The 60,948-nt window shown below is 47.7% G+C and overlaps 1 protein-coding gene across 9 annotated transcripts; it reads left to right on the plus strand.

Annotated features, from left to right (window-relative positions):
- Nucleotides 1–17,739: 17,739 nt before the first annotated feature.
- On the plus strand, nucleotides 17,740–60,676 carry LOC138806604 (kelch repeat and BTB domain-containing protein 12). 9 transcript variants are annotated; one of them, XM_069992031.1, is made up of 6 exons: nucleotides 17,740–17,801; nucleotides 25,810–26,983; nucleotides 29,560–29,830; nucleotides 32,011–32,161; nucleotides 49,866–50,063; nucleotides 59,781–60,676. In XM_069992031.1, exons 2-6 carry the CDS (start codon nucleotides 25,914–25,916, stop codon nucleotides 59,957–59,959), a joined length of 1,869 nt encoding a protein of 622 aa, XP_069848132.1. In that variant the 5' UTR covers nucleotides 17,740–17,801; nucleotides 25,810–25,913; the 3' UTR covers nucleotides 59,960–60,676. The 9 variants fall into 9 exon arrangements, with proteins under 9 accessions (XP_069848132.1, XP_069848131.1, XP_069848133.1 ...); XM_069992030.1 differs by lacking the exon at nucleotides 17,740–17,801 and adding an exon at nucleotides 17,812–17,913; XM_069992032.1 differs by lacking the exon at nucleotides 17,740–17,801 and adding an exon at nucleotides 17,812–17,909.
- Nucleotides 60,677–60,948: the final 272 nt, after the last annotated feature.

Genomic DNA, 60,948 nt, shown 5'->3' on the forward strand with positions numbered 1-60,948 from the left:
AATGTACAAGGGGGATTGTTGGGTGAAACTGGTGGGTATTAGAGGGGGAAATGAGAGGTTGTTGGAACAATGAATATGATTGATGTGTGTGTGTGTGTGTGTGTGTGTGTGTGTGTGTGTGTGTATACACACACAGAGCACACAATCTCATTTGTACAGAACATACCCCCACATTATACATACATGCACCTTGACGGACCAAAGGATGCTGACCAAATCACTGAGACTTAGAACTTTACTTTTTTCTTTGAACTTCTCTGTATTTACTATATTTTATTAACTTGGATATATTTTTCAGTATAGTTTTCTCCCCCCAAAATAAATGACATAAATTAAACTAAGACTCAGACTTGCAGATGGAAGTTACATGACCAGGTAGTCATAGTCAGCTACCAGGAAAGAAGCTTCAGAGCTCTTAGATGTGTGTGCAGGTGGTTTATTGGGGAGTGAGGAACATCGGGTAAGGTAACAGGAATTACCAGAAGGAAAGGTGAGCTATATGCAACAGCAGTCCAGGCCTCTGCGGCCTTCAGACAGGACTCTGGAGCTAGGATGCCCTTCAGTTATCCCAAGTGAGGGCCTTTGTACCCCTCAACCACCAGTCACTGTACACAGACTGTCCCCAGGGAGGAGGCGAAACCCTAGCCAAGGCTGCTCACCTCAGTCCAGAGCAATTCCAGGATCAGACTCAGCCAAGAGGCCTCGTGGCCAAATGTGCCTCTGTGCTGACACCACAGCATCTGCAGTGCTGGAACAGGCACCAAGTGGGGCCTGCAGACAGAGAAAGGAAGGAGAAAAAAATCAGAACTAATATGCCACACACTGCAAGCCATGGGTTTGCTACTCTCTGATCTCCTATTTGATCTCAGAAGTCGTACAAGCCAAGGGCTTGATTTCATCATTGTTTTTCTATCTATAGAAACCAAAGCTCAATGATAGAAGTAAAACTTGTCTAAGAAGCAGAATTAAGATTTAAACCCAGACAGAAAACCTTTCGTCCACAGCCTTTTCTACCCCCAGAATTCACTCCCAAAGATGAAGCCTTGTTTGGATTAACTAAAATGAAAAATGTTAACAGCTAATGGCATCCCAAAAGACCTTTAAAGACACACTGGCAACAAGAACAAAGAAGAGAAAGCTCTGCTTTGGACAGAAGTGGTGCAAGCAGGCTAATAATGAAAGGGGTGTAAGCAGGCTAGCACTGGGAGGCATGTAAGCAGGATAATACTAGAAGAGTTGCTCAGTACAATTATATTTTTCTTCAAATCTTCCTCAAAGTTAAAGTGTGTGTCAAAAGTGCATGACCTGAATCTAACAAAGCAGGAGAAAATATTGAAAAACAAACTCAACAGAATGACTCTATAACCAGCTTGAATCTTCCAAAAATGTCAAGGTCACTCAAAGCAAAAGAAATCTGAATAACTATTTCACATGAAAGGAGACCAAAGAGAAATAAGAAGTAAGTGGAACACATGGTCTTGCTTTAGGGAAAATGATGTAAAGGACACTCTTAGGACTTGGGCCAATTTTAGTATGGACTTCATGGACTGCAATGTTTTGTTTAGTAACATGAGCTTCCTTTTAGTAATCATACATACATATTTAAAGGAATGTGCTTGTTCTAGGATTACATGCTTAACTCATTACCTAGAGATGAGAACTCAAGACACTGGGAGCCAGCTCTTGTCTTGGCTAGTTTCTGTGGCTCTAAGAAAACACCTGAGGGTTGGTAATTTAGTAAAATCAACAACAACCAAAAAAAAAATCAAACAAATTTATTTTGACTCATCTCTGGAGTCTGTATCTGGTAAGGGCCTCGCACTCCTCTGTAAGCTGGGATAGTGTTCCAGTTGGTGTTTTTGCTTATTGCTGGGATAAGGTTGGTTCGATCCCATATTGGAGAGGGGTGACTGAGAGTTTAGATGAGTCTGTCTGTGCCAATAAGATCCCTTTATTTCCAAATTTAAGCAACAAGGAGATCACAGAAATAGTTTCCAATCAAGGTTTATCTGGAACTTATTAGGAATAAAAGTTAAGTTTGGCCAATAAGTACTTGTAAGAGTTATTTATTCCTCTATAAGTCTGACTATAAATACTGTAGAGTATTAAATCTGTTATGACAAAAGACTTAAGAATAGTCATGATGAAAGTTTGAAACAGTAATTGCTTAAACAATTTAGTTATATTTGTTGTATATAGGGTTTTAGGATACTAATTAAGATTGACAATATTATATGCAACCAAGCCATTTTAATCACAATGAGGAATGTGCTTGGGACATTAATTTGGCATTAAAGCTACATGATGAATGTAATGTCCTTCCCCATTTTGTATCCAAGGTGGCTTAGATACTTAGTTAAAAGGTGACCATTTGTAGAACACTGACATAAACACTTAAATGAATGTTGGCTTATTTACTACTTAGTTTTACATCAGTGTATTAATTTTGTTCTTAGTAAATAATCTTTAAATCAGTATTTAAGACAATTTGCACTCTCCAAATTTTTTAAATTATAAACCCTTAGATACATTTGTTAGGTACTAACAAATATTAAAATGTTTAAAGTAGCTTTCCCCCACCCCTTTTTTCAGCCTGTTGAGTCAGGTACCCCTTGGTTAGAATGCTAACACTTTTCATGTGAAATTCCAGTGGTAAATGACATATTTTTGCCCAAAACTTGATAGACCAATGCAGGAGCAGGGTGACAAGATGGCACAGACCATCTTAAAGCTTAAGTTGGATGAAACCACATCGCTAATGTTAGAAAAACAAAGACTAAAAAAACTTTTGCCGGGGCTGGGAAGGTGGTTCAGTGGCAGAGCACTTCTTGCCTTGCATGCCTGAGGCCCTGGGTTTGATTCCTCAGCACCACATAAGCAAAATGAAAAAAGCCAGAAGTGGTACTGTGGCTCAAGTGGTAGAGCACTAGCCTTGAGCTGAAGAGCTGAGGGAAAGTGCCCAGGCCCAGAGTTCAGGTCCCACGACCGGACCCCAGAAAAAAAATTTTTTTTTTGCCAACAGCAAACAGAATCTCTACTCTTAAACATAGGTAACCAAGAACGAATACTTTTAGAACTTTATTGGAACAAGGCTTAACATTAGTATATGAATTAGCCTTTGAACACTGTTGCATGGGTTTTAGTTTGTTTATGATCTTTAAGGAGAAAGGCTGGACTTTTTGGATTGTGATTATGGCATACTATTTTTTTTATCTTGGCAGTGTCTGAGGCCAAGCTTGAACATGCCTGTGGGAATCACCCCTGGGACTTTTCTGTGTACTCAATATAAACATGCCTATGACTATCTCTATGGGTTCCCAGCTGCAAAATGGGAAGGAAACCGAGCTGGCCTATGAGGGTACGCCTTGTCCTCAGGCATCCCCAGGGCAAAATGCCCTTTAATTTCAGGGAGCCATCTCTCCCGCTTATGTCCCATATGTCTGTAGGTAAGACTGCTACCACTGCACTTACTCTACCCTATGGGTCATTGCCGCTCTCTAAGTTCCTGTGGGATTTTCTTTCTCCAATATCACCAATCCTGCCAAAATTGGAAAGCCTCGATCTCAAATTGTACTTTGGCTGGAAGGGTAAAGTTGAGTCTGGATAGACTAGGGGAAATGAGGCATGGCAGACAGGAGCCAGTAATTTGGAAACAAACAGTGCACTTAGAAGTAGGGAAATACTATCTTTGCCTCAACCCTTATACTCTCTCACAAGCTACAATATTAGGAAAAGAGGAAAAGCAGCTTCCCCCAGCTAACGATGTCTTCTGGCCCCAAGTAATTAATGTGCTCTCCAAACTGAGAAAGGATATCTCCAAAAGACATGCATCTGGAAAAGCAAACACCCAGGAGATTGGCCCCTCCCAGGACAAAGCACTTATCGAAAGGATAAACATGTTCCCTAGCATGCTGGATTTTTTTTCCCTAGAAGGGATGCCCAAACATAATGGTCAAAAATCTCAGAGCCCCTGAGCCCAGGTGACAATAGTTAACACCAAGAGTGATCAAGAGAGCAAAGATCAACACTTGTCTGAGCACAGTGAGAGCGCCCACACTCTGTCAGAGTGGCTGTGTCTGTCCACTTGCTCACAGAAGTGTGGACCAGGACCAAAGGGGCTTTTGGAGTCTAATGTCGGACCACTTATAGCAGAGTTCCAGAACTGTAAAGGTCAACCCACTCCAGAGGGAGATCAGAGAAGAACTCCAAAGAGAGGAAAAAAACAAACTGTGGCCTGGACCACAGGATGGCTGATGAATGTCAGAGATAAGCTACAATTTATATCTCCTTCTGAGGAAGGGTGGACTGACTCCCTTGGCTAAAGCAAAGCCTGGAGAGCAGCATGACCACTGCACTGCCTGGGGACAAAGACAGGAATTAGTCCTAATCTCAGGCAACACAGAGGCCTTCCAGACCTGGTGAAAGACAGTCCTGCACCGCTGCTGGGCCAGCCACTCACAGGGAGCGACAGATGCCCACAGGAGGAACAGGCTGGCCCAGAGAGAGTTGCCTCCACGCCCCCCACCCCACCCCCATCCACATGGCCTTGGCAGTTGGTATGAATCCCTGGTTGGCTCCTGGAGCAGCAGCTCCCTTCTGTGAGGGGGGAAGGTCCCAGGTTCCCTGCCTGTAAGCTAAAGGGGACTTGAGAGGAGCTTTCCCATTCCCTGGGAGGAAGTCTTAAGGGGAAAGAAAAAGAGATACTCCACTGGGAAGTTCCGCCTCATTTCCTCTCAACACTTGAGCTGCCAGACAATGTCCAGAAAATCAAGGCCTTTTCTGGAGACCAGTGTCAGGATTTAGGGATTACATTACCTTTTGCTGTCTTTGGCCCCATGTTGGGTGTCAAGATAATGCATGAGCCTTGTTACCATCCGATCCTTTTCTAGCCTGATGCGTTCTTGTTCTCTGATAGTATAAAAATAAAAGAGAACAATGAGCACAGTTGTAAAGAGTTTATTCAGTAATGAGAAAGTAAAGACCACTCAGGAGAGTACAAAGTGGGACCCAGACACCAGTTGCTTTGATTCTTACCATTTTTATAGGCACTCTTCAGGTCAAAAGAATTGCTGTACCATGCATCCCTAACTCCTAATTCTGGCTGTTTTTGACTCCCACACCACCCGTCCCTATTCCAACTGCCTTGGAGAGAGCTTCTAGGACAGCGTCATAAAGCCTTTCTCCATTAAGCTCTATGAAGAGAGTACAACACAAAACCTAGTTCATACATCTGGAGAAATATGAAAATTGGGGTACCGAGATGCAAAGGGAAAATCAGAAGTAGTATGAGAGGAAGCTAGTACAGGAAATATGAACTTGAAAGATGGAGTTTCCAGTGCCAGGTCCCTTACGTAGGGAGGGTGCCATCCTCTCATTTACCACTTACATCCTGGACACTGCATGCCCCGCACCCCACTGTGATGTGAGGAGGAACAAGAGACTAAGCAAAAAAAGCACTGTGCAAACTACAAGTGCTGAATACCCAGTAATTATACACTACTGCCTGCTGCAAAGTTTAACCAGAGCTCTATGGGACACAGACAGCAGCTCAATTCATGAACAAATCTAGTCTGCCACTTCTTTTTTTGTCGGTAGTAGGGCTTGAACTCTTTGCTTGGGCTGTCCCTCAGCTCTCCAGCCCAAGGCGAGCGCTCTACCGCTTGAACCACAGCCCCATTTCCGGTTTTCTTGTGGTTTTATTGGAGATAAGAGTCTCATGGACTTTCCTGCCTGGGCTGGCTTTGAACCACGATCCTCAGATCTCAGCCTCCTGAGTAGCTAGGATTGCAGGCGTGAGCCACCAGTGCCCAGCTTCTGCCACTTCTTTTACAGCTGCTTTGAGAAGATTTGGGAGACAGGGACTCACTAATTTACAAATCTAATTATGTGTTGTCAGGCCAATGGAGGGCAGAGGCGGAGAAAAGCCACTTCCTTATACACCACCTGTCCCAACCTCCGGGGCACTGGCCTGAAACCACTCAAACTTGCAAAACAAGCTGTGCTAAAAGTTCCTGCTGACCCCAGCCATATAAACCTTGCTACAACCAGACGCTGCAGGACCTCTCTGATCCCAACCAGGGAGCTCGCCTGGGAACGTACCCCAATAAACTTTTCTTTTATTCACCTTTACCTCTTCCTGCGTGTTCTTTCCTCGCCTAACACCTTACATGTGTTAACTGACAAACTTATTTGTGAGAATTCCCCCTTTTCTCTATTCTTCAAAAGAGTTTAGGCATTCGACACTCTGAGAGATTTTATGTGGCTTTTTCCTAGATACCTGCTCAGACCTCCCATCCTTCTCTTCCCACAAGCAACCAGAAGTCACTAAAAATTTATTTCTTTTCCTCTCACATTTCTTACAGTAAGAGCGTTCATTTCTCTGCTCCTCCACAGTGAAAATGGCTAGCCTTTCTGTCTCCATTTTGGTTGCTGTTCTGTCTGACTTCTTCAACCTGAGCCCCACAATTTCCTCCTTTCTGCACAGAATCTGCTCTATACAGACTTGGAGTTTCTGTTCTATCACACCCTTGCTTGGCCATTTTCCTACATGCATCCCACTGAATTGTAGTTTGCATTATACCCAGACCCATCTTCGGCTCAGAAATCCAGAGGTCTCAAAGTCAAAAACGCCCAGGAAACATTTTGGACTGCATTCTGATCCTCCAAAAGGGGCACAGAACTCAGCATTTTCTAAACTGTCCTAATTAGGACTCTGCTTCCTAAACCATCCTGATGGACAGACATTCCATTTCGTAGGACTGCACGTAGTTCCCACTCCTTCCAGGCCGAGGAAAGAGATAGCTCATCTTTTGCCTCAGTCCTTTATCTTTTCTGGAACAATCAATCTCCCCTGCAGCCAGTGGCCTACCACCCAGTCCTTGGGGCAGAAGGTAAATAGATAAAAGAATTTCCTCATCTAAAGTTGGCCCACACAAGCCTCCACAATTTTTTTTTTGGAGGGGGGGGCTTGAACTCCGGGGCCTGGGCACTGTCCCTCAGCTCTTCAACTCAAGGCAAGCACTTTATTGCTTAAGCCACAGCGCCACTTCCGGTTTTCTAGTGGTTTATTGGAGATAGGAGTCTCACGGGCAGACTGGCTTTAAACCATGATCCTCAGATCTCAGCCTTCTGAGTAGCTAGGATTACAGGCGTGAGCCACCGGCGCCCAGCCTCCACAATCTTTTCCATGCTCTTTCCCTCTTCCTGAACCAAGAAAGAAACACCCAGGAGCCCTTGGGAGAGCACAAAGCCACTTGCAGCCAAGGTCCTCTACTGGCCATGTGGCGGAACTGCTGCAACCCGCTCAATGCCTGCTTAGGACTATTTCATCAGCAAAATAAGCCCCAGAATAACATGTAAAATTATAACAGGAAGCCATGACACTTTAAGACTAGTCAGCCTCACTGAGTAATACTATCCTGTTTTCTCTTTCACTCCCATTAATTTACCTTCTGTTCTCTACATTGTCATTGAGAAAGCCCATGAGCACACACTTGACTGTGTGTGTGTGTGTGTGTGTGTGTGTGTGTGTGTGTGTGTGTGTGTGTGTGTGTGTGTGTGTCGGCTGTGGGGCTTGAACTCTGGACTTGAGTGCTCTACCACTTGTGTGTGTGTGTGTGTGTGTGTGTGTGTGTGTGTGTGTGTGTGTGTGTGTGTCGGCTGTGGGGCTTGAACTCTGGACTTGAGTGCTCTACCACTTAAGCCACAGTGCCACTTCTGGTTTTCTGGTGGTTTATTGGAGGTAAGAGTCTCACGGACTTTCCTGCTGGCTTTGAACCATGATCCTCAGATCTCAGGCTCCTGAGTAGCTAGGATTACAGGCACCGGGCTCAGGCTTGACTTTGGTCAAATACCGAATCCTTGTCCCAGACCAAACCTCTCCATGCCATCTGAACTTGTTCACTGTTGTCTGAGTATCTGCAAGTCTTTCTGTTGTTCTGGGACTATGACATACACAATCTTCACCCCCAGCTTTTGTTCTCTCTTGTGTTACTCTCTCACATAGTTTCCTGACTGACCCCTTAGTTTCTATCATTTCATTCATACACTGCTTTAGGGCCTCAGGCTGATGGCAACTCATTAAACCTTACACCCATGCCCCAGATTGTTCTTTCCCAATTGCTATGGGATTTCTTCACTTAGAAGAAACGTCTCAGTAAACAGATATGGCCAGGAACAGTCACCTGCAATTGCCATGTGATTCCTTCCTATCTTTTAGGTCACCGCTGACATACACTCTTCTAATTGCCCTACATGTGGTATCACCCCATCTCACCCCTTTCTATTCCCTTAGCCTGAATTTTAAAAATAAGTTTTGTGTTAGCATTCATTTGTCATAGCAGGGGATTTCACTGAGATCTTTCAATGAAAGGAAGATACACCTAATGTACTTTGAACATATTCAGCTCTCCATCTTATTCCTGTTCTTTCTTTTCTTTCTCCCTCCACTTTTCAGTGTTTGATGGCTTTCCTAACGCCATACTTACACACATGAAGACAGAAACATACACATATCTGTAATATCCTTCAATCCTCTTTACTCCTTAGAAAACCTTTCTACCTCTATCCCCTCCCCACCAATCCCTTCCAAGCTGTCCTCACTTAAAATTCAGGTCCAGTACCTCATCATCATCATCATTGTATGTCTATACTCCAGAAATGAACATGAACATGAGAAATTTTCTGGAGTTTGGCTTATGTCACTCAACATGATCTCCATATCCATCCATTTCTCTGTAAATGACAAAATTTCATTTTTATGGGTAAATAATATCCATGATATGTGTACATATCATGTTGGGCCTGTTTTGTCTTCCTTTACAGCCTTATTGTTGCTTGGGAATCTATCAAATCTTGTTTGTATTGTGTTTGTCTCACAGGGAAGTGGTTTTCTATTTGTGTTATATTATTAGTACTTGTAACAGTGGCTTGCATATAGTAGTTGTTCATCAAAACTGTTAAAGTAACTAAGGCCCAAATGTTCTTCTGTTTTAAGGGGGGTGTGTGTGTGTGTGTGTGTGTGTGTGTGTGTGTGTGTGTGTGTGTGTATGTGTGTGTGCGCGCGTGCACGCCAGTCCTAGAGCTTGAACTCAGGACCTGGGCACTATCCTTGAGCTTTTGCTCAAAGCTAGTACTCTAGCACTTACGGTTTTTTGGTAGTTAATTGGAGACATTCCTGCTCCAGATGGATTCAAACTGCAGTTTTCAGCCTCCTGAGTAGCTAGGAGTACTGGTGTGAGCTACCATTGTTTGGCTGCTTTAGTTTTTTTCAGATACATTTTCACCCAGGACTGGGCTTAGGCCAGAATGGTCCTCCCTAAAGCCTCCTGTGTACATAGGATCATAGGTGCATAAAATCAAGTCAGGTTTGTAACATGCTATAACACGGCAGAAGGGCAAGTGAGAACACATGTTACAAAGAGAGACACCTGGGTAGAATTCTTGCACTAACTAACCCACTACCTTGATAATGGCTTAATCCATCTTGAAGGCATTGCTCTCGTGATCTAGCACTTTTTAATGATTGTACTTCACAGTGGCAAATGAATGTCAACGTAAATTTTGGAGGAACATTCAGGCCATAGGAGCCATGTGCTAATAATCCCTGTGGACACAGAGATCAGTGGATCGTACTTCCCTGAAGAATCTCACCATGTGGCAAGGCATGAAACCCTAAACGACTTCAATGCTAAGGACTGAAGCTATCTTCCCGTGGTGGGACGAAGTGGGGGTGCTCTGGAAACACAGACGACAGAACCAGTATCTACCAAGATCTGCTCTGGAAGAGATAAAAAGAGAAATGGCATTTGAACTGGAATTAGGAGGTGATGAGAAGCCCCTAAGTTTATTTATTTATTTATTCATACAACAGCTGGCTGTGCCAAGTACTGTGTTAGCCTTTGGGGAGACAGGAAAGAACTGAGTTCCTGCCCTCAAAGAATCCATAGTCACACAATTACCTCAACGATGTACAACTACATCTAGGGGGCAGTAGCAAGGACAGCTTTAAAGTTTTGTGAAATATGAAATCAATGTTTGTGAGTTAACAAATCTATAGACAAGGTGTATGGCAAAAAATGCTATCTCTAGGTATATCAGAATCTCACTCCCCATTTCTTCTGAGTAAAAATATACTGATTCTCAGTATTGTTTTAGTAATTGAGTAAACTAGTTTCCCTTGAAGTTCTTTGACCAAACAGCTTGATTGGAGGCAGTGACAGGAAACAGAAGTCATGTCTGTGACCTCTGGGTATCCACTAGAGGGAAGGGTTTGCCCTCCCCCTCTCCTTCCTGTAGCTGGCAGCAGTGGGGAACATGGGCAATACTTGGTGGACAGTGAAACAAGAGATAAGCCTGGGTCGCTGAAACCTTGGAGCCACCTCAGCAGCCTTGAAATGCTCCAGTCCAGGCAGCTGTGCAAAAGAAAATACATGTGCTCTACTTCAGAGAACTCTCATTCTAATTATTTACTTGTTAGACTGGTCAAGCCAAGTGGTCATATATCTTAATATGTGCGATAAATCATGTCTCTGTTCAATAATTCAGTGAACAATAACAATAACGTTCATGTTAAGAAATTGCTCAAGCCAGGCACTGGTGGCTCACGCCTGATGCTGGAGCCTGCCGTCAACAAAATGGAATCCTGAATTAGGGGGCGAGGACGGAAAAATAAAGACATTAAGACAAAGAATGGGGTCCGGAGGTCTGCAGCTCAAGACTGCAGCACCGTTTATTTTTAACTCTCCTTATTATATACTACTAGAAGTCAAGAGGTAACATAAGGTTACAATAGTCCAGAAAAACAAGGAAAATTTCAGTAAAAAACAGAGTGCAGTAAAAACAAGACAAGGTCAACTGGTAGAAAGTAAAACAAACTCTGCAGACATAGCAAAGCAATCCTGGGCACCTGGTGTTTTTTTGTTTTTTTGTTTTTTTTTGGTCCGGTTGTGGGGCCTGAACTCTGGGCCTGAGCACTGTCCCTCAGCTCTTCAGCTCAAGGCTAGTGCCCTACCACTTCAGCCACAGCGCCACTTCTGGCTTTTTTATTTTTGCTTATGTGGTGCTGAGGAATCGAACCCAGGGCCTCAGGCATGCAAGGCAAGCGTTCTACCACTGAGCCAACTTCCCAGCCCCACCTGGTGTTTTTTAAGTAAGTCAGCTCCTTGTACATGCCTTCAAGTGAGCTCCGGGGTCAAGATGACCTTAGAGCTTTACTGTTGGCTCCCAACAGCCTGTAATCCTAGCTACTCAGGAGGCTGAGATCTGAGGATCACAGTTCAAAGCCAGCCCTGGCAGAAAGGCCATGAGACTCTTATTTCCAATTATCCACCAAAAAAACAGAAGTGGTGCTGTGGCTCAAGTGGTAAAGCACTAGTCTTGAGCTGAAGAGCTCATGGAGAGTGCCCAGGCCCAAAGTTCAAGGCCCACAATTGACAAAAAAAAAAAGATAGAGAGAGAGAGAAAGAGAAAGAGAAAAAAAAAGAAACTGCTCAGAATCTACCTAAAACAGGGTTTGATTATTCATCTAATCAGGATTGGTGGATTTCATTGCTATACAAAAAGAAATGGACGTGGGACACAGACCGAAGTTTGGCTTCTAGGTTTCATAACTTTTTAAAACCTTGTATCTACTGGATTAAATTGTGTGCATCCTCAAATAACCTCAGGATAGACGGAAGAGGTATCTGAACATAGCTTATCATCACTCAAGAGGAAAAGTGTGGCTTAGCAAACAACTCTATCCTCCGAGCTTCTCTGTGATACAATCCTAAAATAGAAGAAACTCCAAATGAATTATGATCCTTATCTACCTTATGACAGGATGAAATAGATTATCAATAGGAGTTGGGTTTCTTTCATTTTCTAGATCTTTATGAAAAGATTCACATTTAATAACATGTGCCTTGTCAGGAGAAAATGATTTGGTGTAACTTTATACTTTATTAAAGCACTTTCACACCCACCAGCTCTCCTATTTCATCCCCCTCATAACCTAGATGTGAGACAGACTGATTACCATCTGCGTCTTCTCCAGGGACCTGAGTGAGCCATGGGAAGCCAGGAGGCTGCAGGGAGCAGAGCCCCACAAGCTCACCTTCCTTAGCAATCATCCAAAATCAGTAACCCTTCCTTGACCACTTGTTTTGTCCTACTGAGAGCCTGAACTAGGCAAATGAGTGGGCCACAAAGGTGGACAGGACAGAGGTCTTGGCTGATGGCCCTCTTCAGACTTGGTGGTGCTCCAGTTTGGATCTGGTCCCATCTCAGTGTTACTGGCAGGTGGTAGAAACTTGAAGACCTGCAGTCTAGTGGGAAGTCTTCACATTGGTAGGGATGGGCCTCTTCTGCTTCCTGGCTCTGAAAGGAGTGACTCTGCCCCACCTCATGTTTCTGCCTGGTGGACTCCCCAAGCCCAAAGACAATGGGGTTGAAGGCTCCAGAACCGTTAAGCCAGAGTAAGCCTGTTCCTTTTATTTTTTTTTATTGCAAAGATGCTATACAGATGAGACCTGCTCCTTTATAAGCTAATTATCTCAAGGATTTGTTAAAACAGCGGAAAGCTAACGTGTTGGGAAAACTCAAAAGTGGATGCACCTGACTGGAAGGTGAATCTCTAAATGAGAAACACAATGTGCTAGGCACCAACAAAAATGTCTGAGCTTTTCTAACAAGAATCCCAGAAAGGACCACACAAAAAGAAAAGGCATTGCAACTGCTGGAGGCCCAAATGCTAACAATGTTCCTACACACACAGCTCCGCAGAGTACTGAACATGAGGCCACCAACTTGTTTTTGAAGTCAAAACCCAGACACTGATGGTTCATGCTTGTAACCCTAGCTCCTCTGAAGAACCACAGTTCAAGGCCAGTCTGCTCAGAGCAGTTTGCAGACTCTATATATATCCAAAATAATCAGAAAAAGAAACTGGGCTAGAGGTGTGAAGTGGAAGAGCACCAACCTAGCAAGAGCAAGCAAGACCCAGAGTTCAAACCCCAATATTGCCAAGCAAAAAAAAGAGAAAAAAAAAAGTCAACCCCCAATTTCAAGTGTCCTGGACTTAGTTTTTGGTAAATCAATATGGCTGATAAATATTAACACTTCATTAATAATTAAATGATTGTTTTGAGACTCTACTAAAGTCACTTAGTAATACAGCCAGGAGTCCAAGCTCCAACTCTGCATGTGATATCCCACTTCCTCTTGAGACAAATGAAAACAGTGAAATAAAATAGCCAAATAGGAAATCAGAGTATTTCAAAGAAAGCTGAGAAAGACTCATTAGCTTCATACATAAAATACAGGAATAGAAACAATTACAGAAAGATCTAGATGGGTCTAATAGATCAAGTGATGTTTGTGAGAAATGGTGAGAGGAATTTCCACAAATAACTACAAATAAATATTCAAATACAAATGCATTAGAGAGCACACCATTGAAACATTGAAATGTATACCTTCTAAAACATTTTAAGGGGCTTTGCCAAGATATATTTGTTTTCTTTTTTTTCCTCCTTTTCCTTTTTTTTTTTTTTTTTTTTTTTTGGTCAGTTATGGGGCTGGAACTCTGGGCCTGGGTGCTGTCCCTCAGCATTTCAGCTCAAGGCAAGCACTCTAACACTTGAGCCACAGCACCACTTCCGGTTTTCTGAGTGGTTTATTGGAGATAAGCGTCTCACAAACTTTCCTGCCTGGGCTGGCTTTGAACCATGATCCTCAGATCTCAACCTCCTGAGTAGCTAGGATTCTAGGTGTGAGCCATCACGCCCAGCTCATATTTGTTTTCAAAGTGACATAATGCAATATTATTAAACCATGAAAAATATGGACATTTTTGGGATATGTTACAATATAGATAAACCTTGAGGACATTATGCTAAACTCAATACACATAAAATGACAAGTAGTACATGCTTCTGACTATGTAAGGCACCCAAACTAGGCAAATTCAAAAGCAGAAAACAGAATATAAGTGAGTGCTTCTGGAAAGGGAAAAGTGGGAGTTGATTTGTTTTGCTTTTTTAATGAGTACAAAGTTTTCATTCAGCATGATGAAAAACTTCTGGAAACAATGATGGTGGTTGTGTTAGTCCATTTCTCATTACCATAATGAAATATCTGAGATAACTAACTTATAAAGACAAAAGGCTTTACTTTGGCTCATAGTTTTGTGGGGTACAGTCCAAGACTGGTTTGGGTGGCTGGTGGCACCTGGGTTTACCAGTGGTGGGGAGTGGGAGTGTGTGATAGAACAAAATGTTTACAGCATTGCTAGGAAGCAGAAGAGGACACCTTTTATCCCTTCCTTCAGTCAATAACAATTCTTCCCAATGCTTCCAGTGACCAAGGACCTCCTGTTAGGCTACCCTGGGGTTCCACCATCTCCTCACGGCACCACCTAGACCAAGCTTCAATACATGGATCTTTGGAGTTTTTCAACGTTGTCAATATAATTAATAACACCAGATTGAATATTTAAAATGGTTAAATGGTAAATTTTGTTGTTGTTGTTTTTTGGGGGGGTCTGGTCGTGGGGCCTGAACTCTGGGCCTGGGCGCTATCCCTCAGCTCTTCAGCTCAAGGCTAGCGCTCTACCATTTGAGCCACAGTGCCACTTCCGGCTTTTTTCTTTTTGCTTATGTGGTGCTAAGGAATTGAACCCAGGGCCTCAGGCATGAAAGGCAAGCGCTCTACCACTGAGCCACCTTCCCAGTCCCCTAAATGGTAAATTTTGTGTAGCACATATTTTATCACAACAATACAAAGACATAAAGAGAAGAGTTTATATCAGAGTGATGAACTGTGATGTTTGTGAGAAATGGTTACAAGAATTTCCTCAGATAACTGTAAATAAATTCAAATATAAATGCATGCAAGAATACTGACATGTACCTTCTAAAATGTTTTACGAGATGTTGCCAAAATCATAGCTTTGTGATCCTGGCTTGTAAGATGGAGGAAGGAACTCTATGCTAAAGAAAGAGAACTGTGATTACAGACTGATGTCTGTGATACTAGCTTCTCAGGAGACTGAGATCTGATGATCACAGTTCAAAGCCAGCAGGACAGTCCCTGATACTCTTATCTCCAATTAACCATCAAAAAACCCAGAAGTGGCACCGTGGCTCAAGTCTTCAGCTGAAGAGCTCAGGAACAGTGCCCAGACTCTGAGTTCAAACTCCACGACCAGAAGAAAAAAAAAAAAAGAGAGAGAGAGAGAGAGAACTACTTCTAGAAGCTGTTAAAGGCAAGGAGACATCACTGCTACAATTTACAGAAAGAACAACACATTCCTGATAACACCTTTATTTTAAACCACTGAGAACCTATTTTGTATTTCTGGCCTCCAGAGCTATAAAATACTAAAGATAACAAATTGGTGTTAACACTACTAAAAGCAGTATTTTTTGTCAGTCATGGGGCTTGAACTCTGGGCCTGGGCGCTGTCCCTCATCATTTCAGCTCAAGGTGAGCGCTCTACCACTGGAGTCACAGAACCACTTATGGTTTTCTAGTGGTTTATTGGAGATGAGAGTCTGACAGACTTTCCTACCCAGGCTGGCTTTGAACAGCAATCTTCAGATCTCATTATTTTTGTTTTGTTTTAAACCCACTGACTTAATACTGTTTCCTTATCCAAACAGTAGATATTTTGTAACACTTTTTTGGCATTACTGGGATTTGAACTCAGGGCCTATGCTTACCAAGCAGATGTTCTACCCTTTTGCTTTGTAATTATTGCTTCTGTTATTTTATAAATAGGGTCTTGCTTATTGCATTGGCCAGCCTGGACTGCAGCCTTCCTAGACTTTTTGCGCAGCTGGGATAACAAGTGCATGCCTCACACCCAGCTTTTTGTTCTATCTAACTGGTTAAGACCAGCTCTCAAAAACTTTTTGTCCGGGGCTGGGATGTAGCTCAGTGGCAAAGCGCTTGCCTAGCAAGTGCAACGTCCTGGGTTCGATCCCCAGTACCAAAAAAGAAAAGACAAAAAAAAAAAAAAATACAGTTAAAAAAGAGTTGGGGCTGGGAAGATGGCTCAGTTGTAGAGCGATTGCCTTGCATGCCTGAGGCCCTGGGTTCGATTCCTCAGCACCACATAAGCAAAAAGAAAAAAGCCGGAGTGGCGCTGTGGCTCAAGTGGTAGAGTGCTAGCCTTGAGCTGAAGAGCTGAGGGACAGCGCCCAGGCCCAGAGTTCAGGCCCCACGACCGGACCCCAAAAAAAAAAACAAACAAAAACTTTTTGTCCAGGCTACTCTGTAATGACATTCCTCCTGATCCCAGCCTCAAGAGTAGGTAGAATTACAGATGGTGTGAGACACAATTCCTGACATGACTCTTCTTTTAAGGGAGGCTTCCTTTCCCTGTACCATATAGCCAGTCGTTCTTCCATCATCCTCATGAGTGAAGGCCACTTCCCACTTTTAGAGGAGCAGAGAAAAATCGGAAACTGATGGTCCAGGCAGGGCTGCCTGCTGCAGCAACAAATACAAGAGCAAACTTATTAAACATGATAGTCCATGCCTGTCATCCCAAGCCACTCCGGAGGAAGAAATCAGGTAAACGACAGCTCCAGGCCAGCCTGGGCAAAGTGAGACCTCCCTCTCAGCAGACAAGCGGGGTGTAGGTGGAGGCCACCTATCATCCTTGCTACACAGCAGGTGTAAGTAGAAGGATCATGGTTTGAAGTCAGCCTCAGGCAAAAAGGGAGAGCCTACCAAAAAGTAATCAAAGCCAAAGGCCCAGGTGGCAGTGCACCTGCCTAGCCAACAGCGAGGCCCTGAGCCACACAGCCATTAGAAAGCAGCATGCGCCAGGCGCCGCATCCTAGCCACGGTTCAAAGCCAGCCCGGGCAGGAAACTCCGTGAGACTCTCATCTCCAATGAACCACCCGAAAGCCGGAAGTGGCGCCGTGGCTCAGGTGGTAGAGCTGCGGGACAGCGCCCAGGCCCCGAGTTCAAGCCCGATTAAGACTACAACGTGCGGGCCGCATTTATACTGCAAAACCGGGCGTGCGTCTTAGGCTTCCCTTCCCGCGGTCCTGCGCTCCACCTGCCCTCGCGCCCTGAGGTCGCACGGCCCGGGGTTGTTTTGCCATTTTTTTAAAATTTTTGGTCGGTCGTGGGCCTGAACTCTGGGCCTGGGCGCTGTCCCGCAGCTCTTCAGCTCAAGGCGAGCGCTCCACCGCTGAGCCACCGCTGAGCCACCTTCCCAGCCCTCCGGTTTGCAATTTTAAAAGATTAAATGACACGTTTCACCTCAGAAAGTCTGATTTCCAAATCGTGTTTCAACGCGTCCTCACACTCCCCTCACGGCCGCTCTGGTGCGCGTCCTTCGGTGGGAAGACCATGCGCACAGAGCATCCCGCGAGACTTGTCGGCAAGCGAAAGATGCGCGGGAACATCCTGCGCAGGCGCAGAGCATCCCACGAGGCTCTGTCAGCCTATGGAATTAAACGGCAAGGCCTTGCGCAGGCGCAGAGTGTCCCACAAAGCTGTCATCCTGTGGAATTGCGCGGGAAGCCCCTGCACAGGCGCAGAGCGTCCCACGCGGCGCTGCCGTCCTGTGGGCTCGCGCGGGAAGGCCCTGCGCCTGCGCAGAGCGTCCCACGCGGCGCTGCCGTCCTGTGGGCTCGCGCGGGAAGGCCCTGCGCCCGTGCGCCGGCGCCCGGGGCGCGTGGTCCGGGCCGCCAGCCGCCGCACCTGTCACGCGGGCGGCCGCCAGCGCCCTCCTCGCGTCTATTTAGGTCGCTGGCCCGGCCGCACGGCCATATCGGGCAGCGGCGGGCGCGCGGCGGCGGCCGTAAGTGGGGCGGGGGCCGGGCGGGAGCGGGCGTGGCGGGTCGGGGGAGGCCCCCGAGGGCCCGGCCCGGGAGGCAGCGGCCCTGCAGCCCCCGTGACCCCGAGGAAGGCAGGTACAGCGCGTCGGAGCGGCCTCGGGGGACAGGGCGGGGCGTCGGCGACCACCCGGCGGCCGACTGGGAGGCGCGGGAGCCCGCGGGGCCCGGTGCGGTCCGGGGGGGGGGTCGCCGGGGCCGGGTGCGGTCCGAGGGGGGGTCGCCGGGGCCGGGGCCGGGTGCGGTCCGAGGGGGGGTCGCCGGGGCCCGGTGCGGTCCGAGGGGGGGTCGCCGGGGCCCGGTGCGGTCCGAGGGGGGGTCGCCGGGGCGCGGCGGCGGCGGCCGGAGCTGAGGGACCCCCTTGTCAGACCTTTTTCCTCCCAATAACCGATGGGATGTCTCAGCGTTGCATCCCCAGCGACGCGTGCAGCTGCCGCTCTGGGGTCAGTGCCCGCTTCGGGCTGTCCTCAGGGCGCTGCGGCCGGCGGCCTCCTGCCTCGAGCTGTAGGCGAAGGACCCACAGCCACAGTTCTGAATGCTGTACCAGCCTTGGGCAGGGATGATAGCCACTTGAAGCTTGACTTCTGGAAGCTAAAGAGAAAATAGTCAAGATTCCGGCTTATTATGTACAAACCCAAAAGCAGGGAAGTTGTCATGAATTTTGTAACCTGGGGGTAAAAAAAAAGAATTTAGCCCGGCGTCGGTGGCTCACGCCTGTCATCCTGGCTACTTGGTTGGCTGAGATCTGAGGATCACAGTTCAGAGCCAGCCAAGGCAGGAAAGGCCGTGAGACTCTTACCTCCAATAAACCACCAGAAAACCGGAAGTGGCACTGTGGCTCAAGTGGTAGAGCGCTTGCCTTGAGCTGAAGAGCTGAGGGACAGCGCCCAGGCCCAGAGTTCAAGCCCCATGACCAATAAAAAGAAAGAAGGAAAGAAATTTAATGCATTAATTTCATGGAACAAACCACAGTGAGCAGCTCTTATCAAGAATCCTGAAGTCATTAAGACAAGCCCCTTATCCTCAGCACATTCATCTTTGGAAAGGGAGAGAGACATGTCTAAGTAAATGATACTAACAGTGCAACAGCATAATGGACAAAATCCAGCCAGCCTTTGTAACCTCTCTTTATGGTATTTTCACAATAAAAAAAAAAAAAAAAAAAAGATCGAGCCAGCCAGAAAGCAAAAGATGGCTTCACCGGGAGAGTGATACCTAAGCTGAATTTTGAAGAACCAGTTACATTTTTGCAGATGGACAGGACTATATTCTAATCAAGAAAACCACATATATGCATTAGAATTGTTAGCACATCATTACCACTAAAAGATTGAAAAGTATAAAGAGGAAAAGTTAGAAGAGGAAGGAAAAGGTGAGACGTTCTAGGTTGTAAGGCGTCATTATACCTGAATGATAGGCCCACGATAGTTTTACTAAATGTGGGATAATAATTTTGTACATTGCAGTCTCCAACTTGCAACCCCCCCAACCAAAAAGAAGTTGCTTTAAACATTTGTACTAGGACATTATATATTAAGTACATTATATACTATGTATCATAACTAATATAGTGAATATATCATATTGCTGTATTAATACATTGTTATATATTCTGACATATTTACATATGTATTAAAATGCATTAAAATATAACATGATATAAGGTTGACATTATATCAGTATTCCTTAGTTTGCTAACCAAAATCTTTCAGTTATGCCTTTTCTGTTTTAGCCCTAGATTACAAGTTCATGATTTATGTCCCCTGCTTTTAAGGAGTTTTAAGCAAATTGTGTGGCTTTAAGGCCCTGTCCATGTCATTTCTCTGCTCTTCAGTTTTTTCTTTGATAAAAATCAAGGACTTGATGTTAATCAACTCTATCACAATTATAATCTACTCAGCCTACTCACGCTACTGAACATTTTTGTGGGGGAAAATATATGTACAGATTCAAGAATTTAGTAAACTTTTCTTTTGCCAGAGAAATTACGGAAGAAGGAGGGATGGGACCACAGTTTCAAAGCAATTCTCATTCAGACTGGATGGGAAGTTTTTAATCTTTTGTGCTTGCTACTCTTTGATTAGTTGGACTGCCTACAATTTGACTTGTTAAAAAGAAACTCAATGTGTCATTTTTTTCAAACAAATTTATAGATAATACACAAACAGGGTTGGTTAAGTTTTCAAAAGTTCTGAGTGACTAATATTAATTTTTTATTTTCAGCTTGTTTTATGTAATACTTAAGATATGCAAAAAGGCATACAGAAGAGTAAAGTGATGTACCCACCACTCAGATGGGGATAGTAAACTTTTTTGTTTTTGTTGTTGTCATGGGGCCTGCACTCTGGGCCTGGGTATTGTCCCTCAGCAATTCAACTCAAGGCTAGCACTCTACCACTTGAGCCACAGTGCCACTTCCAGCTTTTTCTGCTTATGTAGTGCTGGGCCTCGTGCATGGGCCTCATGCATGCAAGGCGAGCACTCTACCACTGAGGGTAGTAAACATTTTACAGTTGAATCTGTCACCTTTTCCTACTTACCTGTCCTTTCTTCCCCACCTCTTGAACTTGGTGTTTATAATTATCCTTTATTTCTTTATACTGCACTACAATTGAGTCCTTAAAGAAAATATAAGTTTTAACCTAATTTTAAATTTACAGAGAAGTTCCGAGAATAGGATGTGATAACCATTAGTCCCATAGTAACCTTTATCAGACTCACTAATTGTTTACTATATGGTCTGGGTTTACCCATTAGAAAATATAATAATGGCTGGGCGCTGGTGGCTCACGCCTGTAATCCTAGCTACTCAGGAGGCTGAGATCTGAGGATCTCGGTTCAAAGCCAGCCCGGGCAGGAGAGACCGTGAGACTCCTATCTCCAATAAACCACCAGAAAACTGGAAGTGGCGCTGTAGCTCAAGTGGTAGAGCTCTCACCTTGAGCTGAAGAGCTGAGGGACAGCGCCCAGGCCCAGAGTTCAAGCCCCACGGCCGACAAAAAAGAAAAAAGAAAATATAATAATGTTTGGCATTGTTTAAATACATTAATGGTATGCAGCACATATTCTGCTCTTTTTCACATGTTTGTGACACATGTAGAATTCATTTTTTTCTGTTGTACCAACAGTCTTCTGCATGAATATACCATAGTCTATTAATGTCTGAATTTATTTCCAAATTTTTGTTGTTTTAAACAGTATTGCTATACATTTAAGCTAGTTTAACTTCTGTAAAACATGGAGAACTTTTTAGGAAAAGAAGGCATATGTAGCAACTGTAAGACAATGTAAAAGAAAAAAATTAAGCACTATAAAAGCAAAGCACAAGTATTTTAAGGAAATTGAAATTTTTCCCCACATTAAATTTATAGGAGTCCATTTCTCAAACTATAATGGCCATGGATATAACTGCATTTTGCATTCACAAAGTAATTAGGCCTTATTCTTGTGGTTTATATTTATCTTTGCTACTCATTTTTCTTCATTATTGTGGGTACTATTGTTATGAATGCTCCAGTTAAGTCTTCTATAAATTGGAGCAGAGAATAACTTCCCATTGATATCACTGAGAACATTTATACAATTTTATTTTGCTAATGAAAGGAGAATGCACTCTCTGCCTTCATTATGAGGAAAAGTTGATGCCAGCTCTCTTCATTTATGAGCCATATGTGTATCTACAAGTGATTTGTATACATAACCAAATAACTGTTCTGTTTGAAAAACATACATATAGGTATATCCTTCATCAACTTTACCAAGTAAGTTTTACTAAGCAAATCACATATTGTAGGTGAATGCCCTTTTTTCTCCCAGCTATTCTTAATAAAATTCTCAAGAGAAATCCCACCTGAGAAAACTAGACTTAATAGGCTGAGAAATTTGTTCCTATTACTCAACACTAAAGCAAGAATTCAAACCCAGGGCTCAGTAATGCAAACCCAACCAAGTCCACATCCCTGTTCCTAACCTTTGAGCTACATTCATTGTAAAGTGTATTTATTGAACACTTGAATGGCAAAAACTAACTTAACTATTTACATACTGTTTATACCCCATTATACAGATGAAGGAAACGAGATTGGAAAGGTTGAATAATTTTAAGATTATAGCAAGTTAGCAGTCAGCTCAGATTCAAATCCAGAATTTCTCGCTTCAGAGACCACATCTGCCATATCAGAATCTTCTATGCACTCTCAAAAGACAATACTGTGAATATAGTGGCTAATTTAACTTTGAAGGCATTTTTCAGGATTCCCATCTGTAAATGCATTTAATCCATACCAGTTAGAGTAGTTTTCAGGCAAGTGGAAAGAAGGGATACTTAGGAAACATGTATGTCCATTAAAAAAAATGTAGGAATGGGAATGTGGTTTAGTAGTAGAGTGCTTCCCTAGCATTCATGAAGCCCTGGGTTTGATCCTCAGTACCACATAAACAGAAAAACCTGGAAGTGGCACCACTGTGGCTCAAATTGGTAGAGTGCCAGCCTTGAATAAAAGAAGCTCAGGGCAGTGCCCAGGCCCTGAGTTCAAGCCCCAGGACTGGCAAAAAAAAAAGTAAAATGTTTCCTTAGAATATTTGAAACAGTTATTTCTATATTTAAGAAAGTTCTTGTTTTTGTTGTTTTTCAAAGTCAATTATTTGAGGCAGAGAACTACATCCAGGGACAGTATTTATCCAATAAATTGTTTTATATCTGAGAACTAAAGGATCTTTTAAAAACAGGACCACTTTCTCAAAATCCTTCAGCTACACTTAAGGAAAATGGAGATTAGTCAGCCGGACAGGATGTTGTGATACTCACAGTTGAGAGAACGGATTTATTTATAACATTAGATCAGCAGTCAGCAACCTGCCACTTGTTTTCATACAGCCTATTAGCTAAGAATAGATCTCATCATTTTTAAATGACTTGAAAAATCAAAAGAGTATTTTGTGACAATGAAAACAGGGCATGTGAAAATATGTGAACTCGGGCTTTAATATGTAACAAAGCTTTTTTGGAATATAGCCATGTTCATTTGTTTGTTTTTTTGTTCATGGCTGTTTTGTGCTGTTATAGCAAAGCTGAGTAGTTGTGACAGAAACCATCTGGCCTAAAATGCCTAAATATTTACTTTCAGGCCTTAGTTTGCTGACCCTTGCACTGGAGTAAGTTAGTTAAAGTGCAGATGCTGGAGCTAGATGGAATTAGATTCATCATTCGGTGCCTTCATCTGTAAAAGAAGTTCTGGCCATTTCATCAGAGAAGCAAACAGAATAGTGACAAGTAATTAATGCTTTTTTATCAAGGAAAAATGAAGACAAGAGGTTTCTATGCTCTTCTTGCTGATAGTATGATAACAAAATGTAAGAACATAACAAGGACATATGATGTACAACTATAACTACCTTAGGCAACTTTTCTCAGTAGTTCTGCACATACCACTTACACAAAAATATAAAGATGCTTTGTTATACACCACAGCAATCCTAATTCAAACCAACTTAAACTATCTCAAAACTATAAAGCCTGTTTCAAATTCCATTACTATGGACAGTCCACACTGTTCTCTAGATTTGTTATGTCCTCATGGGCTGATAGGAGCCTGTCTCCAGCTGTGGCCTCCATCTCATCTCCATCCCACGGGCATCCCAATCATTGAGCCAGAGACTTGAGCTCATGTTGGCTGACCCTGAGTCAGCCATGAAGCTGATGGGAATGGGAGCCATCTACTGCCAGTCACACCCACACCACCCATAGGATGAGGATGAGATTACCTAGAGCATGTTTAGAAAGAAAATAAGTACACAATTAACTACTTATTTCAATCTAACATCTTTTTTTTTTTTTTTTGGTCCGTCTTGGGGCTTGAACTCTGGGCCTGGGCGCTGTCCCTCAGCTCTTCAGCTCAAGACGAGCTCTCTACCACTTGAGCTACAGCCCCACTTCTGGTTTTCTGGTGGTTTATTGGAGATAGGAGTCTCACGGTCTTTCCTGCCCGGGCTGACTTTGAACCGTGATCCTCAGATCTCAGCCTCTTGAGTAGCTAGGATTACAGGCGTGAGCCACCAGCGCCCGGCTTCAACATAACATCTTGAAACTACTTTTGCCTGTGCTTTAATTAAAATAGCTCTTTTGCTGAAATGTCTCTCAAAAGCAGTTTGCTTTCTGTCTAAAAGATAGAAAATTAGAGGGTTTGGTCAATACATTTGGGTCTTCAGCATCCTCATTCTCCTAACACTGTCAAGATCAGGGCTCTGGGAAGTGGTTTCGAAATGCCTGCTGTGGCTGCAGTGAGGACCTGCACGTGGTCCTCTGGCCTTGTGACCTTTGGGGGATTCTTACGTCAACACAAATGGAATAATAAACATTTAAAAATACTTATTTCCTTAGAAGGTCTGTTTTCTGGACTGGGTATGTAACTCAGTAGTAGTGAGTTTACCTAACATGTAAAGCCTCAAATTTGGTTCCCAGTGCTGGGAGAAAGGCTTATATTCTTTTCAGCTCCACATAGCAGCTGCCATGTATAAAGCACTTTGGTATGGTTGTGTGTCAAAAAGGCTATATGATTTGAGCTAGAGAAGTTGAGAAATACAATGGCCTCTTAACTGCACATGGTAGAATTCTCTCAAAAAAATAGAAACCAAAGCAAAAGTTCACTCTTCACCAGCAAGGCCTTTCCAAGAAAGCCTTGTTTTACTGAAACAAGACTGAACCATTATTGCCAGAAAATCCAGCAGGAAGGATTTTGTTGCTATTTGAAATGCACAGCTTCTGAGATTGACTGGTTATTCTAATTACACAAACTTCAGCGCAGTGTTTCTTAGCTCTTACAGTTGCCATTCTACAATTGGACATTTCTATCATGCATAAACTTGTTAATTCAACACACACACAAAACTGTCCGGTGAGATTTTTAATTCTTTTTTCAGGGTTACAGAAAGTGAGAAATTTTCTAGCCTGTATAGCTGACAGTTTTTGAGTTCTTGTTATTGAAATAATTGCCTCTCCTTTAACTCCAGGTACTAACTCTTCTGCCATTTACAGCCAAGTAAGAGCAAGAAAGGACGCCTGGAGACCCTCCCTCCCCTCAGAAGGGGGTTTCTGACTCTGGGAAAGTCCTTTAAATCAAAGCAGCTAATTAACTTCCTCGAAACCCCCTGTTTCCACTGCCCCTGGGAAGGCAAAGATGACTCCACTAGCTTAAAGGCACTTTTAATTAGACCAGTGCTTTGGAAAGCCTGATGTAATTCAGTCTCTGACACTATGAAATAGAGAACAAAATAGAGCTGAGCCAGGAGGAAAGATAGAGAAGCAGGAAGGCTTCTGTGTAGTATCTTCAGTGTAGGATGATTACGTTTCAAAGGTCACAAATTTCTCAGGTCAGCAGACATTTTGCTTGTGTTTTCCAACACTTGATAAAAGGGAAAATGGTTATTTTCTACTACTTTGAATTATTTTCCCCATATCAAAGCTTGAGTGCAGTTTTAGTGGACGCTCAGCCATCCCACTTCAGGGGATGGATGGTCCTGCTGTGGTTTTGTGAGTTGGCCATTTGGGTATATATTCTGGAGGCAGTGGCTATAACCTTGGGAGTAATACTATACCTTCTTAGAATACTGATGTCCTTGTGTGCTCTGCCTGCCTGCCAGCCAGCCATATTCAGTAACTAGTAAAATGTGTTCATCTTACAAGACTGTTTTTCTTTGTTCACACAGAAGGAAGATGAAATGTCCAATTCTAGGAAAATATCTACTACTAGGTGGTATGGTGGCAGGGGTGAGGAGAAGTCACCCCTGCAGGTCAGAAAAGCAGTAGTGGTAGCAGTTAATAATTTGCAGTTTACCTATCAAAGTCATTTTCATTAAAAAAGTAGTTAAACTTCTCTGCTTGGAATGAATACTTAATAAATACTTCATAGTACTAATGGCATATTTCAATTATGCCACATTTTTTCTTAGAAAAACTGCTTCTTTTCTTACCCTCAGGACTGTTTCATGGCATCTGTTTATTTGTGAGTAATCAGAAATGCAAATAGCTCTTCAGGAATCAAGCTAAACTTAAAGAAGACGCATAGAAATTGGAGAGTGTCATGGAGTACAAGATTGAGGGAAAGGAAAAATACCAACATAGCTTGAATTTACTGAATAGAATTAAAAACATGAAAGAATTTGCAGAAATGATTGATGTAGTACTCATAGCAGAAGAGGAGAAATTTCCTTGCCATAGACTGGTTCTGGCTGCGTTTAGTCCCTATTTCAAAGCTATGTTCACCTGTGGACTACTTGAATGTACTCAGAGGGAAGTCGTACTCCATGACATCACAGCAGAAAGCGTGTCAGTGATACTAAATTACATGTACAGTGCTGCTTTAGAGATCAGCAACACCAATGTGCAGACTGTGGCTGTAGCTGCCTATTTCATGCAGATGGAAGAAGTATTTAGTGTATGCCAAAAATACATGATGGACCACATGGATGCCTCCAACTGTGTAGGAATCCACTACTTCGCAAATCAGATTGGAGCTGAAGATTTATCTGACCAGTCAAAGAAGTACTTATATCAGCACTTTGCCGAGGTGAGCTTACATGAAGAAATACTAGACATTGAAGTGCACCAGCTTTTGGCACTTATTAAATCAGATGATCTCAACATTTCCAGGGAGGAGAGCATTCTGGACTTGGTTCTAAGATGGGTAAATCATAACCAAGAGTTGCGTAAAGAGCATCTTGTTGAACTCTTGAAGCAAGTCAGGCTAGAACTTATAAATCCTTCCTTCTTAAGACAGGCCCTAAAAAGGAACACAATGCTTCTGTGTGACGCAGGTTGCATTGACATCATTCAAAATGCATTCAAAGCCAGCAAGACACCCCAGCAGCACTCCCTGAACCTTCGCTATGGCATGGAAACCACCAGTCTTCTGCTTTGTATTGGCAACAACGCTTCAGGAATCAGGTCACGACATAGGAACTATGGGGATGCCAGTTTTTGCTTCGACCCTGTGTCACGGAAGACCTATTTTATTTCGTCCCCCAAGTATGGGGACGGTTTAGGAACTGTGTGCACTGGTGTCGTCATGGAAAATAACACTGTTATTGTGGCCGGAGAAGCAAGCGCCTCCAGGCTCTCAAGACAAAAGAATAAGAACGTGGAAATCTATAGGTTTGTATCTATCTGCAGTCTTTTTTAAAATCCTGTTTTGACACTGGCAACAGTAGAAGAAAATACTACTGAGAGGGTGGTCACATCTTAAATGATACATAATGAAAACTACCCTGAAGGCTCCTGTAAAGGCATAAGCATAATACAGCATTGATGATGAAGTAATGTACATTTTTAAATTACTGTATTCTTCCCGTAGTTTTATGGCAGACCAGGTTTGAATTTAGGATCCCCTGCTTGGTAGGCACTCAGCAGGCACTCCAACTCTTTTTGCTTTCATTATTTTTTGAATGGTGTCTTGTGTTTTTGCCCACAGTTTGCCTACCTATTTCCTCCCATGTAGCTAATAATACAGGTGTATACCATGAAATGGTCTCACAGTAAGGCCTTGAACTTGATCCTCTGCCTCTGCCTTCTGGGTACTGAGATCACAGACATGCACCACCAGACACAGCTATATCCTTTTTTTTTTTGCTATATCCATTTTTCTTAGTAAGTTTTAGAGTTTTTTCTGGGCATTTTGTTTCTCCATTTTAGTTCAAAGTATTATTACAAAAGTTAAATAGCAACTCACCCAGAAAACATGTATTTCTCAATCTTGGTAGGGTATATTTCAACTCAAGCCTGTTTTCTTAAACTTTGCCACAGAAAACCAAAACCCATTTTTCTGAACTAGGTACATATTCATTCTACTAATTTGTCTCAGTAGCCCCATACAGATACTTAATCTTTCTCTCTCCTCAAATCCATACAGTTAAAAATAGTAGTGAAAATACTCCCTGTGGTTCTAGGGACTTGCCTGCCTACCTTAAAATACCTAGAAGACAGCCATCATAAGATTTGCTGTGTCTCTGCAGTCAGCCCTGACAAACTGTGTGTTCAAGGGAAAGATTACCCCATCCAGCTTCCCTGGCAATCCTGGAGCCAAGTGCTTTCTCTGAGGAGTGAGGGTCAGGACAAATGAAGAAATGCTTATTACATGATTATCTGTCAGAGGTTACTCTAAAACTGAACTCTGAACAAAACACGTAAGTCCTGCAGCTGGGAATGTGGCTTGGTGGTAAAGTGCTTGCCTAGCATGCATGAAGCCCTGGGTTTGATTCCTCAGTACCACATAAACAGAAAAAAACCTGAGTTGGTACTATGGCTCAAGTGGTAGAGCGCTATCCTTGAGCAAAAGAAGCTCAGGGACAGTGCCTAGGCCCTGAGTTCAAGCCCCAGGACTGACAAAACAAAAAACAAAAAAAAAAAAACCATATTTCATTCTTGTATTCCAAATAGCACCTTTTTGTGGTATTTCCCTGTTATTTTATGGTTTTATTTTTAATTCCAGGCATATTTTCTAGATTTTATAGGACCATTTAGTCCACATATTTTAAGACTATCAAGTCATGGAAAAAGTGCTTACCAGCCAGGCATGCTGGTCAACTTATATAATAACAGCCTTTGGGAAGAGAAATAGGTAGATCACAAGTTCAGGGCTGGCCTGGACTACCTAGGGAGACCTTGTCTAAATAAAATATGAACAAAACATTACACTTGGGGCTGGGAAGGTGGCTCAGTGGTAGAGTGCTTGCCTTGCTTGCATGAGGCCCTGGGTTCGATTCCTCAGCACAACATAAGCAAAAAGAAAAAAGCCGAAAGTGGCGCTGTGGCTCAAGTGGTAGAGTGCTAGCCTTGAGCTGAAGAGCTGAGGGATAGCACCCAGGCCCAGAGTTCAGGCCCCACGACCTGACCCAAAAACAAAATTTAAAAAAACCAAAAACATTACACTTACCATAATCATGCAGCACAGTAAAGTATATCCATAAGCCTGTACAGTCAGTGACTAGCATACCCACACCTCCCATAATCAGCTGTGAATTGGACTCTGGGAAGTGTCAGGAAATCATCTGTGTGCCCCGAATGTCTTTCTCCCAAGACTTCCTTCACCAATATAACTATTCTTGAAAGAAGTGGCCACAATTAACATACACAGGTTAAAATAGATGTTCAATGCCCAACAGATATCTACAGATGAATTTTTATGCCATTTTCATGACCCAATTTAAGCCAGTTAAGACTGCAGCAATTCTTAAAGTTTTCTATCTCCTTCAGCTTACCCAGTTAGAAATCCTAAGCGGGAGTATTTTTAGATCTTCTGCCCTCAAACCATGATTTTTTAAATTTGGTTTTAAAGTGATACTTTATTTCCATGGTGTAAGACAATTTTGTATCAATACCTCTTTTTTACTGATTCTTTCATGATAAAATAAATGATGTGTTGAAAGTCTTTCCAATTCTTGATTTTCTTGAAGTAATGGCAAGTCTCAGATAATCTATAATTTTGTGTGTATTATTTTTTCCTATAAATGTTTAAAGCAGATGTCATTAATCGTTTTCAGCATTCTATATGTTATTCACTAGTCCCTAAAAATACAAAGTGAGTCAATACCACTATCTTGTGTTAAATGCCTCTGCCCTTGAACTAGACAGATCTCATTGTGTTTAGTTGGAAAAGAAACCTAAATATATTTCTTGGGTGAGTTGTTTTAAAGTTAATCCTAATCCTGGGTTCTTTTTCTCTTAACTTTCAGGTATCATGACAGAGGAAACCAGTTTTGGGAAAAATTATGTACAACTGAATTTCGGGAACTCTATGCTCTGGGCAGTATTCAGAATGACCTCTATGTTGTCGGAGGACAGATGAAAATAAAAAACCAGTATCTTATTACAAACTGTGTTGATAAGTACTCTGTAGAACGGGACAGCTGGAAGCGAGTATCTCCCCTGCCATTACAGTTAGCCTGTCATGCTGTATTGACCGTGAATAATAAACTTTATGTGATTGGAGGCTGGACCCCTCAGGTTAAGAAACTTCTTACATATCTAATTGGCATGTCTATGCAGAGTCTGACTGCTGAAAAACGTAGCTGTTGTATATTAACAGTGTGATTTACATTTTGCAAAATGTCTTACATCTCATAAAATACAAACTAAGGTTTTAAGTAGCAAAGCAATTTTAGGAGAATGGATTCTGCAGTGTGCTTTTCATACAGAAGTTCATTCAGTACTCATGCTATGTTCTTCACAACCCTTGCCATTCTTGCTAGTTATGACAGATGCTGTGGGGAAGGGTCCTCTTCCTGGAACATCTAGTGGATGGCAGCAGCCGCATCCCAGGCTGCCTGCCCAACAGCTGTATGACCAAGGGCAAGGCACGTTGAGGTCTTTTCCACACTTAACACTCTATAACTGCAGATGGGAAAGTGAGGCACAGCACCATCACTTCTAAGAAAGTTATGTTTTCATTATAAATGCTTGATTTTTTTCTGTGCATCAACAGATGGAAAAACCAGAATACTGTTTATATATATAGAGAGAGGCCAAAGTCAGGCAAGCCAAAGCTAAACAGTAAGCTGTGTGACCACAGTAACCCCTGCTTATGACTCCTCTTGGGACCTAGGACACTCACAGTCCTCTCTGCAGCCTGGCCTGGCCTGGCCTCCTGTCTTTCTTACAGGAATGAGTCTTACTAGCTCATCGGCCATCCCCCCCGATAAAAAGTGAATTCATTTTTGCCTAATGTTATGTCTTGTTTCTTTAGAGTTGCTTCATGGTTCAACCCATACTTTTGCATCCATTTCATAAGCTTGATTTCTGCTGCTTACAAGTATATCGTAACTTTTCAAAGCCTAAGCTTCATACTTTATTTTTTATTCATACATTTAAAATTTTTGTGACATTTTTATTTGTGCTTTAGATCCAAAAGCAGTACAGAGTTCATCACAGTAGCTGAAGACTGATGCATTATTTGTAGTTAAATATTTTTTAAACTTTTCCACTTACATAGTAAATTTGCATGAATGAGCTCCAAAAACAGCTGACAGGTTTTTCTCTTACTGGAGATTAAATACTTATATTAGAAGGAAAAGCAAATATTTACTAATTTTGTAGTCTCTGAACAGACAACATGAGTATGTATTACATAACAAAGGCTTTTGCTAATTTGATCACATTTATAAATTTATAATACATTATAATAAATTTTATAATTACAAGATAAATGGGCTATCAGTGCACTATGGTGATCATAATTCTTAGTCTTTTAAAATTGTGTATAATTTTCATAAGTATGGTAATTATTTCTTTGCTGAATACTTCGATCTTAGCTTAAAGTCATAAAAGTTTCATGTAAATTATATACAAAAAGTATTTCACCTAATGTTTATAAGTAGAAGCTATTTACATTTGTGTCAGAGTAATTATTTCACTTTTACTATCTCTAGTCATTAAAAAAGTTAGTCATTAAATAAATTGTATTAATCTATATACCTTGGAAATTGAATTCAGACCATTCACATAATTGTGATGTAAACATTCTAAAACATAAACGTTTGCGAAACTGTTAGACTGGAAAAATATAAAGTATGACTTACTAAAATTAGTTTCTCACAAATGTCTTAGAATCTACAATTATAAAGTTTGGTAAAAATAGAATATTACGGTCTGGGAAGGTGGCTCAGTGGTAGAGCGCTTGCCTTGCATGCATGAGGCCCTGGGTTCAGTTCCTCAGCACCACATAAGCAAAAAAGAAAAAAGCTGGAAGTGGTGCTGTGGCTCAAGTGGTTTAGCGCTTATCTTGAGCTGAAGAGCTGAGGGACTGTGTGTAGGCCCAGAGTTTAGGCCCCACGACCAGACCTCCCCCCCCAAAAAATAGAATATTACTTTGAAGAGTACAAGAGACCTTGGTTTCATTTTTAAGGTTTTCCAATTGTTTCATTTTTTTAAAGTATTTTGCTGCTAAAAATCACTGATTACAGCCTCTAACCCTGCACATTAGTCCCATTACTACAGAATATATAAATTTCCCTGATGTTGACTGTGTATTTATAACTCTAAGGCCAGAGATTGGTATGACTTTGAGTGTGAGCCATACAGTTAACCTCTGCTTATCTGCTGCACTGTCTGTTCTGATTAATTGCCACCATTATTCACAAAGACAGCGAAATGATACATTGTTCCATTGGCTGTCATATTTCACACAGATGGATCTTCCCGAGGAAGAGCCTGATAGATTAAGCAACAAGCTGTTTCGCTATGACCCCACCCAGGATCAATGGCAAGAGCTCCCACCCATGCAGTACTCCAAGTACCGGTTCAGTGCAGCTGTGGCCAGCGGCGAGATCTACGTTCTGGGTAAGAAGCAGCACACTGCTACCATCCATGACACCTTCACCTTCCTCAGCCTCTCAGTGAAGGGAGATACTCTTCTAATTCAAGCACTGGATAAGGGTTTCCTCTTTTCTAATTTTCTAGAACAATGTCAAATAAGACTAAATAGAAGTCCATTAAGAGCATTTTTGAGGGCTGGGAAGGTGGCTCAGTGGTAGAGCGCTTGCCTTGCATGCATGAGGCTCTGGGTTCGATTCCTCAGCACCACATAAGCAAAAAGAAAAAAAGCCGGAAGTGGCTCTGTGGCTCAAGTGGTAGAGCACTAGCCTTGAGCTGAAGAGCTGAGGGACAGCGCCCAGGCCCAGAGTTCAGGCTCCACAACCGGACCTCAAAAAAAAAAAAAATTAAACTATTTTTTTAAAAAAGCATTTTTGAGTGCCTTGGGGTGAAACTGATACATCTTTTTAAATACTGCCAGGTGGTATACTGTGAAATGGGAATAAGCCTTTAACACTTTCAGTGATTGGGTGTGGGGTGTGAACCACTGTGTGCCATTAGAAGAAAGGGCGGCAGTAGTAAGCCTGGGTTGCAGGTTCTGCCGGTCTTCCTCATTTACTCACCCGAACAAGTCTATAGAGGTGCTGCCACTGATGTTCAACTGAATGCATTTTCCTTGTCTCTTGCTCATGTGTGGTCTGACTCTAACCACAGGGATTGGTGAAGGAAATCAATGCACCTCTACTAAAGTGGGTAAAATTCCAGACCCCCCCTGTAGTTCTGCTATCTATCTGGCTTCACTCCTGGGTTTATTACGCCTGTTGCTCTTCTAAGTGCATTCCCTCTCCCTCCCTTCCTCCTCCCTTGCCCTCCCCCCCTCTTCCTTGGCTCCTTCCCTACCCTACCCTTCCCCTAAGTTTGGGAAAGCCTGTGTACAGGAGGCTGATTAGACTCCTAAAATGGTTAACTGTGCCAACTCTTTATTTCCTCCCATATGCACTGTGGATAACTGACAGAAATATGGGAAAGAAACACAAGGGAATCCATGAAATGTGAGTTGAAAGCAAACCAAGCATCTGAATAGAAATTTTTAAAAAAAAACTGAAGAAAGGCTGATATCTCTAGGCTGTTTGCACACAGCATGAAGAAAATATTTCATCTACTCACTGTACAATGCATTAATGGTTTTAAGAGCAAGAACATTGTGTAACATAACTTATGACTACTTCAGTTATGAGACTCACATTAATTTTTTCCTTTGAATAAATATTCCTCAGTTAAGATCATATGCTATGTAAGAAGAAATAATAGCTAAGCTGTGATGAATTGCGTAGGGTAGGTAAACTGCTCACGGTAGTAAATGGTTGATCTACTAAGAAAATTGAAGTTAGGACAACCCAAAAGCAAAAGTGATGTCTAAACTGAACCAGAATGAGGTATCCTGAAATGTGGAGCCACAGGCTAGGCTAAATGTGGGGTGAAATGATCATGTGTTTCTTGGTAATTTGTATGGGCAAATGCGTCTTTTAGACACTTGGAAGCCAATACTTCATGGCATGGAGCTCTATACAGACTATAAAATTCCTGTAGGTGAAATAGAAAATAAGTATAGTCTTCCAGAAAGGGGGCTCAGGAAGGGGCAGGGAAGAGCAAGCGGGAAAGCAGCATGAGAGGTAAGAATGAGGGTTATACAAGTAGAAGATAAAAGAGACAAGCAAATGAACCCATAGGGAAGTTGTGAGAGCCTGTACTATAGGAAAATTGAGAAGCAGGTTATGAAGACATGAGCTAGAGAATTAAGAAAATGATCATGAAAAGGAGAAATCATACAGAACCAGCATAATTTAAGAATATTAGTGAAGTGATGATATAAAGAACAAATCAAGCTAGGTGCCAGTAGCTCATACTTGTATTCCTTGCTACTCAAGAAGCTGAGATCTGAGGATCATGGTTCAAAGACAGCCTAGGCAGGAAAGTCCATGAGATTCTCGTCTCCAGTAAACCACCAGAACACCGAGAGTGTGCAGGTGGCTCAGTGTGGCAGAGCACTGATCTTGAGCACAGTGCCTAGGCCCTGAGTTCCAGCCCCAGGACTGGCACCCTCAGAAAAGGAGTACATCAATGACAACAGGGAATTGGAAGTGAAAGGGTGACTCAGAAAAGTATTACTGGTGGCTTAAAATGCAGTGTCTAGCTATTTGCTACTCAGAACTGGGGACAGCTGTGTGCCCTGTAAAAAGGGGGTAGATCTGCTGCCTTGTAAAGTTCAACCCAAAGAGCCCAAACTCATTTTATAAGCTTTGAAATGGAGTTCCATTGTTTAAGATTTTGTGGTGTTCTTATATTTCACTGTCCATTGTGTATATATTTGGAATTTGGCAAATACCATGTACAGTTCAACCCTAAAACACTACCCAAGGGTACCTTATAATTTTGGTTCACTGTTAGGGCAGAAGCCCTATCTGCTTTAGGGGAACTATAGTACCTCCAGTGTCACTGACAATCCAATGGTGCGACCTCTCCCTACTCCATGTAGTAAATAGAATTCTTCGCCCTCCTAGACAGACTCCAGAAATCCCCCAGAGAGCCCCGCCCATGCCCTTCACCATGAGGCTTGACCTAGAGTGGGGAATAACCCAGTTTGGGAGTTCAGTAGGTTCATACTAAAATCCTTTCTTAGGGCTGGGAAGGTAGCTCAGTGGTAGAGTGCTTGCCTTGCATGCCTGAGGCCCTGGGTTCAATTCCTCAGGACTACATAAGCAAAAAGAAAAAAGCAGGAAGTGGCACTGTGGCTCAAGTGGTAGAGTGCTAGCCTTGAGCTGAAGAGCTGAGGGACAGCACCCAAGCCCAGAGTTCAGGCCCCATGACCGGACCCAAAATAAATAAATAAATAAATAAATAATAAAATCCTTTCTTTACCAATCACTAATCTTGGCCCCGTAAATCTTTCTAATATTATTTATATTAAATTTGGTATGCCTACTTAGAGTTATTGAGATTAAATTAAATAACGTATTACAATACCCGAAGAATAAGCATCTAGGCATTATAGCAGCTATTTACGGAGCCATTTATATTATAGACTATTACAGGTGTCTAGGTGTCCCCCAAATTCTCATATGTTAAAAGCTGGCCACTAGCTGTGATGTTGGAGAGAGGCGCTAGATGCAGTAGGGGAGGAAGTCATACACACAGCAGTTCTCTCTGTCTCTCTCTTCTCTCTCTCCCTTCCTCTTTCTCCTTCTCTCCCTCCCTCCATTCTCTTTTCCTCTCCCTTTTTCCCACCTCAAGCCCAAAATAACAAGGCTGGACCCTCTGAAACTGTGAACCAGAACAGAGCTTTCCTCCCTGTGAGTTGCTTACTCCAGGCACCGCATCTTGCTGACGGACACCGACTAGCAGAGATGCTCTGCTGGAGCTGCTTGTACAGTTTCCCTGGGTAGTCATAAACATGGACAAAGCGTTACTCACTTCTGCATAGCTGGCCGGGGACCCAGGCCAGACTGGTGTTCCAACTAAAAATGGTGGGTAGTTTTTTTTAAGCTCCTAAGCTCTGTCATGTTAGTAAGAATTTAGTTAGCAAAATGCTGAGTCAAAGTAAGTGATCTCTAGCTGTGGAGTTAAGATGCTGACACACTATTCCCAGAAAAGAAGATTTGAGGGCACACAAGTTTGTAAAAATAAACAAAATTTTCAGCTCTCTAGAAATCAGAGACAAACAACAAATTGAGAACTTTTTTTTGGGGGGGGGGTTAGTCATCAGTCATGGAGCTTGAACTGTGGGCCTGGGCGCTGTCCCTCAGCTCTTTAGCTCAAGGTGAGCACTCTACCACTTGAGCCACAGTGCCACTTCTGGTTTTCTGGTGATTAATTGGAGATAAGAGTCTCACAGACTTTCTAGGCTGGCTTTGAATCATAATCCTCAGATCTCAGCCTCCTGAATAGCTAGGATTACAGGCGTGAGCCACTGGAGCCTGGCTAAATTGAGAACTGTTTGTTAGAATCCATCCCAGCAGTCCTAGGGGACAATGCAGAGACAGTCACAGGAGGAAGATTACACAGAGACAGTCACATAAGGAGAAGGATTATAAAGAGGTTTATTGATGGGGCCATTTTCCCCACAGGAGAGGGAGAAATATGGCATCTGTCCCCATCCAGGTAGTAGCTTGTAAACTCCAGGCTAGAAGGGGAGGTCCTCTGTGTGCACAGGTAGGTCTGGGCAGAAAGTAGGAGTGCCCACCTATCCTGGCAGGAGCTCCAGAGCAGGGAGGAGTTCAGGTCTGGGTACACGCTGCCCCGGGAAATGTAGTGGGAGGGGCTGAGGCCCTGAGATGGGGGGAATGCCATCACTTTTTTTATAAGAAATTATTGAACTTGGGCTGGGAAGGTGGCTCAGTGGTAGAGCACTTGCCTAGCATGCAGGAAGCCCTGGATTCCATTCCTCAATACCACATACACAGAAAAAGCCGGAAGTGGTGCTGTGACTCAAGGAGTAAAGTGCCAGCCTTGAGCAAAAGAAGCTCAGGGACAGTACTCAGCCCTTAAGTTCAAGCCCCAAAACTGGCCAAAATGTAAAAAGATATTACTGAGCTTGAACTCAGTTGTGCTGAATTCAAGCTGTCTCAAGCCCATGGAGCTCTCTTCCATGCTCTGCCAGGGTGGGGCTGCCTAGAAAGCTCAGCAGTGTGGGCTACAACCACACTGTGCTGGAAGTGTGGTTCTCACTTGTCATCTCAGAAGACCACAGAGCACGTGCCTTGGAACGCTGGAGCTTTCTGGGTGAAAGACCACGCCACCCAGCCCTGAGAAGTACTGAGAAGTCATTGGCACAAATAAGCCAGAGTTCACAGTCAGAAAGAAAAAAATCTTCTTAAATTTGAAGTGCTTTGGAGCACTTCAGTGTCCTCAATTACCTTCAAGAAGCAGATTCTCATCAGCTAGAGGAATATGTCTTTATCACATACCACAAAATAATTCCTCACAAATAATTTTTCAAGGAAAAGAACCACCGAAATTCAAGAAAGAAGGCACCTCCAGCAAGAAACAATGGAGTAATAGCAAAAAAAGAAAAAGTAGGGACCAGATGTACCAAAGTTACCACATTGCATAAAATAACTTACTGTGTTTAAACAAATAAAAGATGAGGAAATTAGAATGAGGAAATAGGAAATTATGGAAGATGATCAAGAATAATCAACTTCACCAAGAATAAAAAATGTATAATAAATAAAATTATAACTCAAAATTAAGAGAATTCATGAAGATAAAGAGATTTAGTGCATTGGAAGAGAGTTCTGAAGAAATAACTTATTTCTGAATGCAACACAAGGGTTAAGTGTGTGGAGAACAAGAGTGGAGGACCAATCATCTTTTAAAAGCCCCACAAGGAGAGGAAGAGTGGGTTGGACTGCATTGCCCTTGGTGCGTTTGCCCCTGAGTGCTCCTGTGTGGGAGGCTTGATCCCCATGTTGAGAGGTTCCAAGGAAATGGGACCTTGTAGGAGGAGTGCTCACTCAGTGAGTTCTCATGCGAGCATGAGTTGTTACCGCAAGCAGTGTGGGGTTTCCCCGGACCTGCACCTTCCTCTTCTCACATGAACGTCCACCACTAAGAGGCTGTCCCCACTGCACACAGTAGCAGAACTGTGAACGAAATATCCTCATTTCTTTATAGAGCCCCTAACCACAGCAATAAAATGCAATAATTCAGGGACAAAGGCAATGTCTGAACAAAAACTGTGAGAATTTTCTAAAACTAAAGAATGATGGTAATTCACACACACTTATTTTTTTAAAAAGGTCAAGCTCAGCAAATAAACCAGAAATGTATACATGGAAAGGAAAATCCAACAGTGAAGCTGAAGAATACCAAGGACAAGATATTAAATGAAACCAGAGAACTAGACTGGTGGCCTGAAGTGACAGGCTAATGGCATTCAGGAAACACTCATCTGCAGCAGAAAATGAATGCTAGCCTAGAAATCTAAGCCCAAAGAATAAGGATGAGACGAGGACATTCTCTCCAACAGCGTAAAGCTGACAGCAGTTACTAAGCAGACCACCATCTCCAGGATTTTAAAGAAAGTTTACTAGCAGAAAAAAAGAAACTGGTAGAATATTTTAATACCTTATAAATACTGAAACATTGACTTCTAAGATATTTCATAATTCTAAAGTCATAATAAAACAGTAGTAAAGGGTAGTCCTAAAAACTACAATTAATAGCATCTAAATAGGAAAGGGCTAAATGTCATTAAAGTGTCCCAAAGCCCTTATATTATCCAGAGGGAGAGTAAAAGGAGTGGTTCGCCTTTCAAACATCTCCAATCCATTCCTAATGGGTGAGTGACCTATTCCTTGTACTTTCTACAGCTCTTTGAATGTGTTCAGTCAAAGCTGGATACATTCTCAGACAGACAGATTCTCTGTCCTGAGTTATATCTTTGTTTCCTAAGACACCTATTTCAGATTTGAATCCATTTGCAAGAAGGAAGAACAGACACACGAGGCCTTACCTTTCAAATTAACCCCAGAAACTGAATGCTTCCTAAAGCCCATTTTTAAAGTCTTGAGTTATAAAGATTTGAGAATTTTGGCCTCAGTTAAAATCTGTGCTAATTTTTTTTTTTTTTTTTGGGTCCGGTCGTGGGGCCTGAACTCTGGGCCTGGGCGCTGTCCCTCAGCTCTTCAACTCAAGGCTAGCACTCTACCACTTGAGCCACAGCGCCACTTCTGGCTTTTTTCTTTTTGCTTATGTGGTGCTGAGGAATCGAACCCAGGGCCTCAAGCATGCAAGACAAGCACTCTACCACTGAGCCACCTTCCCAGCCCCAAAATCTGTGCTAATTTTTTATTCTAGAAATGTTTGGTTTTGAAAAGCATGCTCTCAGATACCATGAGTGATTTGGATTTCAGCATCGGGATTATGGCACACTAGGCAAAGAGCACATTAGCTGCACAGTGGATATTTTCTGAAAATCTGCAAATTGTCTTCACATAAAGATAAAGGTATGGTTGGACTCTTGGCTTAAGTGACTCCATTGTTCACATGGTTACATGTGTGTTTTATCAGCTTTACCACACTGTAATTGGCTCTTTTGTTGGATAATTTCCTGGAAAGCTTAAAATGACTTCCATCTATATAAGCTATACAAGTAAGTGATACCTTTACTGGGAATGCAGATATTTAGAACTGGCTGACTTTCATTGTGACATTTTCTGCCCAAAGACTCAGGAAGGTGACGTTTTGTTGGGAAGTGTGGTGGTGATGCTGTTTCCAGTGACAAGCCACCTTTAGAAAGAGGCCAACACTGGAGCGCTGCTACTGCCATGTTTTCTTTTTCTTTTTTGGTCTTTTGGTAACAGGCCTAAACTCAGGGCCTTGTACTTTCTGAGCTTGCTTGCTTGGCTGGCACTCTACCACATAAACCATGCCTCTGGCCTGGTTCTTTCTGGTTATTTTGGAGGAGTCTCATGGAGTTTTCTGCCCCAGCTGGCTTCAAACTATAATCCTTCAGATCTCAGCCTCTTGAGCAGCTAGGATCACAGGAGTGAGCCATGCCTTTTAAGATACCTTTGTCATTGGTTGGTGAAAACTGGCTTTAAGAGATAGGTAGGGCTGGGAAGGTGGCTCAGTGGTAGAGCGCTTGCCTTGCATGCCTGAGGCCCTGGGTTCAATTCCTTAGCACCACATAAGCAAAAAGAAAAAAGCCGGAAGTGGCACTGTGGCTCAAGTGGTAGAGCGCTGGCCTTGAGCTGAAGTGCTGAGGGATAGAGCCCAGGCCCAGAGTTCAGGCCCCACGACCGGACCCCCCCCCCCCAAAAAAAAATCAAAAATAGCGGGGCTGGGAAGGTGGCTCAGTGGTAGAGTGCTTGCTTTGCATGCCTGAGGCCCTGGGTTCAATTCCTCAGCACCACATAAGCAAAAAGCCGGAAGTGGCGCTGTGGCTCAAGTGGTAGAGCACTCACCTTGAGCTGAAGAGCTGAGGGACAGCGCCCAGGCCCAGAGTTCAGGCCCCACGACCGGACCCAAAAAAGAAAAAAAAAGAGATAATTAGGCTGCTTTAATCTAAAACATCTTAATCACCTCCCAGAGGCAGTTCAGAAAACTTAAGATAATATAGCCTACGCAGTAGAAAATGTATGTCCTATGTTTGTTTTAATTTTCATTTTCATGCATCAAAAAGTGAATAAAATGCTTGAGTTTTATTAGTAAAGTTTTGAGAAAGATGGGACACCAGTGCTCCACTTCTTTTCAGCCTAGTCATGGGTCCTTGTTGAAGTGCTGTGTTATGAAATGCTGGTTAACGATGGCATAGGGGGTTCTCTCTGGAAAAAAATCATTGTGAGCAAGATAAACGTCCAAGTATTTTACAACTCATACTGTTAGTTATGTTTCTTGATAAATTATGCTTCTAAAATGTGTGTTCATGAATGTGCTGTGACTTTTCATCAAGTGTTTTTAAAAGTCAGATGTGTTCACAAGTGGCTTCAGCTTGATGGGGCAGGCAAAATTAAGGAAGAAGGTGAGCTCCAGAGGCCCTTGTGCACACCGGCCCCCACTGCTTCACAGCCCTGCACCTCCTGCTCCTTCTCTCCAACCCAGCGGTGGCGGCAGCCCCTCCGCACACACCGTCTGCCGCCTCTGCCAGCCACACGCGTCAGGCCCTCACCGAGGGGGTGCAGTTCCCCAGCCAGCTCCCTCTCACCTGTCCCTGTCCCTCGGACCGTCAGGAGGAAGACACCTTGTCTTCTTCATCTCTGCGTCTGTCCTCAGAGCCGGCCTGGGGCCTAGCTTTCTGTAGAAGATGCTTGGTAAATATTCATTAGCTGAATTGAATGTTCTCACCTGTGTAGCCAGTTCCATCCCACTATCGCATAAAAGACCACCAAAAAAATTAGCCCTACAGGTCTTGTGTTGAATTTTTTTTTTTTGTCTTTTCTTTTTTGGTACTGGGGATCGAACCCAGGACATTGCACTTGCTAGGCAAGCGCCTTGCCACTGAGCTACATCCCAGCCCATTGTGTTGAATTTTTTTTAAGAAGGAGCTTTACATTTTCCTGTCAAGGGAGACAGCTAATATTAAGTCTTCCTACACAGCTAATGTCTCAACCTTTAAAGTTGTTCCTCCAGGAACCCATTCTGTGCCTCCTTACTTTGCTGCAAACATTACAGCCTTGTCTGAGCTGACTCGGCTTGAATGCCATCAAAGAGGAGTGAAGGGAACGTTACATAAAATGTTATTACAGTAAATGCACTGCAGAGATCACTTTAACGGTGAATTATTCCAGAGGTGAGAGGGCCAGCTTTCACTGTGAAGGGATATTGCCTCTTCCTCCTGAAGCCATTTTTTATAACTTAGATGTCTCTGGAATTGCCTGCGTTGCATATTAAAATGGCACATTCCCAGCCTCACCCTTGACAACCTGAGTCAGTAGGTCTGAAGTGGGGCCTAGAATGGAAGTTGTAGGGAACACCTAGGTGATTGTGGGATGAATGTTCGCAGGACTGAACTTTGGGATGCAGACATTGTGAGGGAGCACCAGAGGGAGCCCCTGCTCAAAGGTGGTGTGCCTAGGATTCTAACCAAACCTGTGATACGTAAGCAGTTCCCAGGCTAGCTCTTAGACAAGGCATTACCACGGCCATACAGCATTTCTTCTAAACAGCATGCATACCCCAGTATTCCAAGAAGTGGTCAAGGTACCCTGGTATTGACAAGGTTCCAGAGCGAGCTATCTGCCATGTTCTGTCTACTAGAGTTTTCCAGGCTCAGATTCAGTAGCTGAAGAGGCTTTGAACCGTGTTTGGCTGTGCAGCTCCACAAGCTACTCCTAGCTAAGATACAAAGTATGTTAACCCTTCATCTTCTGGAAGTCTCAGTGGGGTACCCAGAAATGAATACTCTGAAAGACCGAAGTTACCTCTGGCTCCCCGACTGCAGCCTGGTTGTAGCTGTGTTCCTCACCGACAGAGGGCCCACATTGCATGTCTCGCTGTGTGGTGGGTCAGGATCTTATTCTGCATCTCCAAACCTGGGTATAACTCCCGTGCTGTTTTCCATGCTGTTGTAGTTGATAAGCTTTCCCAGAAGGCTCCAAGTGTCTCAGGGACAAAAACTAAAACTTGAAACTTGTTATTCCGTCACACCTGGTACAAACACATAGTAGGCATATAAAATTTTAGGTTGCTTAAAACCAACTAACTAGAAGCATCAAATGCTTTTGACTCTGCAGTCAGCATGCTCGGCAGCTTTCCCAGTGGGATGTGCTGACGGTGGAGCACCGCTGGCCGTGCTCTCTGGAGCCCTGCTCAGCCCTGATGCTCTGGGTGTGGGCCTTTCAGTCAGTGCCCACGCCACCCCCTGACCTGCCACAACAGCTTGACTGAAACAGACAAGAACTTGCTAAAAGCTGTGCCAACAGCAACTCTTCCAAAGAAAGACAGTCCTGGGTATGGGTAATACTTCATGTGCATCTGTATGCATTATAGGTACTGTTCATGTTGTCACTCCTCAATCTTTAAGAATATAATCAACTGTAACCTTCAATTCACTGACAGAATAACATTGTATCTTAGAAGTTGAAACAAAAAAGTCATGCTTTTAAAAAGGAAACATTTTCTTATAAAAGGAAAATACTAATCTTGAGGACATGATCAGCACTAGAGGGCCTAGCAAGTTTGAGGCCCTGAGTTCAAACCCATTCTTCAAAAAAAGAAAAACATCAATCATCCAAAGAAATGTCATTTTAAGTAGAACATATAGTCTTCAATTTGTTGATCCTAATTTATACATGAAATCAATTTTTTTACCACTCTTCATCTATCATTTCTTGGATCAATACAGAAATGAGCACAAATGACACTTTTTTTTTCTTTTTTTTTTGGTCAGTCGTGAGGCTTGAACTCTGGGTCTAGGCGCTGTCCCTCAGCTCTTCAGCTCAAGGCGAGCGCTCTACCACTTGAGACACAGTGCCACTTCTGGTTTTCTGGTTGTTAATTGGAGATAAGAGTCTCATAGACTTTCCTGCCTGGGCTGGCTTTGAACTGTGATCCTCAGATCTCAGCCTCCTAAGTAGCTAGGATGACAGGTAAGAGCCCCCAGCCCCCAGCACAAATGACACTTTCTGTAAATCCTTTCTTTTTTTAGACACAAAATGAATATACCAGACTTACATACTGCCAAGCATTCTATAAGAGTTACTTGGACGCAGGATCTGCCACTTCTACAAAAGTACTCATTGCTCAGTTTTGACCTAATAGATGTAAGAGAGCCGGAGAGTTGGGATGAGGTCATCTGAGAAGAGTTGGTCCAGCCACATGTTCAGTTGCTTGTGATGTGACGGTGCTGAGTGTAGAGGGTGCTGGGGGCACAGACGGGTGAAACGCTACTCTGACTTCACGGGGAGAGGCGCACAAACGAGAGGTGGGTCTGAATTAAGTAGGTAGGTAGGTGGGTGGATAGCAATATGTATTTATGGAAACATTTGATTTCTGGTCAGAGGACCATGGAAGCCCAAGGAGAAAATGGCTCATCTTGTGTGGACACAGGAAGGATTTTTTTGAGAGATGTAGCCAGCCGAGCCGTGAAGAAACAGGAGTTTGACAGGAATGCAGCATGGGTCAAGTTAGAGAGAAAGGGAGAGGGAGATTGGCCATGGGGGAACTTGCATTGTGACGGCCTACAATAAGACACAGGGAAGGCGAGGGGCACAGGAGTCAGGCAGGGCCAAGTCTACAGAACTGGGTAGCTTGAGTTGAGACATTCACCCAAGGCCTTGCCTCTGACCTGTTAGATCAGGGCTCCCACACTCGCCTTCGTGCAGAGACCTCTGCCGGACAAGCTGGCAACAGCACGGGGAGACAAGGGAGAGGGGCCTGGTGTGAGTGGAAACCGCTGGCCAGTGCTGGGCTGAGGCAGAAAGCCGGGCGTGGGGGGAGTCGTTGGAGATAGAACAGGACAACACTCTGCAGCTGTGGCTTACGTGCTTAGCTCCAGAACTTTCTATTAGCTGTCTACATTTCTACTTGAACAGAAAAAGACAATTCAAATACATGTTTTTTCTTTCCAAATTCAGTGCTGCTCCACGGAGCAAGGTGTTTGCTTTCAGTTATTTTGATTTTCACAGTAGTCTGTGGTAGCAAGCAAATGCAGAACATTTGATATTCTTAGGGAATACAACAAAGGACAGTGAAGTGTTAGCAGGGAAGACAGTGGCTGGTGTGTAGTGACGGCTGCCCAGTTCTGTGGATCCCAGACGTACGGTTAGCCGAGTCGCCTGGCGTCACCCCCGGTCTGGTAAAAGGCAGGTAAGGACTTCCCTCAGCCCCCGCCCTGGCCGTCAGGAGGTGAGGCGCCGTGGTTTCTAGGCTATGGCTCCAGAATGGTCATGGGAGAGAACTCACAGAGCTGATAACTAGAGTGAGGAGGAGCCCCGTCACCAGGCCCTGTGTCAGCAGAGAACGAGCACGTGGGAAGCGTGGCTCACGAAGAAGCCTACAGCTCCTGTGTCACGAGACTGCGTGGGCCAGGAAGCAGGTTCCTCTGCCTGAGGCTGGCCGAAGGACCCCCTGCCTTCTGCTTCTCTATCCAACCTCCAGAAAGTCATCTACAAACTCTATACACAGCAAATCATTACAGTAACTAGATTCCAGCAGCTTCAGTAAACTCTGGTCTGCTTACTTAGAAACAGAAAAGTGTTACCACTTAAGTACCAACTGCATGGTGGCCACTCAGTTCATGAGACTATAAAAGAAAACTCCCACGGCGATGCTTCAGAGTCCCTCTCCCCTCTCCTCTGCTGATGCTCCAGTCTTTCACCCTGAGACTTTATGAAACAGTTTTTATCCTTGCAGTTGAGACCTTTGGAGGCGTAGAAGAATTCGGCCGGCCGGCCTCATGGAGTCAGCAAGTGGTGACACGGGCGCCCGAGCTAGGGTCAGTCTCCAGAAGTCCAGGTGCTTTGTCATGCATCGAGAGCCCCCACAGCCCCACTGCCCAAGGTTGGCTTTGCAGTTGTGAAGGTTGGGAGCTTGTCAGAACCATCACAAAATCTCCCTCCTGTTTGGATCAAGCCCAGAGCAGAGTAGAGTAAGCCTGCCACCTGCAGGGCACAGGGGCCAGCATCCCGTTCCCACACTCATTCCGGCAGCCAGCTCCCCGCCCTCTGGGAAGAGAGGCTGAGTCCCACACTCAGAAGGCAAGGATCCATCAGCCAAACACCAGAACAGGAAGTCTTATCAGCACAGAAATGAACAAGAGGAAGGGGACATTGGCCTAGGATTTCCTACCCCCACACAAAAAATACGCAGGTATATATTTTGCATCTGAGGTCCTTTTGGGTGTGACTTATAAAGGTAACTTGTACTCATTTGCCTGTTTTTGAATAAAGGAGAGCCGTGCTCTGATACTCTGCTGGCATATAAAGATAGGGCGATATCTCATTGAAATTCTGAAGATGTGCAGATCCTACCCTAGGATTTCTCTCATCAAAAGGTTTTACTTGTGGTGCCAGTACTGACTTATTAATAAAGACCGTGCCTTTGATTATTTGTCTAATCAAGATTCACCGTCAGTTTAAGCTCATTAATTCTGCTGGTAATGGCGTGTACTGGAGGTGGGATGGCACCTGAGCGAGAGAGAGGCAGAATCCAGGCTCCAACACCGGGACACGGGAGAGCCCCAGGAAGCCGAGCCTGTGAGCGGTCTGCCAGTCAAGGAGAAAGGGCACGCGGCCGAAGGCTGACGCTGTCCAGTAAGTGCTGAACGTCATAATTAAAGACACTTGCTAACAGAGGAATGGAAATGACAAGCATTCTCTTTCTTCACAAGACTAGAGCCGTTGTTTTCTAGGCACTTTGCCGGGCAGCTCTTCTTCGGTGCTTCTGAAACCTCGGCCTCGGATTCAGGGTGCCGATGCTGAACGTGCCTGGGCCTGACTCCCAGGGACTGCGTTTAACTCACTGGTTCTGAAGTGACTGTGATACAAACCAGTCCTGTAGCACCTCTTCTGGATTGTCCAGAAAGAGACAGCTAAGTTCATCCTACCTTGTGGGTGTTCAGCTCTGCACCACGGACAAACCCTCCTCTTGGCAGCCTCTTGCCCCTAAGTAGGAGATTCCAGGGCCTGTTATGACCACCGTGCCGTGTTGAAAGTAGACATGACAGCAGGCCATGCCAGTAGCTGAGGCCAGGGTGTCACCTTGAGACCCAGCAACGCAGATATGGCATTGCAATGGATTATTTATCCAGGTGGATAAGAGATAAGAGAAGGAGCAGCTATGAGCATCCAAGTTTGGAGCCTCAGTCCCTGGATTCTCACTTAGAAAACAGGCCAGACTCCATCAGCAGCAAGGAAAAATGACTGTCCTCCAAGGTCCTCTTTGATTCCTGGTGTAAGCCTCAGCCTTGTTAAGAACAAGCTGTCACGACAGCCTCCCCCCCACCCCCCACCCCAGGCTCACTGGGTGCTGTGTGCAGGCCCTGTGATCTGCGGGGCTGTAAAAGGTGGCCTTGGTGCTTGATGAGCTTACCGTGTGCACACTTAGGTGGGCGGGAAAAGCAGACGAAGTTGAATTCCTCATTCATTCATGCCATGCACACTGTGTGCCAGGCACAGGGCTGGTGCTGGAGTTGAACGCATAAAGGAGACAATGGGAACACTGCCCACCCAGTGCCATCCGGTGGAGAGGCAGGGGGAGGAGGAGTGGAGAGGCAGGGGGAGGGGAGAGGAGGAGTGGAGAGGCAGGGGGAGGGGAGAGGAGGAGTGGAGAGGCAGGGGGAGGGGAGAGGAGGAGTGGAGAGGCAGGGGGAGGGGAGAGGAGGAGTGGAGAGGCAGGGGGAGGGGAGAGGAGGAGTGGAGAGGCAGGGGGAGGGGAGAGGAGGAGTGGAGAGGCAGGGGGAGGGGAGAGGAGGAGTGGAGAGGCAGGGGGAGGGGAGAGGAGGAGTGGAGAGGCAGGGGGAGGGGAGAGGAGGAGTGGAGAGGCAGGGGGAGGGGAGAGGAGGAGTGGAGAGGCAGAGGGAGGGGAGAGGAGGAGTGGAGAGGCAGGGGGAGGGGAGAGGAGGAGTGGAGAGGCAGAGAGAGGGGAGAGGAGGAGGGGAGAGGCAGGGGGAGGGGAGAGGAGGAGGGGAGAGGCAGGGGGAGGGGAGAGGAGGAGTGGAGAGGCAGGGGGAGGGGAGAGGAGGAGTGGAGAGGCAGGGGGAGGGGAGAGGAGGAGTGGAGAGGCAGAGAGAGGGGAGAGGGGGAGGGGAGAGGCAGGGGGAGGGGAGAGGGGGAGGGGAGAGGAGGAGGGGAGAGGCAGGGGGAGGGGAGAGGAGGAGTGGAGAGGCAGGGGGAGGGGAGAGGAGGAGTAGAGAGGTAGGGGGAGGGGAGAGGAGGAGTGGAGAGGCAGGGGGAGGGGAGAGGAGGAGTGGAGAGGCAGAGAGAGGGGAGAGGAGGAGTGGAGAGGCAGGGGGAGGGGAGAGGAGGAGTGGAGAGGCAGGGGGAGGGGAGAGGAGGAGTGGAGAGGCAGGGGGAGGGGAGAGGAGGAGTGGAGAGTAGGGGGAGGGGAGAGGAGGAGTGGAGAGGTAGGGGGAGGGGAGAGGAGGAGTGGAGAGGCAGAGAGAGGGGAGAGGAGGAGGGGAGAGGCAGGGGGAGGGGAGAGGAGGAGTGGAGAGGCAGGGGGAGGGGAGAGGAGGAGTGGAGAGGCAGGGGGAGGGGAGAGGAGGAGTGGAGAGGCAGAGAGAGGGGAGAGGAGGAGGGGAGAGGCAGGGGGAGGGGAGAGGGGGAGGGGAGAGGAGGAGGGGAGAGGCAGGGGGAGGGGAGAGGAGGAGTGGAGAGGCAGGGGGAGGGGAGAGGAGGAGTAGAGAGGTAGGGGGAGGGGAGAGGAGGAGTGGAGAGGCAGGGGGAGGGGAGAGGAGGAGTGGAGAGGCAGAGAGAGGGGAGAGGAGGAGTGGAGAGGCAGGGGGAGGGGAGAGGAGGAGTGGAGAGGCAGGGGGAGGGGAGAGGAGGAGTGGAGAGGCAGGGGGAGGGGAGAGGAGGAGTGGAGAGTAGGGGGAGGGGAGAGGAGGAGTGGAGAGGTAGGGGGAGGGGAGAGGAGGAGTGGAGAGGAGGAGTGGAGAGGCAGGGGGAGGGGAGAGGAGGTGTGGAGCGGCAGGGGGAGGGGAGAGGTAGGGGGAGTGGAGAGGTAGGGGGAGGGGAGAGGAGGAGTGGAGAGGAGGAGTGGAGAGGCAGGGGGAGGGGAGAGGAGGTGTGGAGCGGCAGGGGGAGGGGAGAGGTAGGGGGAGTGGAGAGGTAGGGGGAGGGGAGAGGAGGAGTGGAGAGGCAGGGGGAGGGGAGAGGAGGTGTGGAGCGGCAGGGGGAGGGGAGAGGTAGGGGGAGGGGAGAGGAGGAGTGGAGAGGCAGGGGGAGGGGAGAGGAGGTGTGGAGCGGCAGGGGGAGGGGAGAGGAGGAGTGGAGAGGCAGGGGGAGGGGAGAGGAGGAGTGGAGAGGCAGGGGGAGGGGAGAGGAGGAGTGGCAAGAGCACTGCACAGTTGAGTCCCAGTGAGTGGTACGTGGCGAAACTTGGCATCCAAGTATGGCCTAGCTCTGAGCACACCGCCAGTGCGGGCCCTGAGCCTCCCCTGTGCCGTGCTTTCCGGGGCCTTCTACGTGAGAGAGCTGGGCGCGCCACGCAGGTGCTGTACGGACCTTTCAGTGGGACCTTGCCGCCCAGGCATTGACGTGGCACGGGTACTGGCATGAAGGCCTGCTATGCAAAGCCTGACGCAGTGACTCAGGAGGGCCTGAAGGGTTATGCTTAAAGTTGTAAATCTGTGAGTGTGATTTCTGTTACTTGTTACCTTTGCTAGAATCAAAGAATCATTCTGGATCATAGTTGCATTTCTTAAAATGCTTTTTATTCTGCTTATTTGAATACATGGCCTTTGCCTCATTCACTTTTGGAGCACAGGATAAAGGCCTGGAAGATATTTTCAAACTCAGTCTCACTTGGCACATTACCTTGCCTGTAGAGGCCGTTAATGACTGTGGGTTGAATGAGCTGCATCATCCAACATGAAGAATGTACTAGGCACTTGAGTTTAGGGCTCTCCTGGGACTACAAACCTGAGATGTACCAAAAAAAACACCCTTTCCTAACTGGGAAATGTTCACACAACTAAAGAAAGGCGAGACTGGCCTACACTGAATCAGGATGGGAAAGATCAGTCCCATAGACCAGGTGATGCAGATGCCCCAGACAGATAACCCTCCCATCCAAACCTGATGTTCTTCTTGTGAAAAGGACACTCGTAGCCAGGCGCTGGTGGCTCCCGCCTGTCATCCTAGCTCCTCAGGAGGCTGAGATCTGAGGATCGTGGTTCGAAGCCAACCTGAGCAGGAAAAAGTCTGTGAGACTCCTATCTCCATTAAACCACTCAAAACAGGAAGTGGTGCTGTGGCTCAAGTGGTAGAGCACTAGCTTTGAGTACAAAGAGGCTCAGGGACAGCGCCCAAGCCTTGAGTTTCAAGCCCCACAACCAACATTGGATATTGTAGAATCTACGTGGAATCAGTCTCATGCATAAACACAGAAAGCATTGTGAACAATGGCACTGAACTTGGCTGTGGACCACATAGAAGGCATGAAATTATCTTATAAGTCGATGAGAAAGCGCAAAGTCAAGGCCCACAAAACTACAGTCACAGCTAGGCCACAAGGAGTGGTGTCGGTACCTCCTAATGACCTCACTTCCTTGCTTGCTTCTCCCTAGGTGGAATTGGCTGCCTGGGCCGTGACCGGGGCCAGGTTCGAAAGTGCCTTGAGGTGGTGGAGATCTACAACCCCGACGGGGACTTCTGGCGAGAGGGCCCCTCCATGCCAACTCCCCTCCTCTCCCTCCGAACCAACTCCACCAACGCGGGAGCAGTGGAGGGGAAGCTCTATGTCTGCGGGGGCTTCCATGGAGCAGGTACTGGGCCAGTCTTAAATGGCTTGTGACCTCTCTGGCATTGATCTTGACTTCCCTTAGCCAACTTAGCCGGCCTGATTAGCAGGGCATCACTGTTAGAGCCCAGTGACTTTGGGCAACTGAACCACGCAGAGCCATCCTACGCACTCAGTGGGTTTGAGTTTCTGATGCTTCTGGCCCACAGACCCATAGCAATTGAATATGGAGAAGAGAAACTAGAGAAGTAGCAGGAGTGAGGAGAGACTCTAAAGGGACAAGCACAGGCACCCGTGGCAGAACCAGAAGCACTGAGGCCTGCTTCTCTTTATCAGTCCATTCCACACTCTTTCTTTCTTCTTTTTCTTTTCTTTCTTTCTTTACTTTGCCAGATCTGGGGCTTGAACTCACGGCCTGGGCGCTGTCCCTGAGCTGCCTTTCTCAAGGCTAGTGCTCTACCACTTGAGCCTCAGCACCACTTCTGGCTTTTTCCATATATGTGGTACTGAGGAATCAAACCCGGGGCTTTATGCATGCTAGGCCAGCACTCTACCATTGAGCCACATTCCCAGCCTTTATTAAGACAGTTTTAAAAAATCCTTTTGGGAAAGCTGTCTAAGAACAGACAGAATGAAAAAGCAAAGCTTTTTTTTTTTTTTAAATTACAGGAACTTTTCAAGCACATAGTAGTAAAATAGTAAAAGTGTTAACTACCCATCATCCAGCCTCAGCAATTACGAATATTTACCAATCTTAAAAATCTATTCTTAGCCAGGCACCAGTAGATCACACCTGTCATCCTAGCTACTCAGGAGCCTGAGGTCTGAGGATATGGTTCAAAGCCAGTCCAGGTAGGAAAGTCCATGAGACTCTTATCTTATCTCCAATTAACCACCAGAAAACTGGAAGTGGCGCTGTGGCTCAAGTGGTAGAGCTCTCACCTTGAGCTGAAGAGCTGAGGGACAGCGCCCAGGCCCAGAGTTCAAGCCTCATGACTGACCAAAAAAAAAAGATGAAAAGTGAAAGAAAAATCAAGCCCAGGAGGTCCAACATTTGAATAAGAGGAGGCCTTTGAAAAAAGAACATAGATATACAAATCAGTGCCAGGAGAATCAGCCAGAGTGGAGAGAAAATACACAAATAAGGGATAATTCTCTTTAAAAGAAAACTTGTAAACTTATTCGTCCTTAAATTGTGTAGGTGTGTAACCAGTAAATACAAACTAATTTTAAATGTACAGGTATAATACATTAATAGAGGAATTACAGGGGAGTATTAAGGATATTAGCAGGTCTGTCTGTCTGGTAGAGACAGCTCTTGGTGGCTGTCGGTGGAGCTCATGTGTCTTGTGAGCTGGGACACTGGCTGCCTCTGGTGTGGATCATCTTCTAAAGCACCTTTGTAAAGCAGACACCCTAGAAGCTGTGGAACTTCCCTCTAAAAGCAAAGGGCCTGTCGGGAAAGACGCGGGTCTCCTGGCTCAGGGCACCTTCCCAGTCCTACAACCCTGGCCATACAACGCCCCGTACAGTCGGCACTCCTCGGGTCTCCCCGTGAGAGCAGGGACGGAGATCCGGGGTGCCACTGCTGCCAGCTAGGCGCGTCTTCAGCCTCACCTCTGACACGGAGCCTCCATCTTTCCTCAGCACTCACGAGACTGTGGCTCAGTTCTCGACCCTTCACAGTTCTTGAGGGAGCCGAGGACTTGGCCTCAGTCTTTGCTCTCCAACAGGCTGAGGAACCCAGTGTTGTATTCCAAAATGGTCAGAGCTCATGGCGTCAAGCTTTTACAGATTCCTATGAAATACAGATGAGGGATCACCTCTCAACTTACTCTATGAGACCAGGGTCAGCCTGAGATATTGAAGAAAAGAAAGATAAATACCTTTGAGAATATAGATGCAAAGTCTTCCCTCAAATACCAGCAAATAATCCAACAGCACACAAGAAATTCATACATCAAGACAAATCAGGATTTATCCCAAAAATGCAAGGTCGACTTGTCCACTGAAAATTAAATCAATGCCACACATTATATTAACAAAGAAAAGGACAAAATCCAACAGTCATATTAATAGATGCAAAGAAAGGACTTGACACAATCCATCACCTCTTCATAATATAAATGCTCAGCACAAAAGAAATAGAGGATGGCTTTCTGAACCTGACAGAGGGTATCTGTGAGATCTACAGCTAACATCAGGCTTAGTGACGAAAGACTGAAAGATCCACCCTGAAGTCTTAGGAACAAGACAGATTATATACTTTTGTCACTTCAGCATTGTTCTCAAGTTCTATTCATGGCAATTAAAAAAGAAAAAGAAATTACAAGGTATTCAGGTTGGAAAGTAATAAGTAATAACAAATTCATCAAGGTTGTAGAACATAAGACTCATATACCAAAAAAAGAAAAGTATTTTCATATTCTTATAATGAACAATCCAAAATGAAATTAAAAAGACAATCTAGAGTATCATCAAAAAGAATAAAATACATAGAATATGCTAAATAAATTTACTCTAAAAACTAACAAACCAAAAATAAAAAATAGCCAATGGCTCACACCTGTAACCCTAGCTATTCAAGAGGCTGAGATCTGAGGATCGCTGTTCAAAGCCAGACTATCAGGAAAGTCCATGAGACTCTTATCTCCAATAAACTCCTCAGAGAAAGCCAGAAGTGCTGTTGTGACTGAAGTGGTAGAGGGCTAGCATTGAGCAAAAAGAAGCTCAGGGACAGAGCCCAGGCCCAGAGTTCAAGCCCCAAGACCAACAAAACAAAAACAAAAACAAGGCCTGGGAGCTGTTCCTGAGTTCAAGCCCCAGGGCTGGCAGAAGAAAAAGAGAGAGACCTGAACATACATTTTCCCAATGCACACAAAGAAATGGCCAAGTGCTCAACGTAGTCAGCTGCTCAGGAAACAGTCAAAACCTCTGTGAGAGAGTCCTTCCTACCCTGGGGGAGCGACGCGAAGCCCAGCCGGAGAGCAGGAAGTGTCAACCAAGTGGGGAACCCGCCCCTTCCTGGCGCTTCCTCAGAAAGCGGCGCCGGCCCGCGCACTGGTGCACGTGCGTTCTGTCTCCCGTGCATGTTCTCAGCAGCTTCTCACCTCAGCCACGCGCACACGGTGGGAGGTTCGTGGGTGAGAAAAAGGAAGGACTTTCCGCCGTGTGAACAAGCCGTGGGAGACGATCTGAGGGTGACGGCTCAGCTTCCTGCTGGCATGAAGTGTCCACACACGGCAAACGCAGGGACACGCGGTGGACCGGGGAGGGCGGGGAGCAGGAAAAGCGGGAAAGTGTCACGTGTTCCTGCTGCAGCATTTATTGAGGGGTGATGATAATATTTGTAAATTAGGTGGACACGGGGGCCTCACATCTTTGTGACTCTTTGCTGAAAGCTGCTGGATTATATAGGCTTTAAAAGGAAACGTGATGTATACATTATACGTCAGTAATGCTGTTTTTCATAGGGGGTCGCGCCCCTCCCTCTGCTCCCTGGCTGTGGGCTGCCACAGTGAGGATTCAGCCGAGCTGTCCACAGGAGGCCGGTATTTGCCTGGAAGAGGCAGAAACAGCTCAGGCCAAGTCCTGGGCCTCTCAAGAGAGAAGAGCAGGGGCTGAGGACGCCTAGCGGCAGGAGCTTGTTACTCCCGCTCTGAGAACCCAGCAAGAGTCCTGTGACCAGGGCAAGCCAGGACGTGGACCGTGGGCATCCTGGCCATCCCGCAGTGGACTGAGCACAGAGCTTCCCGCCCAGGCCCCCCCAGCACCGGCACCAACTCAGGAAGAGCATCAGCCCCCACCTGCTCCATCCGCTGCATCTTCCCCCAGGCTCCAGGTTTTGTTCTGTCCCCTAGCTCTCTCCCACAGCACCGCAGCCTGGCAGTGCACTGGCCCGTGTGCCCTCCGCGGGCCAGCCGGGGGCGCAGGGCCTGCTGGACACCCAGCCCCACACTGGTGGGCCAGCTGGCCTTGGCTGCAGACACGAGGCTCCCCCCGGAGTCTGCACACAGACCTCTCTGTGTTCAAGCCCCCGCCACTTTCATCGGCAGCCCTGGCCACCATTCAGCAGCACTTCCGCCAGCCCAGCCCACATCCACTCTTCGTGGCTAACGGGGCCGTGGCCAGCCAAGTTCAGAAGAACTGAATATGAGAAATCCTAACAGCGAAGAGCGGCGGTGTGATCCTAGCGACAGGGGAGCGCCCGAGGAGGGTTGAGGTTCTAGGCCAGCCTGGGCAAGAAGTTTGCAAGATTCCACCGCAGCCAGTAGAAATCTGGGGGCTCCTGGCACCCCAGATACGAGGGAAGCATTCACGTGAGGATCGTTATCCTGGGCCAAAGCAAAATCTTACTCTGAAAATGTTTTCCACCATCAAAAGAGCAGCCCAGACCAGAGCATGAAGAAGAACTTCACAGCAAAAGGAGCAGGCCCAGCAGACTCGGCACCCAGTCCCCGGGGCCGGGCCTCCTGTGTGTCCTGTGCCACTGAGTCAGGACTGCGCTCCAGAGCCCCGCCCGGTGCCCTTGGGAGGCGGTTGGCTGTTAGAGGCGGGGCCTTGTGGGGAGGGGGAGTGAGGTCCCGGGGTGTCTTCCAAGGGAACCCAGCCTCTCCCGCGGCCAGGTGGTGAGCAGCTCTGCCCTGCTGCCGCCCCGCGGCCTGGCAGGCAAAGGGCCAGCCCGGGATGGAGCCCCCAAAGCGAAGGAACCAACCAACGGGGGCTGGAACCGCAGAACCCGCAAGCTCCAAGAAGCTTCGTCTCCAGGCGCTCTGTCACCGTGACACGGTGACACGGAGCAAGTCCGCGTGGCCACCGGGCCCTGCCCTCGGCGCTGGAAGTGAGGAGCTGAGGCGGAGCTGGGTGGACTGCAGCAGAGGAGCGCCTGACAGAGGAGCCCGCGCCCGGCGGAGGAGCCCGCGCCCGGCAGAGGAGCCCGCGCCCGGCAGAGGAGCCCATCCTGCAGAGGAGCCCGTCCTGCAGAGGAGCCCGCGCCCGGCAGAGGAGCCCGTCCTGCAGAGGAGCCCGCGCCCGGCAGAGGAGCCCGCGCCCGGCGGAGGAGCCCGTCCTGCAGAGGAGCCCGCGCCCGGCAGAGGAGCCCGTCCTGCAGAGGAGCCCGCGCCCGGCAGAGGAGCCCGCGCCCGGCGGAGGAGCCCGTCCTGCAGAGGAGCCCGCGCCCGGCAGAGGAGCCCGTCCTGCAGAGGAGCCCGTCCTGCAGAGGAGCCCGTCCTGCAGAGGAGCCCGCGCCCGGCAGAGGAGCCCGTCCTGCAGAGGAGCCCGTCCTGCAGAGGAGCCCGCGCCCGGCAGAGGAGCCCGTCCTGCAGAGGAGCCCGTCCTGCAGAGGAGCCCGCGCCCGGCAGAGGAGCCCGCGCCCGGCAGAGGAGCCCGTCCTGCAGAGGAGCCCGTCCTGCAGAGGAGCCCGCGCCCGGCAGAGGAGCCCGCGCCCGGCAGAGGAGCCCGCGCCCGGCGGAGGAGCCCGTCCTGCAGAGGAGCCCGCGCCCGGCAGAGGAGCCCGTCCTGCAGAGGAGCCCGCGCCCGGCAGAGGAGCCCGTCCTGCAGAGGAGCCCGCGCCCGGCAGAGGAGCCCGTCCTGCAGAGGAGCCCGTCCTGCAGAGGAGCCCGCGCCCGGCGGAGGAGCCCGTCCTGCAGAGGAGCCCGTCCTGCAGAGGAGCCCGTCCTGCAGAGGAGCCCGCGCCCGGCAGAGGAGCCCGTCCTGCAGAGGAGCCCGCGCCCGGCGGAGGAGCCCGCGCCCGGCAGAGGAGCCCGCGCCCGGCAGAAGCTACACGGCCCCATCCCTGCGGCGGGGCAGAGGGGGCTAGGAAGGGACCGCGGGACCCCCACCGCAAGTGGGCGGAGTGCGCGGAGTGAAGCTGGGGGCTCAGACTCCCCTCTGCCACAGACGAATCCAGGGGCGCTGGTTCCAGGACCCCTGAGGAAAACCCCTGTGTAACATAACAGCACTGCCACCAAACCTGCGCCGAGACACTGCTCAGGAAACATCCGTGCATGCCAGTGCAGATGGCCTTCTCCACCCAGGCCGGCCGAGCGGATGGGAGCTGGTGGGCCTGGGCCGGTGGGACCGGCCTCCCCTGGGCCGGCGTGGCGCCCAGGCCCGTCTCACAGACGCGGGGAAAGAGGCGCCGAGGCGCGCAGTCACCCCTGACGTCCCTGCTTCCACCACAGGGCCAGGCTGCCGCTGGGCGGCCTCTGCGCAGACGCCTTTACCGCCTTCGGTTGAGCGCTCCGCTGCAGGCCACACGTGTCCTCCAGGGTGGGATAAGTAATTGGAAACAGCCTGGAAATGGGGATGGAGGGTGAAAAACAGACTTGAAAGGAGCCTGGGTCCCTGGAGACTCCAGCCAGCCCCCCACCCCCCACCGCCCGCCCCGCGGGACCAGGGGGGCTCAGGCACACGGCACTGGCTGGCTCTCCGTGAGCGTGGACAGACTGAAAGCTTGGAAGGGGAATGAGTGGAAGAAGCTGGGGCTGGGGTGGGGCCGGGGGCAAAGCCCTACTTCAGAAACCCTATTGCAAATGAACACATTGGGAACTGAAGCCTCTACGTACACATTTTGGTTTAAATAACTCTTGTACTGCTGCCACCTGCTGGCCACAAAATGCAGTAGGCTAGCGTTCCAGGTCTTCCATGTTTTGAATCTGTACTTCCTTTTCATTCTCTTTGGACCAGTCCTAGGACTTGAACTCGGGGCCTGGGCATGGCCCTGAGCCTTTTTGCTCAAGGATAGCATCTACCACTTAAACTACAACTCTACTTCTGGCTTCTTACTGGTTCATTGGAAATGAAAGTCTCACAGAGTTTCCTGCCCTGGCTGGCTTTGAACCAGGGTCTCAGATCTCAGCCTGCTGAGTAGCTGGGATGACAGGCGTGAGCCACCTGAGCCACAGGAAGGGCCCCTCGCCAGTAGTCATTTAATATGCTCAACTAATTGTCAACCATTATCATGCTATTGTGTGAAAGGGTCTCATTTTGCAGAGGCCAAGTTTCTGAGCTATAGAAGGGATCTTTTGCTGAGAAAATTGTTATTGTTACTAGAAAATGTTTTAGTCTAAAGTTAACACTGTTATAAAAATCATTGCATAGGAGTTTAGGGTTATGTTTCAGTTTTCTAACATGAAAATATTTTGGAAAAATCACAATTTTATTATCTTACAAAGATGAAGCGCAGTATCTTACATTTTAAAGACGTCTATAGGCAGAAACCTGATTTTGGAGAAAGGCGCCTGCTTCTCCTCCCTGCCCCTGGTTTGTCCATGGTCCCCATGGCGTGCCACCCCCGCTCCCCAGCACAGAAATACAGAGTGCGTGGAGGTGCCCACCCCACTGGGCGCTGCCCACCCCAAGCACTGCACCCCGCCAGGCGCTGCACCCCGCCAGGCGCTGCACCCCGCCAGGCGCTGCACCCCGCCAGACACTGCACCCCGCCAGACACTGCACCCCGCCAGACACTGCACCCCGCCAGGCACTGCACCCCGCCAGACACTGCACCCCGCCGGGCGCTGCCCACCCCAAGCACTGAACCCCGCCAGGCGCTGCACCCCGCCAGGCGCTGCACCCCGCCAGGCGCTGCACCCCGCCAGACACTGCACCCCGCCAGACCCTGCACCCCGCCAGGCGCTGCACCCCGCCAGGCGCTGTACCCCACCGGGCGCTGCACCCCACCGGGCACTGCACCCCACCAGACACTGCCCACCCCGCCAGACACTGCACCCCGCCAGACGCTGCACCCCGCCAGACCCTGCACCCCGCCAGACACTGCACCCCGCCAGGCACTGCACCCCGCCAGACACTGCCCACCCCCCCAGACGCTGCACCCCGCCAGGCACTGCACCCCGCCAGACACTGCACCCCGCCGGGCGCTGCCCACCCCAAGCACTGCACCCCGCCAGGCGCTGCACCCCGCCAGGCACTGCACCCCGCCAGACCCTGCACCCCGCCAGGCACTGCACCCCGCCAGACACTGCACCCCGCCAGGCGCTGCACCCCGCCAGACACTGCACCCCGCCAGGCGCTGCACCCCGCCAGGCACTGCACCCCGCCGGGCGCTGCCCACCCCAAGCACTGCACCCCGCCAGGCGCTGCACCCCGCCAGGCGCTGCACCCCGCCAGACACTGCCCACCCCGCCAGACACTGCACCCCGCCAGACACTGCACCCCGCCAGGCACTGCACCCCGCCAGGCGCTGCACCCCGCCAGGCGCTGCACCCCGCCAGACGCTGCACCCCGCCAGACCCTGCACCCCGCCAGGCCCTGCCCACCCCGCCAGACACTGCACCCCGCCAGACCCTGCACCCCGCCAGACGCTGCACCCCGCCAGACACTGCACCCCGCCAGGCCCTGCACCCCGCCAGACACTGCACCCCGCCAGACCCTGCACCCCGCCAGGCACTGCACCCCGCCAGGCGCTGCACCCCGCCAGACGCTGCACCCCGCCAGGCGCTGCACCCCGCCAGGCGCTGCCCACCCCGCCAGACCCTGCACCCCGCCAGGCACTGCCCACCCCGCCAGACACTGCACCCCGCCAGACGCTGCACCCCGCCAGGCGCTGCACCCCGCCAGGCGCTACACCCCGCCAGACGCTGCACCCCGCCAGGCGCTGCACCCCACCAGACACTGCCCACCCCGCCAGGCACTGCACCCCGCCAGGCGCTGCACCCCGCCAGACACTGCACCCCGCCGGGCGCTGCCCACCCCGCCAGACCCTGCACCCCGCCAGGCGCTGCACCCCGCCAGGCCCTGCACCCCGCCAGACCCTGCACCCCGCCAGGCGCTGCACCCCGCCAGACCCTGCACCCCGCCAGGCCCTGCCCACCCCGCCAAGGCGCTGCACCCCGCCAGGCGCTGCACCCCGCCAGGCGCTGCACCCCGCCAGACGCTGCACCCCGCCAGGCGCTGCACCCCGCCAGGCGCTGCACCCCGCCAGGCGCTGCACCCCACCAGACACTGCCCACCCCGCCAGGCACTGCACCCCGCCAGGCACTGCACCCCGCCAGGTGCTGCACCCCGCCAGACACTGCACCCCGCCAGACCCTGCACCCCACCAGACGCTGTACCCCGCCAGACGCTGCACCCCGCCAGGCGCTGCACCCCGCCAGGCACTGCACCCCGCCAGGCGCTGCACCCCACCAGACACTGCCCACCCCGCCAGGCACTGCACCCCGCCAGACCCTGCACCCCGCCAGACGCTGTACCCCGCCAGACGCTGCACCCCGCCAGGCGCTGCACCCCGCCAGGCGCTGCACCCCGCCAGGCGCTGCACCCCGCCAGGCACTCTGTCTGCATCCAGACAGCTGTCCTCCTCCAGGTCCCGGGCCAGGTGCTGGGCCCTGCACTGTCCTCCTCCAGGTCCCGGGCTGGGCGTGGGCCCTGCCCTGTCCTGAACCCCTCCTCCGTCCTTTGCTAAACCGTCAGGATGTCGCCCAGCTACCCAGAGTCTCCGCACCCCTCTCCATCCGAAACACGCGGGGGCAAGTCACACAGGGCCAGGACTCCGGCCTGGCTGGAGACGAGGGTGCCAGTCCTGGAGCAGTCTTTTAATGGGACCTGCAGTGTGGCTTTTCAAGGTTTCTCGAGTGTCAGGAACTGTATCTCCATTCAGGTGTCTTTGCCGGTGGTGCGTGGTGCCGGGGCAGAGGCGGCCGAGTCAGGGGCTCTGCACCGCCTCAGCTCCACACCAGGGTGGTTTAGAGATGCGGCTGTGTCTTGTGACTGCACTGCCTTTCAGACCGCCACGAGGTTATCTCCAAAGAAATCCTGGAGCTGGACCCTTGGGAGAACCAGTGGACCGTCGTGGCGGCCAACGCCCTCATGCACGACAGCTACGATGTCTGCCTGGTGGCCAGGATGAACCCCCGGGACCTCATCCCCCCCCCCTCGGACCTGGTGGAGGGCGGTGAGCACTGAGGACGGCTGCCGGAGGGGCGGGGGGGGGCTACGATGTCTGCCTGGTGGCCAGGATGAACCCCCGGGACCTCATCCCCCCCCGGGACCTCATCCCCCCCCCAGGACCTCATCCCCCCCCCCCTCGGACCTGGTGGAGGGCGGTGAGCACTGAGGACGGCTGCCGGAGGGGCGGGGGCGGGCAAGCCTGCAAGCATGGAGCAGCGGTGTGTGGCGGCCCCGGGAGCGAGGGCGCTGGATGAGGTGGGGAGGAGCGTACGGGTAGACGGGAGGGATGGCCGAGGACCAGCGTCCCAAGGGAGGACCTGCGCTCCCAGAGGGGTCCTCTCCGCGTGAAGTGGCTGAGGGTTCCATCCATGGGGAGGCCATGGGAGACTCCAGGCAAAGGCCCTGGGGCAGGAACATGCACACACAGCCTGCTGGGCACTACTACCTGGGACCCAGGAACACAGCTGCTAAATGGCCAGCACCTGAAGCACAAAGGCCCTAGCGGGCAGGGCCTGCGGACGGTGCCAAAAGCTCCTTCTGTGTGCTCTGGCCCGGGCTGCACATGCTGTGAGCTCCCGGCCTGGCAGCGGCCACACAGCCACACTGGAAACGCGGTCTGTGCCACCAGACCGCCATGAGCAGCCGAGTCTGCGTCCAGCCCAGAGTGGCTTCTGAGACTCTGCGACTTACCAGGTTCTACCCTTCTGCAGCTTGGGGCAGGCCGGACATCGCCAGGGGTGGAGCCGGCACGGGGGGGGGGGTGCAGGCGAGGGGGGAGGGGGAGGGGGAGGGGGAGAGGGGCGAGGGGCGAGGGGGAGGGAGAGAGGGGGGGAGGGGGAGGGGGAGGGGGCGAGGGGCGAGGGGGAGCACCGCCGCCCCTGCCCGCGCTCAGCCGCCCCTCACGCCCAGCGCCGCAGCGGGCAGGGACACAGCCCCGCCCTGCCGTCGGCCCAGTGGGCACCCGATAGCACCGCGCCTCCCGCTTACTCTCAAGCACCAGAGGC

This window comes from Dipodomys merriami, unplaced genomic scaffold (assembly GCF_024711535.1).
Source record: "Dipodomys merriami isolate MVZ:Mamm:240054 unplaced genomic scaffold, mDipMer1.0.p SCAF_401, whole genome shotgun sequence".
Taxonomy (NCBI): Eukaryota; Metazoa; Chordata; class Mammalia; order Rodentia; family Heteromyidae; genus Dipodomys; species Dipodomys merriami.

Bases quoted from the DNA above. Each gene is read 5' to 3' on its own strand.
- LOC138806604 (XM_069992031.1), top strand. From the start codon at position 25,914: ATGGAGTACAAGATTGAGGGAAAGGAAAAATACCAACATAGCTTGAAT. The intron at 32,162-49,865 runs GTAAGAAGCAGC...GCTTCTCCCTAG, and splicing joins CGGCGAGATCTACGTTCTGG to GTGGAATTGGCTGCCTGGGC. The intron at 50,064-59,780 runs GTACTGGGCCAG...ACTGCCTTTCAG, and splicing joins CGGGGGCTTCCATGGAGCAG to ACCGCCACGAGGTTATCTCC.